Here is a 71,722-nt window from a genome sequence, read left to right on the forward strand (position 1 = left end):
CCAGACTCGGCCTGCAGGCCTTGTGTTTGCCACCAGTGATTCAGAATGGACCCTAATACAGGATAATCTCATCTCACTTTTCAATTAATTACACCTGCAAAGACTCTATTTCCAAATAACATAAAATTCTGAGTTTCCAGATGGACGTAAATTTTGGGAAGAGAGTACCACCAACCCCCGATAGCTGGTTAAGGGTTTAAATGGGAAGTGTCTCAAACAATAGTTACATGTTACGGTCTTTAATAAGTAAAGAGGAGGTTTTATATATATATAGTTGTTGTTATTGCTGGTGCAGAGGTTATTGTTGTTTTCCGAGGGAACGAAGGAAAAGGTCCGATTTGGGGACAGAAGTGCAGACCCGAGCGGCAGCAGGAGAAGCGGCAATGGCACAGGAATAGGGGCTCAGAAAGGAGGGGAGAAAGTGCTAGGAGACGGTCATCCACCGGGCTTGCGTGGTTCCTGTGCCTTCAGATGCCAACACCGCTTCCCAGGCTACGGGGGTTTGTTTTCCTACTGGCATCAAAGCCCAAGAAGACACGAAGAGGAGTGAGGGTTTATTAGCTGAGGAAGTGGCACAAAGCCTGGAGTCACAGGTGAGCTAATGCTCAAGGACCTGGCTCACGGATGGCTTCTGAGGGGTGGGTTGTTTAGGGGAAAAATCATTAATCATGGTGATGAAGGGAGTTAGGATCTTGCTGCCTCCTGACCCAGCGCGTCCGGTCCCGATGTCAGTCATAGCATTGCTTCAGCCAGCTCCGTGGATTTTTCTGGGCCTGGAGCTGAAAGACAACTGAAGCATAGGTGTTTCCTTTAGTTCAAGGGATATTCTGTCTCTGTGGGTCAGTGGTCCTAAGGCTTTGTTCCTAAGATTGTTTAATGCTGGCCAGAACCTCCCCATCCCGAGGGCTTTGTGATTAAGGGAGTGGATGTGTGAGGGAGGAAGCAGGTGAGTCCGGGCGCTGGATGAGGCCGGCTTGAATCACATGGAAAGAAAAGAGAAAATGTCATATTAAAGAAAGTCTGCACAGTTACGCACCCAGGACGAGCTGTCAGCGTTGGTCAGGGAGACTGGACACCTCAGCCTGGCCTGTGGGGTCATCTCCCCAGGGTGGCCTTATTTTCCTGAGAGAAAAGAAACAGAAGAATCAAAGGAAAGAAACCCTCTTAAGTGCCTACTTCTTCCTCCCCTGGTCTAGGCATTTCAGAATTTTTCTTATGAGAGTGAGAGGAGAATTGATTTTGGAAGCAGCACTCCCGGAATGCTGAGGCCTTCTCATGGAAACGTAAATGATTACAGTGCTGGGTGCGGAGAGAAATTCTTGTGATTTTAGAAGATTCCTGAGCCCTGGCAACGAACCAAGCATAACAAAAATGTGAAGTCAAAGGCAGCTGGCAAAGCTCGGCCCCTTCCTCCCCAAGGCGAGGATGACAGGCATTGTAGATGCTCTGAAATTTAGTCAACACAATTCTGAGCCCAGCAAAATTTCATTCCGATGTAATTGTACACTTCCAAGCATTGTAGCGCATAGTTTTGATATAAGTGTGATACATCTTTATGTCACCAAAAGAGATGGAAGGGCAAGAGGTGAATCATGACTAAAAGTGATTAAGTATAAAGATTTCCTCCAAGACTTAACTTCTTTTCTCTGGAGACTGGCCTAGTAGCTTCTCAGCCAGGTTTTCTTAACCCTTTTTTTGTGTGTCATAAACACTATTGGCAGTCTGGTGAAGCCCACGGGCCCCTTCTCAGAGTAATATTTTAAACTAAATAAAATGAAATAAAATACATAAGATTACAAAGCATACTAACGATCAGATGACAATTCTTCATATTAAAATACCATTAGTTAAAAGAACAAATATGTAATATGGTCCATATGTGCTTCTTTATTAATGTATTAAATCACAAGATCCAGCAGCAGGTCGTCTAGCTACCGTAATTTTGAAGTTATGAAAGATATAAATGATATTTCAAGATCTCTGCAGCAACCATAGTGGGATCTACAAATCCCTGTGATTCGTTGCCTCCACTCACAATGGAAGAAATTGCTGAATTTCCGCTGGAGGTTAGTGAGAATAAACAGTTTTTTCTTCACCCGAGTTCATAGAATTATATCCAGGGAGCTCAGGGCCCCCACATTTAGAACCCCTGTTCTAAGCAAACTTCTCCAAAGCATCCAGTTTTTAGCAGGGGCTCTGAGAGAGCTAGCTTCAGCACCAAGTCAGTTATGTTAGCAGAGGACGCCCCCTGCTGGCCAAAGGCTCACACTCTTCAACCAAAACTCACTCCACAGGCCAGGCTAGAAAACAATAGGTCAGCCAATTAATGCACTGACTCACATCAAGAAATGGAGTAGGGGTAGGGAGGCTACTTGCCAGCCAGGCCCAGGGATATCTAATCAGTACAGATTTAAAAGCCCCATTTGGCTTAATGGGAAAGTGCCGCAGGTTTGTGCGGTTGCGGTTGGTCATCAGCAGAGGACAAGGTTTCTAAACCGCCCGGCCGGCGGTTTCTAAAGGGGCTGCTGCCCCTCTCTCTCCATTCCTGGTCAGCAAACACAAGAGCCCTGCAGATCATGTAAAGGTTAGATTTTACCATGAACTTCTCTGACCAAGGTTTTTAGGAGCTGCTTTCAAACCTTGGAGCTTGGAGCCACAGAAGAAGGAAGGAGAGGAAAGACGAATTCAGGACTTATTCCTACTATGAGCCAGAAAGCAGGCTAAGTATTTTCACATATGCTATTGCAATTCATTCCTCAAGCAACCCTGCATGAAAAGTAATATCATTGCAACTGAGGCTCGGAGAGGAGAGTTGTTACTTACCCGTGGTCTCTCCAAGAGAATGACTGGGGTGGGGGTGGGGACCGCATCTGATGCCCAGTCTCTGGCTGCAGAGGTGGCACAGTGAGATTCGCGCAGTGGTTCTGGCGCCTGTTTGTCCAGTTTGAATCCTGGGCTTCACCACTTACTAATGGTGTGAATTTGGACACGTAGATCCATCAGTCTGTGTGCCTCAGTTTCCCTCTCTCTAAAATGAGGATAATTAATACCTATTGTAAGTAAGGTTGTTGTGAAGGTTAAATATAAAATCCAATACCCAGAGGCACTCAAGAAACGATAGCCACTCTTACTCGGATGATACTGCCTCCCGACCCCCAAAGCTGCACTGGCCGCTCCTCAGCCGCTCGCGATTTCCTTCCCTGGTGGCCTTGGGCAACGTCTGGAGACAGTTTTGACTGTCACCACTAGAGGCCATTCCATTGAATGAGTAGAAGCCAAAGATACTGTTAAACATCCTGCAGTGTACAGGACCCCCCCCTCCATCCCCACCACAAAGAACGATGTGGCCCTGCGTGTAATCGTGCGGACGTTGAGAGATTCTACCCTAAACTGAACTCCAGTGAGGTGGAGAATATCTCCCCAGATACGATGAGGCGCTAGGTTGAAACTGCAAGTCCCGGTCCTAACCGAGGGACACTAGATGATCAATCAAGCAATAAGAAACTATTAGGCGACAATAAATACTATGATAAAAATAAAACAAGGTGGCAGATAGAGAGTGATAGGGTCGAACTGCTTCAGATTGGAGGTGGCATTTAAACTGGAACCCAAATGACAAGAAAGGACCAGCCATTGGAGATCCGAGCAAAATGTATGGCTGACAAATTGATAGACTCTGCAAACGTGCCAACACAGGGACAATCTCCATGTGACTGAGGAGCAGAAAGAATGGGAGGCTAGAGAGCCATGGTGGGAGGGGAGGCTGGGAGTCAGGTGAAATTCCATGAGGCCCCACAGGATGGCTACCTTTGGACAATGCTACTTCTTGGTTTACTTCCTAGAAAAGAATATTGCCTCAAAGTACTTGATGATGATTGAAATGTGCGATTTGATATGTGTTATACATTTTAAGTTGGTTTTAAAAGTTTTTTTTTCTTTAGGAAACAATAATAGGAAGTCTTTTTTCTAGTAATGAATTGTTTACTCAAGTCAATGTTGGAATTGGTTACTTCTGGTTTCATAGCCATATTTGGTCTTCCTGTTCTCTATAGCATGGGAACTATTCAAGTGCTGTACCATAAGAAGAAAGTTAAAAGGAAGGGAGACCAAACCACAGTTCCACTTTGCTCTAGGGAAGCTTTTCAGCTGCCTGAGTGGGGGTGCATATTGCAGGGCACATTTTGGGAACCGATACAGCCAGGGTGGGAGACAGGGAGGAGGAGGGCAGGCAGTTTCGCTCCGCTAAACTCACGAAGCTCTGCTGGTAGCTGCTCTGAACTCACAACAGCAGAGGCCAAGGAAAGGCTCCAAGGAACTGGTTATCCAATTATTCCACTGCTCCTGGTGGATTTCTGCACATGAAGGCCAAACGTATCACAGGGTACTTTGCCTGCTTCTCACAAAACGGAGCCAGAGCTGTGATTTATTAAGTGAAGGAAGTAAATTTTGAGAGAATGACCATTAGACTGATTTATAAGGGTGGGGGGCAGGCAGGAGGAAGTTTCTCTTTTTGAAGAAGAGATAAACTGCAGCCAGGGCCCTCCAGGCAGAAATGTGTGTGGTGTAAACAAAAGCTAGTGAGCCCTCAGAGGTCGGGGCAAATTATTTGGAGCATGTTTAAACAGCTCTGAAATCAGAAGTGCTTTTCTAGGAGCTCTATCACATTTAGGACAATGTTTAGGACGATTACCAGACTTCAGGGTCTTTACAAACTAAGCTCTCAGTTAATGAAGCCAGCAAAGCAAGCCTGCCAGGTATTTGCTAGAGTCTGCACTGGCTCATGACTCAAGGAACCCAGTTAGCGCAGATTGCTACTTGCTTCCTGATCTCCTTAGGCTTAGGACTCTTAGCTATATTTGAGCCAATAAAATGTATCCAGCTAAGATGATATTTATATTTCCATGCCCCACCGGTATTATTTGTGTCCATTTGACTAATTCTTATACAATGACAAGTGGAAGAGTTTTGTATGACCTCTGGAAGAGCATCTTAAAAGAGAGATAGTGTATTACCCCTTGCCCATTTTTTTCCTTTCCTTCATTCTACTGCCTATTGTATGGAGACAATGGCTGGAGCTCTAGCAGCCATTTTGTACTATGAGGACATGTGTTATAGCCTAAGAAAGGAAGTGGTGCCCTGACTAATGTGGCTCACTGGATTAAGCACCAGCCTGTGAACCAAAGGGTCGCTGGTTTGATTCCCAGTCAGGGCACATGCCTGGGTTGCAGGCCAGGTCAGGCCCCCAGGAGGAGGAGGTATGTGAGAAGCAACCACACATTGATGTTTCTCTCCCTCTCTTTCTCCTTCCCTTCCCTTCTCTTCTCTTCTCCCTAAAAATAAGTAAATAGAATGAATTAATAAAAAGATAGTGGTGACTAGAATAAAGCCTGCATCCTCAAAGACATTGTGCAGTTGGCATACTAGCTGAAATATTCCTATCTCTGGACTTCTGTTAAGTGTAAGAGAAATCATATTAAGTAAGGATTTTAAATTTTTGTTTCATGCAGTCAGAACTAATCCTAAATGACACACTAACCATTTGCATAATCTGTCCATATTGTGAGACTGAATGACTAAGATTAACTACTCTCATAAAGTCTTATCTGAGTTCCCTAATATTATTATTTTGAAACAATAAGTAATTTATAATAAGATTAACAGTGTACAAGGTCTTAGCTGACCAATTTTTATTTCATATGGCATCCCCATTAAAAATTCAAGGGGGGTTTTAATGCACCTCGGCAGAGCTCATTAAATGAAGAGAATGGAATTCAGGTGTTCTATGGCCTTGTTCATTTAAAACTCGTTTAAGACAACTGAGGTCGTTAGCATCCAGGAAGAAAGACCCTCATCACCAGGCTCCCATGGCAGAGAAGTCAATAAATCTCCGGTAACGCTAATATAGCACTGAAAGCTCTAGAAAATCCCTCTTTCTCCTGAGCATCCTGATCTCTGATGCAATGGTGTGCTGGGAGCGGCCCTAAGACAGCTATTCCTAGGGTTGTGGTGAGAGAAACTGTTACTTGCCGCAGGTGGCAACCATTATTGCTGCTCACCAGACGCTTCTCACTCTCTGCCTTCCAGCTACATGATAGAGTTGTATTTCCTGGGTCTCTCCAGCTGAGTAGGGCGGTGTTCTGGCCAGTGAATTGTACAACTGACAAGTTCAGCACGTAATCACTCATGGGAGACCCTTCAGAGTTGTGCTTTTCATTTGACATAGTGTCAGTTAGTGGCTGCCCATCTGCTGTGTCCAGGAGGGAGGGTGATGATACCACCGACAGAGTCCCCAGGTATCTCTTATTGGACAGTCAGTGTGAACAAAATATATTTTATAGAGAGAGCCTCCATCCATTGAGATTTGGAGATATGTTTGGTGACTGCAGAATAATCTGCATTATCCTGACTAGTGCACCACACCACCCAGAAAAAGCCTTCTGAGCGCAGGGGTAACCACAGAGAAACTGAATGACACAATCTGCGGTTCCAGCGGAGAAGAGATGTGGGGGAAAATTCCCTCTGATCCCTCCCATACCTTAACCCTTTTAACATCAACAACTTTTGTTTATAAATTTGTGTGGTGGTTGAGCATTTTCCTACCTCTACAAAAATCTGTCAGGAACCAAAATAATCCTTCAATTGCTTAGTGACTTCAGACCTTACCAAACTTAACTGCCCGTTCTGGTATTTAGATTCTGGTATTTAGCTCCACCGTGTGGTGTTTAGGACAAGTGACATTTATTATAAGACCATAAAAGCAAGGTCCTGTATCCAAGAATACCACACACCTCTTGGGCGGGGGACTGTACCTGATAAGAGAAAGCACGTTTAGCTTGCTGGGCTATCTCTTCGAGAGCAGGGAGGGCACGGTCCCTGTCCATGTGAGTCAGGAAACTCAACAGTAGTGAGATTCCCTCATTCGTTTTCTCATTTGACCGATATTTACTGAGCTGTGCTGTGTGCCAGATATGGCTCCAGCACCAAGACAGAAAAAGTTCCTGCCTCAGCTGGAAACCAGGTAATGGAACAAATCCACGTAGTGATATATATTACAGAGCCAGACCTGTGCTATAAACCGAAATCAAACTGGGTTAGAGCATAAAGAGTGATGGGGAAAGGATGTTTTTAACCAGGTTGATGGGAATAAAGGCAAACAGTCCGCATTTAGCTCTCCCATTGTTCCCTTAGACAAATGATCCAAAATCTCAAATATTTATAAATATGAACATTCTTTTGCAGATGTTAAGTGTCAAAATGCCTCAAGATGGCCAGATCTTGGTATCTAAACATCACCCCTGTCTTAGTCCATACAGGCTGCGGTAACAAAAATACTGCAGACTGGGCAGATTAAAGAACAAACATTTATTTCTCATAGTTTTAGAGGCTGGGAAGTCCAACTCCAAGGTGTCAGCACATTCAGTGTCTGGTGAGGGCCCCCTTGCTTGTTACTCACGTTCTTACTGTGTCATCACCTGTCAGAAACCGCGAGAAAGCTCTCTGGTGTATGTTTATATGTACATATGTGTGTGTGTGTGTGTACGATCACTAGACCCACTCGTGAGGGCTCCACCCTCATGACTTAGCCCCCTCCAAAGGCCCCACCTCCCATCATATTAGGGGCTAAGATGTCAACATACAAATTTGGGGGGTGGGGCGGGGCACAGACATTCAGTGTAGAGCAGTTGCCCTGAAAAAAAAATCATGATGCCTTGGAGAAACACTGATTTTTCAGCTGAGGTGGGAAGTGGATAGAAGATCCTGGGACATGTTAGGCCGGAAAGTGCAGAAGCCTCAGACTGAGAAGAGGGTCACGTTGCTCTTCAACCTGTCGAAGCAGACAGATGGTGGGGCTCCCACTGGCCGAAGTGGGTGCTGTTCAAGCACCAAGAAGAATAACAGCTGTTCTCAATACTATGTTGGATGGTTAAAGTGGATGCATTTGCAGTGACACTTTTAATATCACTGTTTTATAGAAGAATGCAAATAGAAGGTATATAGAGAATCCTCATTTTGCCAACTATTATGCAAAGATTATATTGTAATTTCCTGTTACTTATATATCACATTACTACAAATAAAGTGGCTTAAAACAATAATGTATGTCTGAAACTTACTTTCAAATGGTTTAGGTAAAAACTGGGTGTATGACATTGTGATTTATAATATGCATGTGGCTTTTATACCCATTTCTGGCACAGAACTAAAACCCTTGGAAATTCCTAAGTGATAAGAGCGATAAATGTGTCATAACAACCCCTTCCTACCACACCCAAATTTGTACTCATGAGGTGACTTTTGGAAAGCACCTGAGAATGTGGGGTGCTGACGTGTGATTGGAGGGTTGGGACTTTCTGTCCCACCTCCCTGACTTCTGGGGAGCAGAGTGGGGCTGATGGTTAAATCAACAGCCTACAGCCAATAGAGAAATCAACCACCTATGTAACGACTCCTCCACGAAACCCCAAAAGGACGAGGTTCAGAGAGCTCCCAGCCCGGTGCACACTTGCCGTTGTGGGGTGCTGCACACTGAGGGCATGGAAGCTCCGCACCCCTCCCCGCATACTTTGCCCTGTGCATCCATTCCATCTGGCTGCTCCCGAGTTACATCCTTTTAAATAAATGGATACTCTGTAAGGAGAATGCTTCTCTGAGTCCTATGAGCAAATTCATGGAGTCAAAGGAGAGAGATCATTGCAGTCTCCAATCTAGAGTCAGTTGTTAGAAGTCCAGGTGATGGCCTGGACTTGTGGTTGGTGTCTGAAGGGAGGGGGGCATCTTGTGGGACTGAACCTTTAACGAGTGAATCTGGTGCCGTCTCCAGATAGTGTAGGAATTGAGTTGAATTGTAGATACCCAGATGGTGTCCCAGAATTGCTTGACATCATGGGGAAGCCCCTCCCCAACACGCACGCTAGAATCTAGTTCCAGATTAGGCTCTGTGTGTGTGTGTCTGTGTGTTCAGAGATTAAACAATATGGCAAAGTGTTAACTTTTTTTTAATCTAAGGGGAGTATATAGTTGTGTATCATACTTGTAGTAGTTAATGTTATCTGTCGACTTGACTAGATTATGGTACTCAGATATTTGGTCAAACATTATTTTAGATGTTTATCTGAAGACACTTTTTAGGTGAGATTAACCTTTGAGTCAGCAGACTTTGAGTACAGCATATTACCCACCTGTAATATGAGTGGACCTCATTCAATCAGTTGAAGGTCGTTTCTTTTTTTAAAATTTAATCTTCTCTAAAAGATTTTTATTTATTTTATTTTTAGTGAGAGAGGAAGGGAGGGAGAAGGAGAAGGAGAGAAACATATTGATGTGTGGTTGCCTCTCATGCACTCCCCACAGGGGACCTGGCCCACAACCCAGGCACACACCCTGACTAGGAATCGAACCAACGACCCTTGGCTCGTAGTACTCCAGGCACTGAGCCACACCAGTCAGGGCTAAAATTTAGTCTTTATTGTTTTTTCAGTCCCTTATACCCTCCTCCCCCAGCAATCACCACACTGTTATCCATGTCCATGAGCCCTTTGCCGTTTTTGCTCAGTCCTTCAAGCCCCTAACTTCCCCTCATCGAGCTATCCTGCTTTCTGTCTGAGTCAATCCCCATTTTCCTTGTTAGTTCAGTTTGTTCATTAGATTCCACATATAAGTGAAATCATATGGTGTTTGTCTTTCTCTGACTGGCTAATTTCACTTAGCGTAATGTTCTCCAGGTCCATCCATACTGTCGCAAAGGGTGAAATTTTCTTCTCTTTTTCCAGCCAAGTAGTATTCCATTGTGTAAATGTCCCATAGATGTTTTATCCATTCATCTACTAATGGACACTTGGGCTGCTTCCATGTCTTGTTGATTGTAAATAATGCTGCAATGAACATAGAGTGCTTATGTTCTTTCATTAGTGTGTTGGGTTCCTTTGGATGTATTCCCAGAAGTGGGATTGCTGGGTCAAAAGGCAGATCCATTTTTAATTTTTTGAAATATCTCTTATAATATTGCTTTCCACAGTGGCTGTACCAGTCTGCGTTAAAAAGTGCAAAAGAGTTCCCCTTTCTCTACATCCTCACCAGCACTTGTTTGTTGATTTATTGGTGATAACTATTCTGACAGGTGTGAGACGATATCTCATTGTGGTTTTAATTTGCATTTCTCTGATGATTAGTGACGTTGGGCATCTTTTCATGTGTCTATTGGCCATCTATGCATCTTCCTTGAAGAAGTGTCTATTCAGGTCATTTGCCCATTTTTTAATTGGGTTTTTGTGTTTTTTTGGTGTTGAGCTTTGAAATTCTTTATAAATTTTGGATATTAACCCCTCATCAGGTGTATCGGCAAATATGATCTTCCATTCTGTAGGTTGTCTTTTTATTATCATTATTATTTTAAAATATATTTTGATTATACCATTACAATTGTTCTATTCCCCCCTTCATTCCCCTCCACCCTGCACACCCCCTCCCCCAGCATTCCCCCCTTTTAGTTTATGACCACGTGTCTCAAGTTCTTTAGATTCTAAATTTCGCCTACTATTCTTGCCCTCCCCCTATTTTTTACCTACCATCTACACTACTAATTTTCTGTACCTTCTCCCCCCTTCTCCTCCTCCCACTCCCCTGTTGCTAACCCTCCATGTATTCTTCATTTCTATGGTTCCACTCCTGATCTAGCTGTCCTCTTGGTTTGCTTTTGTTTTAGGTGTGATGTTTATAACTGTGAGTTTGCTGTCCTTTCACTGTTCATATTTTTCATCTTCTTTTTCTTAGATAAGTCCCTTTAACATTTCATATAATAAGGGCTTGGTGATGATGAACTCCTTGAATTTGACCTTATATGAGAAGCACTTTATCTGTCCTTCCATTCTAAATGAAAGCTTTGCTGGATAGAGCAATCTTGGATGTAGGTCTTTGGATTTCATGATTTGGAATACTTCTTTCCAGCCCCTTCTTGCCTGTAAGGTCTCTTTTGAGAAATCCACTGACAGTCTGATGGGAACTCCTTTGTAGGTGACTGTCCCCTTATCTATTGCTGCTTCTAGGATTCTCTCCTTCATTTTAATCTTGGATAATGTAATTATGATGTGCCTTGGTATGTTCCTTCTTGGGTCCAACTTCTTTGGGAGTCTCTGAGCTTCCTAAACTTCCTGGAAGTCTATTTCCTTTGCCAGATTGGGAAAGTTCTCCTTTATTATTTGTTCAAATAAGTTTTCCACTTGTGGCTCTTCCTCTTCCCCTTCTGGTACATCTATAATTTGGATGTTGGAAAGTTTAAAGATGTCCTGGAGGTTCCTAAGCCTGTCCTCATTTTTTTGAATTCTTGTTTCTTCATTCTTTTTTGTTTGGATGTTTTGTTCTTCCTTCTGGTCCACTCCAGTGATTTGAGTCCCAGTTTCCTTTCCATCACTATTGGCTTCTGTGCATCTCCCTTCATTTTAATTAGTTTAGTCTTCATATGTTCCTCTAATTTGTGACTATAATCAACCAGTTCTGTGAGCATCCTGACCACCAGTATTTTGAACTGTGCATCTGAGAGGTTCACTATTTCTTTTTCACTTAGTTATCAGCACTGGGGCTTTGAGTTCTTCTTGAGCCGTATTTTGGACTGTTCATGCCTGTTATGTATGAGGAGCAGAGCCCTAGGTGTTCACCAGGGCGGGGCAACTCAGTCACTGGGTTGTGACCTGTATGTGGGGGCAGGGTCAAAGAAGGGCAATGACGGTCCCCTCTGCTGCCTCCCGCTGCCAGGGCCTGCATGGTCTGTCCCACTGCGTGTGAACGTGTGACTGCGGTCAGCCCACTGCCTTGCGCCCTCACTGGGTCTGCCGCTGGGGCCTGCGCAGTCTGTCTCACTGCTCACTCCTCTGCTGGTTTATCTGCACGTGAATGTGTGACCGTGGTCAGCCTGCCCCGTACCCTCACTGGGTCCGCGCTGCTACCCCGGCTGCCTGCTCGCCTGGGTTGGGGGGGATCTTTCCTGCCCGACCCTACTCCACTGCTGGCTCCGCCCCTCTTACCCATTCCGGTTGAACGGTTGGTTGTTGTTGGACTTCCATATAGTTCAATTTTCTGTTCTTTGGCTGTGTCTTTGTTTACTAAATCTTTGTTGTATTCAAACTTGGTTGTGGGAGGAGGCACAGTGTTTCCACCTATGCCTCCATCTTGGCGGAAGTCTGTGTCTTTTTATTTTGTTGATGGTTTCCTTTGCTGTCCAAAGCTTTTTATTTGATATAGTTCCATGTGTGTGTGTTTTCTTTTGTTTTCCTTGCTTGGGGTGATACATCCAATAAAATACTGCTACGAGCAACATCTGAGATTTTGCTGCCTATGTTTTCTTCTAAGATTTTTATGGTTTTAGGTTGAAGATTTAAGTTTTTAAACCATTTTTAATTTGTTGTTTGTGGTGTAAGATGGTCTAGTTTCATTTTTCTGCATGTATCTGTCCAATTTTCCCAGCATCATTTTATTGAATAAATTACCTTTAGCTCATTGTATGTTCATGCTTCCTTTGTCGAGTATTAATTGACTACAAAAGTGGGGGGTTATTTCTGGGGTCTGTATTCTGTCCCATTGATTTATGTCTGTTTTTGTGTCATATCATGCTGTCTTGAATAGTATGGCCTTGTACAGCCTGATATTAGGTAGTGTGATTCCTCCAACTTAGTTCTTCTTTCTCAGGATTGCTGTTGCTTTGCAGGGCCTTTTGTGGTTCCATATAAATTTTTGAAATATTTGTTCTAGTTCTGTGAAATATATCATTGGAATCTTGACAGGAATTACCTTGAATCTATAGATTGTTTTGGGTAGTATGTTCATTTTAATGATGTTAAATTTTCCTATCTATGAACATGGTATGTGCTTCCAATTACTTGTATCTTCATCAGTTTCTTTCTTCAATGTCTTATAATTTTCCCAGTACAGGTCCTATTACATTCTTGGTTAGGTATATTCCTAGGTATGTTATTCTTTGTGAAGTAATGGTGAATGGGATTATTTCTTAATTTCCCTTTATGTTAGTTTGTTCTTGGCATACAAAAATGCAACTGATTTCTGGATATTAATTTTGTATCCTGCTACTTTGCTGATTCATTTATCAGTCCTAGTAGTTTCTTGGTGGAAGCTTTGGGGTTCTCTATGTACAGTATAATGTCACCCGCAAATAAAGACAGTTTTACTTCTTTCCAATTTGGATGCCTTTTATTTCTTCTTGTCTGAGTCCTATGCCTTCCAGTACTATGCTGAATAAGTGAAAGTGGACAACCTTGTCTTGTTCCTGATCTTAAGGGGAACACTTGTAGTTTTTGTCCATTGAGTATGATGCTGACAGTGGGTTTGTCATATATGGCCTTTATGTTTAGGTATGCTCCCTCTATTCCCACTTTGCTGAGAGTTTTTCTCATAAATGATGCTGGATTTTATTAAAGCTTTTTCTGCATCTATGGATATGACCATGTGGTTATCTTTCATTTTGTTTATGTAGTGAATCACATTGATTTGTGAATGTTACACCAACCTTGCATCCCTGGAATAAACCCCACTTGACCACGGTGTATGGCCTTTTGATGCACTGCTATATTCAGTTTGCTAATATTTTGTGGAGGATTCTAGCATCTATGTTCATCAGGGATATTGACCTGTAATTTTCTTTCTGTCGTGTATCTGGTTTTGGAATTAGGATAATGTTGGCCTTGTAAAATGGGTTTGGGAGCCTTTCCTCCTGTTGTATTTTATTAAATAGTTTGAAGAGAGGTGTTAGTTCTCCTTGGAATGTTTGGTAAAATTCATCTGTGAAGCCATCCAGTCCAGGGCTTATTTGTTGGGAACTTTTTATCAGTTGAAGGTCTTAATGGAAAAAGACCAACCCCACCCCCCCACCCCCCCCACCCCGGAAGGCACGCTGCCAGACTCGCTTCAGCTCCAAGTGCAGCAGCTCTTCCCTGGGTCTCTGGCTGGCTGGCCTCTTCTGCAGATTTGGGACATACCAGCCTCCACAATCTAGTGAGCAATTTCTTAACTTCCTCATGTGAATGGGCCCATTGCTGAACCTCTTCTGCCCCATTGGTCCCAACAGTTGTTGTAAAACAGGTCTGTCAACAAATTCACAATCTTTGAAAAAGTCTTCTCTCACCTTTTCTGAAGGATAATTTTGCTGAATATAGAATTGTTCAACAGGTTATTTCCTTCCAGCATTTTAAAGGCATTGTGCCAAGGTTTCTGATTTGCAGTTCAAGGAAAATGAAAATGCTGTCATTCTCTATATAGAATGTTTTTTGTTTCTCTAGCTGCTTTTACAATTTTCTCTGGTTTTCAATGCTTTGTGATGTATTCAGTGAGGTTTTGTGTTAATCTGCTTGTTGAATTTCTTGGGTATGTGAGTTTATAGTTCTAATTAATTTTTAAAAGTTTGACATTTCTTATATTGTTTTTATCTCCCCTACCCCAACTTCTAGGACTTCAAATTCAAGTATAAGATACAGATTATCTAACAGGTGGCTGACTGTTTTATTTATTTTTCCTCTTTGTACTTTAGAAAGTTTCAATTCACTGTGCAGTGACCAATCTGCTATAATTCTATCCATTCTTCTTTCTCATCTAGCTAGTGACAAGAGGTAAACAAATAGCAACACTGATTTTTTTAATCCTTATCTTAGGTTGTTTTTTACTGCTTTTAGAGAAGAGGAAAGGAGAGAGAGAGGAAGAGAGAGAGAGAGTGCGCGCATGCAACACTAGTTGTCTCATGCATGTGCCCCAACTGAGGATAGAACATGCAACCTAGGTATTTATCCTGATGGGGAATCGAATCTGTACCTTTTGGTGTACACGATGACACTCCCCCCAACTGAGCAACCCAGCCAGGGTAGCACTGATATTTAAAAATAACCTTGCCCTGGCTGGACAGCTCAGTTGGTTAAAATATCATCCCCATACACCAAGGTTCTATCTCTAGTCAGGGCACATACAAGAAGCAACCAATGAATGCATCAATAGATGGAACAATAAATTGAGGCTCCTCTCTCTAGAAATCAATAAGTAAAATTTAAAAAACAAAAAATAAAAACCTTACACATATTGAATTATTGGTTTAAATGTATTGTTAAGTTAGAAATGTATAGTTTTTCACTACCTCCTTTATTACCTATAAAATTAGTTTGTATACATATACACATACATGCAACGACAGTGCATATGACACCAGCAATGGGCTGCTGCAGTTTACTTTGACCTCTTTCACAGAAGGTGACAACAACCTGTGAGAGCACTTCATTGTATTGTGCCGTTACACCACCAGGAGTGTAATGATACAGAAGTAATCTACAAACTTGGCCAACTGAAGATCGACTGACCCAAAATTTTCTCCCTTAGAAATTTTCTCACAGCAACTGCTAAAAGTCCAATAAGCTGATTTTTCCAAGAAAAGATTATTCTAATAACCTGGAGTGATCAATCCGTGAAATGGTCCAGTCAGGCTTTACTCCTTGTGTAAACTCCCTGTGAAACCTGGGGGGAAAAAAGTCAAATAATGTGCTTCTTACATCAGTCCAAACACTCTTTAGATAAGTAATTTGCAAGTGTATATCAGAGGACATTGTTGGCAACAAGCTAATGGCCAATGGCAAGTAAAAATCAAAATAAAAAGAAGTTTCACAAAAAATATTCCCACAAAATCTAAAGTATCATACATTCTCAACTAAAACAAGTATTTTTAATGGCCTGATCTCCTACATCTGCTGATTCTGTGAGAAGCTGGGGTATTAGTCCATCATTAAATACTAGCTATAACATATGTCCAATATGAAGAGAAATATATTGGATATGATGATGAAAACAGCATTTCAGTGTTAGCTGGTTCATACACATTAGATCAATCTTGAAAGTAACAGAGCTTACAAGCTGCCCATGGTCTTAGTAGGGAATATCAGATGAACTAAAGGTCAGTACTCATCACAGTGTTCTTTAATCATAAATGTTATCTCAAACTCATGTCTCTTTTTAATAATTTGCTAACCTCCTCCTAGATAGTACTCCTTAAGGGCAGGAACCCATTAATTTTGTATTTGAACCCCTTCTAGGGTACTTGGTAAATGGGAGATGGTCAATAAATGTCTAGTGAGTGCACAGTCCATGTGCCATTTATGGCAGATTTCATTTTCCAACAAGGGCCATAAACATATATCTCTCATCCACAGCGCTGGTCGGCAATGTGCCTTTGCTGTTGTCTCAAAGATGTGGAGTCTCTCCAGGCCCTTTTACCTGTGCAAGTCCGGTGACTGCTTTGACAAATGAACTATGGCAGAAATGATGTTGTTCCAACTCTGGGCATAGCCCTTCACTGGTCTAGTATCTTCTGCCTCTTGAAAGCCAACCACCAGAAAACATGTCACTGGCTGAGATTACCACAAGCCCTCGCCATGAAGAAAAGCCTTGCAAAATGAGACTATACGGAGAAGCCAAGGATCACAAAGGTGACGCCATGTGTGAGCACCACAGTGAAGAAGCTACTGTGGAAATGAATCCTCCAGCCTGTCACCCAGGTTGATGCCAGGTGAAGCAGAGAAAACCCTAGAGCAGAGCCTTCCCAAAATTCCCGAGCAGTAAAATAACAGGCAAAATAAATGGGCTGTTTAAAGCTACTGGGCTTTGCAGTGGCTGGTAATGCACTGACAGTCAGCTGACACACTGCTTAATAACACTTGGAAATATCACCTCCTACGTTCTGAACACCCCTGCTGCATGGCCAATGTGTCATTATGAATTTTTTTAAAGATTTTATTTATCTTTAGAGGGGAAGGGAAGGACAGAGGGAGAGAAATATCAATGTATGGTTGCCTTTCATGTGTCCCCTGCTGGGAACTGGGAACTGGCCTGCAACCCAGGCATGTGCCCTGCCTGGGAATCGAACCGCGATCATGTGGTTCGCAGGCCCGCGCTCAATCCACTGAGCTACACCAGCAAGGGCTCATTATGAATTTTTCTCTCCATAAATAACTTGTCAAATTTCAATGCTTTATTCCTAAAGCTTCCTTTTGTTTCCATACTTTCATGCTACCTTCCATTTTCTGGAGAAAGAAAACAATGAAATGGCATTAGACTTACTCATAGCTTGCACTAAGAAGCTGTTTGGTTTCCACGTTCTGATCCCCCAGCTTAACCTGGAACACGCTGGCTCCACTCAATGTTTCACTGGGGATGTTGGCACTGGTTAGATACCAAAAGCACATCAGGATGCTAACAAACTTCCTGCCTTAGAGAAAAAACACACAAATACAAATCATAATCATCTATCACCCATGTATCCAAAATGAAACAGAAATTGGTAGTAGCCACACAGTTGCTACAGATCAAATGTTTTGCTTATTCCAGTCTAACTTAAGGTACCAATATCGCTACCTTTTCATTTTCAGAAAATTCTCTTAGAAGAAATGACATATTTGCTCTTTTCTCTGAATCACAATAATAATAGCTACTATTATTCTTGCTCACTGGAATAATAGCTGCTCACTACATAATATGTACTATTTACTAAGTATACTATATACATTATTTTCAATTTGTGGCATTTTCTGAAATTATAACAGATATTTATTGTCAAACCAAAAACGAGGGGGAAAAGCATTTCTTGCTGCTAGGTAATTAATACCAACTGCCAGAAAGAAGGAAGACTTCCGTTCCATCCTAATTCACTTTGCCATGCCCAGTGATTACAACAACGTCTTATGTAAAAATCAGGTAGTGACTGGGGTACTAAGGGGCAATTTAAAATATTAGGGAAGAAAAATATTTATGAAACATGTACAAGTACGTTTACAAATGTTTCAAATCAGAATTCCCTATGTAAGCAAAAACTAATTTCCTATGTGCTTGGCACACAGTACACACGCAAATATCTGCAGCAGGAATAAATCAATCAGCGTGGTTTCAGGATGCTGCAGGGAAAATGTGTGCCCTGGACAAGAAGATGAACTGAATCACCACTGCAATTCCTTTCAGCTTTTTTCGTTGTCTCCAGGTAAATGCAGCTTGGGAGTTCTGCAGTTAATCTTTCTTTCAGAACAATCTTTAGTGGATACTATCTACTTTCCTTTACTCCTTCTATTTAACATACAGCTGGACATTTAAAATGCTCGTTTGTTTCCTTCGAGTTAGGAAATCTGAAACACAAGTATTTTTAGTTTGAGACGTTGGAGCAGCTCATCCTGGACAGACTCTTTTCCTCAACTTAAGTGACAATGCTCCCTCCTGTGAATTAAAGAGCAGTACGGAACAGCTCCGGACGGAAGGGCATGAGAAGCTGTACTGTACCTGAATTCTTTCGGGCTGGGCCTTTAAAGAACATATTATTTTCCCTGGAGTCCTACACATATCCTCGTACACCAACAAGCTCCCACTATTTAGTGATTTCCCAGCAGTTCAGCTTATCTGGACAACGGTGAGTCATTTAAGGCGGTCTGCGCCCCAGCATTACCTTTCCCGTCGTAGTAAATGGAGATGTCTCCCGTTGACGTGTACACAATTTCATCTATGTCGGCAGCGAGGGCATTTTTATGGTTGTCAGGCAGTGAAGTAACCTTTTCTTTCAATACTTGTAGCACCTAAGTTTGGAAAAAGCAAACTGTAACTTGCCTCTTGAGTTTCTGAAAGCTTTTCAAGAAGCTCAAGAAATTGTTCATGGACTGTATTTTTCTAATTCTATTTTTAAATTTACTACCATATTCACTCAGCTTCAATAGCAAGGCTGAACACCATCTAGTTATTAAATGAGGTAATTTATAACAGAAGAGTCTAATATCAGAACAACTGAGAGACATCATATTTACCTACTTATGCCTCAGCAGCAAGTCATTCCACGCTTTCCTGTAACCCAAAGTACCCCAGAAGGAATGACACAGGGACTCGACTCTGGCACACACAGTATTTTTAAGCATATATAAGGACAATGTACTATATAGCATTTGATTGCAAGGCAATAATACATTTATTTTCAAAGGAAAATTAAAAGTATATTTTACCTCTTTGGCTACAAGTTCTTCCAACAAATCAAATTTACATTCCGAAAGCAACTTGGACACATGTGCGAAAGCCTTAAAAAAAATTAGTGGAGGGAGGGTGGTGATTATTATTTCAAAACACCAGGCAAAATACCATACAATGTATAGTTCTCAAACTTACACAGCTAAGTGTTACAAAGACTATTTTAAGATAAAGGTGATAAACAATGTCAAGCACTAAGACAACATCAGGCCCAACCCTTGGTCGGCTGGCTTTCCTTTCCTCCTGTGGTCTCCTCACACACACAGTAGTAAGTAGGCACACTGCCGACTACCTATCCACTCTCAGGACCTGGGAAAGATAATGTGGAGTGTACACAGTAAGCCTGGAATAAAAATCCTCCTACATATTTCCTTTCACAATAATGGAGTGTGAACCATTGTGCTAGAGAAGGCAGATTTGGGGAAGTGGCAGAAAAGATCACGAGTTGATACAGCCTACTGCAGTGGTTTCGACTGTGATGTATGAGGTGCCACCCTGAAGCGAGGGGAACCCCCTGCAATCCTCCACATCACTAGCAGTGAGAAATGAAACTGTGCATGAGGCTTGACCTGTCTTCAAGTAAGGAGGAGAAGGCAAGTAAACAGACAAGTTCAAGAATTATGACAGGGGTGAGAACAAGATGATGTGGGAGCATGCAGAAGAGCTCTGCACGTACGCCAATCTGGGAGAACCAGAGAGGACTTCCTAAAGGAAGTAACATCAAAAGGGAAAACCGAAGAACTGGCAGGAGAAAGAGGATGCACAGGCACGTCAGAGACAACATCACATAGTCGTTATGGGCTGAACTGTGTTCTCCCCAAATTCATATGTTGAAGTACTTCAGAAGGTGATCATATTTGGAGATAGGGCCTTTAAAGAGATGACTATGCAAATGAGGGTGAGCCCTAATCGAATCTAACCAGTGTTCCTGTAGGGGGAAATTTGGACACTCAAAGAGACACCACAGAGCACCTGTGCCCAGAGGGAAAAAACCACTCGAGGCCACATAAAGAAGGCAGCTGTCTGTAACCAACAGAAAGAGGCCTCAGAAGAAACCAAGCCTGCCAAGCCCTGGATTTTGGACATGGAGCCTACAGAACTGTGAGAAAATAAACTTCTGTGGTTTGAGCAATGCAGAGTGCAGTATTTTGTTATGGCACTCCTAACAAACTAGTACAATGAAGCTGAATTTTGAGAAAATGCGCAAGTCCAAATGGATTCAAGGACCCCTTGCAAACACCTCAGGAGCACTCGGGGTTCTGAGACCCTTACACATTTTAGTAAGCCTTCATGAATGGAAGATGGGTAATGCTTTGGTAAAAAGAACCAAAGACCATTACCATCATATTGAAGCCCAACTGTGAGACTAGTTTGTGTGGTCAAGAAAGATTACACCTGACCAAATTGTCCTACATGATAATAATGAACCATTTGGAGGCTGCCCTGATAAAGGGAGGTTTTGATGATAAAGGAGTGTCCAACCTAAAGAGGCTTCTAGGAAATAGCCCCCTTTTGCACAGCAAAGCTAAAATGTGCAAGCAAAATACAGGAAAACAAAGAGTAAGTGATTAATGTGGCTAGAAGGCCATAAGAGGGGAGATTTCAGTATGCACATATCCATGGTGTGACACTGTGATATAAGAAATATATACTGGGTCTGCATTCTGGTTCCCAGTTCAGACAGAGCTCCTAGCCTGTTCAGCCATCCCTGAGTTCAGGCTAATGAGGTGACGCTTAGAAGATGGGGGCTGGCTGTGGTTAGAGGTCTGGAATTTTCAGCCCCACCTCTAGACTTTCAGGGAGAATATGGTACTGGGGTGAGTTCATCACCAAAGGCCAATGACTTAATTAATCATGCCTACATAATTGAACCTCTATGAAATCCCTAAAGGAAACGATTAGGAGGAGAGGGTCCAGGTTGGTGACCCTTGCTGAGGCGAGAAGACTGGCACACTTGGAGAGGGCATGGAGACTCCACACCCCTTCCCACATACCTTGCCATATGCATCTCTTCCATTAGGCAGTTCCTTTAAAATAAACTGGAAATAGCAAGTAAAGCGCTTTCCTGAGTTCTGTGAGCCATTCTAGCAAACTACTGGGGGATGTGAGAACCCCCAATTTATAGCTAGTTGATCAAAAGTATGGGAGGCTGGGACTAGGTTTGTGTCTGCATTAAATCTGAGGAGTCAGTATTGGAACTGTCGTAAGCCTCACTGATGAGTACCTAGCCTAGAGGCTTCTAGGAAACAGCCCTCTTTTTCATAGTAAAACTACAATGTGATGAATGTGGTTTGATGGCAGTAATAGGGAAGACAGCATGTCATATACACATACTAATGGAGAACGTGGTCTATGGAGCTAATAAAGCCACTTGCAGCACTGGGTCACCTATTCCCCTGGCTCAGGTGATAAATAAAATGCTTGCCCAGACTGTACTTAACCATCTCAATTTTAGTGACTCTGGGTAACCAAGACTGCTTGTGGAGTGGTCACAGGACAGTGCACCTCAGCAGTCACTAGTTATGCATCTTTGGACCAATCATTTCACTATTCTAGAACTTGATTTTATCTGTGAAAGAGGATTAGACTCGAATAATAAGCTCTAAGGTGCCTTTTCATTTTCATGTCCTATACTTAAAAAAATTAAATTGTAAAAAAATTGTTAATTGATAACATGTTAGTCACAATCCAAAATAACCTTATTGCAGGGAGGTCAGCCTAAGGAGAAAGGGCAAATGGGGCCCATGAGAGCAAATACACTAATGTTCTTGCACGAGATTATTCCCAAGCCCTTGAATAACATTCATACAAAGGAAGGTACAGTTGCATTTTGACATCTAGTAGGGAGAAGGTTTTTTAGCCCTGTCTTTTTAAATCTTAGGCATTGTAGAACTAATCTACAATGATTAGTTCTACAATGATCTGAAAGATATGTTAAGTAGCCAGTAATTTAAGGAAACTGCCAAACATATGCCATGGATAACTCAACATCCTTTTTGGATTATCAGAATAGTTAAATACACAGAAATTGATTTAGAAGAGACAAAACTGCATACAGACTGGCTGATGAAAGGGTGGAGATGCTACTTAATAACAAAGTAGGGGAGGCTAAAATAGCTGAGAGCTGGAGGACTTCTAAGATCAGAGTGACTAACAAGTATTCCTGCTTTCAAAGGAAATAGAGACTAAGGCCTGACTCCTGCCTACAGTAGGGAGACAATTTCCAATCCTTATTAACACATAAATAAGCTCGGCCATGTATGTGTCATGAGGTAGACAAGTTCCCATGTCTTCAGCGGGCATTGTGGGGAAAAGCAGGATCATGCAAATTTATCTCTGCATGGAAAAGGGGTTTTCAGACTGACATGAGCGGAGGTTTACCCCTCATGATGCTATTAATCAAGTCCTCTTTGCTTTTTAATTTTTAAATCAAGACATAAATCAGTCAACAGCTGTTGAATCAGGGAAGGAATTTATATTGACACTGATAATAACATTTAATTTTTAACTGATAGGTCACATAATGTATTTATAGAAATAATCTGAAAAAAATTAGGAGTAAATATATCAATACCAGTATACACTCAACTGTAAAATGATAACATTGATGACATAATTTTAAGGTCTTGGAGGTATGAATGGCAAAATAAACTATGACTGCTATTGTTTATCAATAGTCCAAAAATGTTTGGGGATGACAAACTCTCTAAAAGGTTCAAAAGGAAGTTATGGATGGACTTTCATCCTAGAAAAATGCATGTATACACAAAATGTGCAAATCTCAGATTTGCAAAGTGACCTACATGTGGCAAGAGTTAAGGTGGAATATTACCAGCCACTCAGAAAGAGGGACAGACCATGAGGGATAGTCATGGTGAAGGCAATGACTCAACCAAAGCCCTTTCTCAGTGTTCAGGGTGTTGTGCACTTAATCAGTGACCAGACTGTCTCAGCAAATCCTCGAAAGGAGAAAACTGTTACTCTCTAGGAGTATGATGGGGAGAGGTGGGAATGAGGGTAAGAAGAATAAAGGGCGGAGGAGTTCTGACAATAGCTGGCAGAAAGTTTTGACGTTCTACCCAAAATGACATTATGCACTTTAGAAATGTTTTCTCATTTACTCATCAAAACAGTCGTACCCGCTCAATCACTTATTCATCACACATTTATGGAGTACCTGCAATGTGCCAGACATTGTCTTTATCATTTTGGAAAAAGTCACGTAAAGAAAAGACAAAGCCACGTTACTTTTAAGAGGTAGAAACGGGCTTTGAGTCTATTTCTATCTGATTCAAAACCTATAGAGTGGAAAAGGTAATTGGGGGACTTCACCCTGGTGTCTCAATCAACAAGGAGGGCCTCGGCGACATGGACAAAGAAGCAGACTCTAAATTTAAAGTTAAGAGGCCAAAGGGTCACTACTAAGGTTTGATAATGTGGGAGCCAGTGGGGACACTGCTAAAACTTTTGCGTGTAATAGTTGGCTGCATGAGAGGCGTACTGGTCAACTCCAGGGAAATAAACAAACCTGCTTTGCTCCCTCTGAGAATTCTGTGATGTTGAACTCTTTGTCGAAATAGGCCCAGATAAGGAAGGCGTAAATTCGAGTCCGAATCCAGTTGATGGGGTTGGAAAAGCCCAGAATGAACATCTTGGTTTTCTGGCGTTGCTGGGGCTGCTCCTCAGTGCTGTAGCTGCGCCGAGCGCCGACCGGGAAAACGGGGAGGGCTGCGGCCAGTCCGGGAGGGCTGAGCAGGGGACGCTGGGGGCCCGGAGCAGGCAGTGGAGTGGCCGCCGAGACCCAAGTAACTGAAAGAAAAGGGGCCGTTCTTGAGCCAAGGTGGTGACGGCGGCAGAAGCAGCAAAATCCAGCCAACACTGGCCTCACTTCGGCTGCTCCGCAGGTCCGGAGTCTGGCCGCTCCGCCCGGCAGAGACCCACAAAAAAGCAAGCGGGGCAAAAGACGAGCTGCCAGCGCCATGTTTTGTGACCTTTCACCCCTGTGCTTGCTTGTGCACAATCAAAAGAAAGTCGGTGGGAAACCACTACCTGCGCAGGGTTCGGAGAAAGAGGCTGAGGAGTACAACCAGCCTGTTGCTGCCACCTCTGGTGAGTCCGCCCCATTCTCACTCTCCAGCGATACAATGCACGGAGCTCCCAAACCCAGCACTCCAAACCCTCCGCTCTCGCGAGTTCAGCTGCCTTCCGGCCCTTTTCTCTCCAAGTCGTGTTTCCGGGCGGATCGGACTTAGGAGAACGTGCTACAGAGTTTAGGTTTCCGAGACTTGGGAGTAGGCGAGCGTGCGCCACCATGGCCGGGCAACACTTTGAGGTACCCCGGCTCGAGGGTGTTTCGCAAGAGCATTTTATGCAGCATCTCTACCCGCAGGTGAGGCACTGGGGCTGCGCCGAACCACGGGAAGCCGGGGGATACCAGGCCCTACCCCTTGGGTAGCTCCGAACTTGTTCCTTGCCACCCAGAGTGTGGGGAGAGGGCGGCTGAAGATGGCTGGTTAGCTCTGCAGCCAAGAGAGAGGGTGTATGGGGATGTCAACGGGTTCGTCCTTTAAATTTTCCGGAGAGAAAACTCCACGTTTCTGGGGAGACGGATGACGGCGAAGAGCTGAGTGCAAGGAACGTTTTGCTTAATAAGCACTGCTCACTGCGAAGAGCAACCTTGCAGGAGTTTTATTACGAAGCCTTCTGCCGTTTACTTGGCAGTGAAGGGAGATTTCTCTACTTCCATGCCCCCGCCTCCTGCTTTCCTATTTCGTTTTGAGGCTCCCCTGTTGGAGCGAATAGCACCTGTCATTCCACTCAAGTTACTGGATTTTTAAAGGAGTAATTTTTCATTGTACTAAGCCAAAGGGAAGCAATGGAAATCACCCCGGGGAAATTAACACTGGTCTTGGGCTTGGATTCGAACTAATCTGGGTTTTAGTTCAAACGTTGGAGTCTATCATATGTGTAATTCAAATCTCAGAAAACATATTAAGGGAAAAATGTATTTTTATTTGCAGTGCTTTGTGAGGGAGTCCAGGCTTCTGAGAAACCGAGAGTAGAGTCCAGCAGATATTTAAAGAAAAGAAATCCCTAAATTTGTAGTTACTGGGCTTATGGTAGGAAATACACCCAGTAATTTTACTTGATATTTACCTCTATGAAAGTAAATCATAGAGGTACAGTTCTGAGTGTTATAAAAGTCAGGATAAAGTTTTTCTTTTCTTTTAGGAGTTTTCTTTTAGTTGAATCCTACTGAGGATTCCAACTCTTATTTGGGGGACTGGTGCTAGATGGGTGGTTGTCCACCCCGCCCCCCCACCTCAGGGTGTGTTAGTGTAAGATGCTTTCAGTGCAGTAATGTTAAGGCCAAGTACATGGGGAAGTGCTATGTAAGATACATAGCAAAAGGTATTTTTTAACTTAATCTTCCCAGACAGGACATATAATGTCACAAAGAAAGCACCACTAGGCTTCATAAAATGAGAAATTACTAATAACACTCTGGTCACAGTGTGATAACACTGAAAGTGAACAAAGTTGCAAAGCAAGACCTTTCTGCTTGGAAACACTAAAGCTGTGAGGGGGCATAGTCTTCTCAGATTTCTAAACATTTTTAATAAGAGCATGGTGCAGGTGCATGAATACACAGACCAGAGGAATAGAATAGAAAGTCTGGTGGTATATATATCTTCTGGATATATATACACAAATATATATCCAGAAATAAATGTTTATTCATATGGAAATTTAGTATGTGATAAACTGGCCACTTCAAAAATTGCTGGGGCAAAGGTGAACTTTTTTTGTTTCATTTTTTAAAATTGTATTTTGTTGAATATGCTTTTACTGTTGTCCCAATTCCCCCCCCCCCCCAATCTGGCACTCCCCACTCCCTCAGGTAATCCTTCCAACATTGTTCATGTCCATGGTCCTGTGTATAAGTTCTTTGGCTACTCCATTTCCTATACTGTACTTTACAGTCTCCGGGCTCTTCTGTAACTTAACCTATTTGTACTAATCACCCATCACCTCTTCACCTATTCTCCTATACCTACCTCATCTGTCAACCACCTAAACGTGGTCTGTATCCATGCTTCTGTCTCTGTTCTTGTTTGCTTAGTTTGTTTTTGAGATTCAGTTGTTGGTAGATATGTATTTATTGCCATTTTATTGTTCATAGTTTTGATCTTCTTTTTCTTAAATAAGTTCCTGTAACATTTTATATAATAGCTTGGTGATGATGAAGTCTTTTAGTTATTTCTTGCCTGGAAAGTTATTTATCTGCCCTTCTATTTTAAATGATAGCTTTGCTAGATAGAGCAGTCTTGGCTGTAGGTCTTGGCTGTAGGTCATGCTTTTCATGACATTAAACATTTCTTAAGAATCCCATCTAGTCTGCAAAGCTTCTTTTGAGAAACAAGCTGACAGTCTTAGGGGAATTCCCTTAGAGGTAACTGCTTTTCTCTTGCAGTTTTTAAAATTCTCTCTTTATCTTTAAGCTTTAGCACTTTAATTATGATGTTTCTTGGAGTGGACCTCTTGGCATCCATCTTTTTTTGGGATTGTCTGTGCTTCCTGTACTTGCATATCTTTTGCTAAATTAGGGAAGTTTTCTTTCATTATTTTTTCAAATAGATTTCCAATTTCTTGCTCTTGCTTTTCTCCTTTTGGCATCCCTATGATGCAAAGGTTGGAACACTTTAAGTTGTTCCAGGGGCTGCTTACACTATATGTTTTTTAGATTCTTTTTTCTTCTTGTTCTGATTGGTTGTTTTTTGCGTCTTTAGGTTCCAAATCATTGATTTGATTCTTGGCTTCATCCACTCTAATGTTGTTTCCCTGTAAGTTGTTTTTTATATTAATTAGTGTATCCTTAATTTCTGAATGAATCTTTTTTATGCTATTAAGCATCCTCATAATCAGTGTTTTTTGAACTCTGCATCTGATAGATTGCTTATCTCTGTTTTGTTTAGTTCTTTTTCTGGAGTTTTGATCTGTTCTTTCATAATGGGTCATGTTTCTTTGTCTCTTTGTTTTGACAGCCTCCCTGTGTTTGTTTCTATGTATTAGGTGGAGCTGCTGTGACTGACCCTGTTTCTTGATAGTGTGGTCTAATGTAGTAGGTGTCCTGTAGGGTCCAGTGGCACAGCCTTCCCTATCACCCAAGCTGGGTATTCAAGGTGTGCCCTTTGTGTGGGCTCAGTACACTCTCCTCTTGTAGTTGAGCCTTGATGGCTGTTGGCAGGTCAGTGGGAGGGATTTACCCAGGCCAGTTAATTGCAAGAACTGGCTGTGAGCACTTAACAACCAGTCTCCACCCTCTGTGGGGAATCAGCTATGCAGGGTTATTGATGCTCCAGCATGGTCTGCAGCTGTCTTCTGGGTGCACAGGCTCTGGGGTTTCCTGGGTGGTACAAGCAAAGGTCACCTGCAACCTGTGTTCTGCCCGGGGCCACCCTGCCTGAGCTATAAAGCAATCTGAGATGGCTGCTACTTGTGCTGGAGATTTCTAGGTGAAGCCAAGCTGTGAATCTAGGCTGGTTGCTGCTAGTACTGGGCCTGGGCCACTTAGCTAGAAGTATGGGAGCTAGGGGCTCAGTGAAGCCTGCTGTTGCTTGTTTGAGAGGATTTAGGAAGTTGTGAAGCATGAGCCAAGACCAGCCATTTATATGAAAAAGTAACTGTTAATAGTTTGGGTGGGCTTATAAGTTGAGTGGGATGAAATCTCAGGGTATCTTAAGGCAGGGCAAACAGTGTTTGCCAGGTTGATGGAGACTCAGATATGGCACCTGCCTGCTAGGTCTGTGGCTCTTTAGATGGAGGGCTGAGAAAAGGGAGGATGGCCTCTGACTGCCTTTCTGCCTGGGAGAAAGCTGACCCCCAGCTTCTGCCTTGATGCCAGATGATTCAGTTCCTTCCTCTATGCCACTGGTGCCTTTCAAGCTGCTACCCTGGTGCTGGAGCTCGAAGGGAGTGAGTCAATAAGTCTGTGTATAGGTTCTTTAAGGGGAACTGCTTGAATCTCTAGAAGTTTCTTGCACTGACTCAATCCCCACTGGTTTTTGCAGCCAGAAGTTTGGGAGACCTATCTTCCTGGCACTGGAACCCAGGGCTCGGTGGCCTGGTGTGGGGCTGAGACTCTTCGCTTCCAAGATATCCCTACCAAATTTTTATCCATCACACATGGATGTGGGGCCAGCCCATTCTGCATCTCTGCCCCTCCTACCAGTCTGGATAGATGTGGTTCCTTTAATTCCATAGTGGTCAGACTTCCATTCAGCTTGATTTCTGATGGTTCTGAGTGATGGTAGTTCTCTATTTTAGTTGTAATTTTGATGTGGTTGTGAGAGGAGGCAAGCTGTGTTTACCTATGCCACCATCTTAAAGATGCACTTTTAAATCAGTGGTGCTGGGATAGCTGGATAGTCATTTAGAAAAATGATAAATTAGATATATATTTGATATCATATACAAGAGTAATCTCCAAATGGATCAGAGCTCTAAAAAAGGAAAAAACAAGCAAACAAACAAAACTAAACAAGTCCTAGAAGGAAACATGGATGAATTCCTCTATAACACTATAATATAGGTCTAAAGAAGGGCTTTCTAACTATAACTCAGAATTCGGGTGTAATAATAGAAAAGACCAAAATTTAAGTACATAAAATACAAATTTGGGGGTGGGATTCACAGCATGTATTTTATAAAAGGGCAGTGAAAGTCCATATATGTTAGAAACTTTCAAAAATTAAGTGGGAAAAGGCCAAAATCTGATTACAAGTGAGCAGTTAACAAAAAATAAAAGCTGAAAATGCCATCCAAATGTGTGAAAAGATGTTCAACTCTTCCTCTTAAATGAAAGCTACACTAAGATACCATTTCCTACCTGTCATATTGGCAAAAATTAAAGGGCCTTAATAGTGTACTCTTGGTGAGGCTCTGAAAAAAACTGTCACACTGTGTGACATGATACAACCCGGTGGGGAAGAATTTGACATGTCTAACAAAACTGTGAGTGTTTACTTTCTGATTTGCACTTACTCTGAAATTTACTCTGGGTATACATCTTCTACAATATGAAAATATCTAAATAGTGTTAATTTATAAATTATACTTGGAAATTATTGCAAATTACCTAAAAACCTATGCATAGGAAAGTGATTGATGACACTGTGCATTTGTATTATAGTGTACTAAAGTGTAAAAAAGAATGAGGGAGATAATCCGAACTAAGCAGTGATTTCTAGGATACAGTTTTAAATTAAAAAAAAAAGCACAGGCTACAAAAGAAAATACATGATATGACACTTTTTGTGTAAAAAATGAAGGGGAAATAAGGAAGTATATATGTTTTTGATTACTTTGCAGAAATGAAATACAAGAACCATAAGCAAGAAATTAATGAGACTGGTTATAGGGGATGAGTGAGTAGAAGGTGAAAGAATTTGGATGGGGTGATCTTTTTGTATAGTTTTGATTTGGGGGATCACATTAATGTTTTACATTCTAAAATAATAATAAAATTAACAAGAATGGGGAATGTTTAAAAGACAAAACTCTAGCCCTGGCTGGTGTAGCTCAGTGGATTGAGCACTGGCCTGTGAACCAAGAGGTCACTGGTTTGATTCCCAGTCAGGTCATGTGCCTGTGTTGTGTGCCAGGTCCCCAGTAGGGGGTGTACAGGAAGCATTGATATTTCTCTCCTTCCTTCCTTTCCCCTCTATCTAAAAATAATTAAATAAAATCTTTAAAAGACAAAACTCTAATGTGGAACATTAAAAAATAACAAGTGAATCTGTAATAGGGAAGATGAGGAGTAACCCAATTTAATTTTGAATATAATACTTTGATTATGTGTTCTCAGTCTAAAGACAAAAGAACTATAAACAAATACTGAACTGTAGTGAGACTTATTTTTTATAGTGGTATGACAGCAATTGTGAAAATACTTATTGCAAATTCTGGGATCGTGCAGTTGATTAAACATAGAGTATGATGCTTTCCCACTATTAGAAGGGAGTTACAAATATATAAACAAATATTAGAATGAATCTTGTGATGTAAGATAGTATTTAAATTTCATGGTTCATAGATACACATCCATTAAGTGTGTGTGTTTATATAGTATATATGAGAGAGATAAATGGATACAGGCATATGCATTTATGTTGTATTGTGTATATGTATATATATTTCCTAGTTCTGTCCACTGAGAAGTAATATCACCCCACTAGCAATGAACACACCTAGCATCCACATGTGGTTTCTAAATAACATTCTCCACTAAAAGAAACAGTAGCTTGAAGAAATGACTGTAGGGCTGAGACAGAGAAAGTATAAAAGGGTGCTGGATTGTGCTATTTTGCCTTAAAATAAAGAAGCACTCTGAGGAAAAGTCACAAGAGCCAGCTTGAAGGGGCTCCTACTGGCCAAATCTGGGATAGTTTCAGCATCAAAATTCTATCAGTAGCTTATAACCGAGTGAATAAAATAAATGGAGAGGTTAGAGCTTATTTTGACATTAGATTGCCACCTAATACATAGAGATGATGATGGAATATTTAAAAATCACAGCTTTGCCCCTAAAAGTACTTGACTCAGGCAGGAAGTATACCAGTGGATGAAAGTAGTAGGTTTTCATCACAAATAATAGATCAGAATATCATGTGTCATGTGGTGTGTTGCACCGAGGAGAACACAACATTGCTTCAGTGGTACATTCCTTCCAGAAATGCATAACCTGAATCTAATTATGAAGAAGCATCAGATGAGCCCAAACCGAAGGGCCTTCTACAAAATAACTGGTCTGTACTCTTCAAAAATATCAAGGTCATAGAAGAAAAGGCTGAGGAACTGTTCCACATTAAAAGAGACTTGGCAACTAAATGCAGTGTGGCATCTCAGAAATGGAAAAAATAACTACAAGGATATCATTAGGACAGTGAGCAAAATTTGGATATGGACTGTGGATTAGATAATAGTATATTGGTGTTAACTATAATTTTGATATAAGATATATAAGATAATGTCTTTGTTCTCAGAAAATATACTCAAGTTTTTAGAGATAAAGGAGTATGGTATCAGCAACTTACCTGAAATAGTTCAGAAAAAATTAAATTATTTTTAATAATATGTTTTCTATATACACATAGTGCGAATAAGAGCCAATGAATGGCAAAGGAAATGGGGCAGAATGTTAGGTAAATAGTTGGTGAAGAAGAGTAGAGGGTGATGGGAGTTATTTGTAATTCTCTTGCAGCTTTTCTGTAAGTTTGAAATCGTATCAAAATAAAAAGTTACAATATTTGATTAAGAAGTACAGATTTTAATCATTCAGTCATAAGTAACGTGCATGAGAATGCTTTAAATAAGATTCATCTTTTCTTATTTCTTAGCTATTGACGGTGCCAGGGTTTTGTTCTGAGCATTTTGCACGCGTCCTCTTCCTACTTTAGTTACAGCTGAGTTGTCAGAAGGTTTGAGTGTGTCTTGGAATCAAGATCATTTTTTATTTTTGTCCCTCTATTGCCAGATACAACTCATGATATATTGTTGATTTTCCCTAAATTTTTTTGTGCTTCCCCCCCTTGTGCAGAGAAAACCTCTGGTGTTGGAAGGAATTGATTTGGGGACGTGCACGAGCAAATGGACAGTGGATTACCTAACTCAGGCTGGAGGGAGGAAGGAAGTGAAGATTCATGTTGCTGCCGTTGCCCAGATGGACTTCATTAGTAAGAACTTTGTATATAGGTATTTTCTTCTGAGGTTTACTTTGTGGATATATATAACTTGTTTTAAACCTCTATAAAATATTTTTGCATTATTATACAAAGGCCATACCATCTTTTGGCTGATTTGATATAATCATGGAATAGCTTACTAATTTTTGAACAATGACTTTTAAAAGACAAGAATTCTGAATTTACATAATTATACAAAGACATTTCCAAACACCATTTTTTACGTTGGGTGTATACCTGATACCCTCTGGAACCATTGAAGAAACAGAATTGTCCTAACTAGAGTTAGACTACATCTGAAGTTGGCTGTGCTGTATTCATTCAGTGCTTCATTAATTGATCCTACTGTATTAAAAATTACCTAGAGTAGGAAATTCTAAAGCTTTCCTTCATAACCTATTTTCTCCAAGTCCAGATTGTTTTTAGATAAATATAAGCCCATGTTTTCTTCTGTCCTCTCCAGAAATGTAGGGCAAGTAGTTGCTTTATTTGGTATAATCTTTTATCAATTCAGATAACTTTAAAGATATCATACTTAATTTTGTCTTTTGACAAAATAACCTTAAATACTTTTAATTTTCCTCATGGTTGTCATTTTTTGTTTTTTTGTTTTTTTGTTTTAGGATCTCTTAAAAGTAAATAAGATGTAGTTAAAAGCTGCTGGATGTTTAAATTTGAAATGCTGTAGTCTTGCAGTTTTAATATACTACTTATTCCCATGAGTTTCGGTAAAAATGTTAAATTAAAAAACAAACCACTTTCACATTCTGAGCATGTGTTGTTCCCAGCAAATTCAATCTATTAAAAACTGTGTAGTTCACAATAGCCTAATGTTTAAAGGGAGTTAGCTCTCACTGTTACTTCCAGAGTTTAGAGATGAGTTAAACAGAGCTTCTAATGTCCAGGGCCATTCCTTTCTCATTAGTTTTCCAAGCTCATAAAGTAGCTTGCCAAAGCATTTCTCAGTTTTTGATCCTTTGAATATTCATCATTACAGTTTTGGTTTTTAATAGGCCAGTGAATTGAATTTAATTGCCATAAAATTTTCCAGTTGTAAGAAGTTTTCATTTTTCATTAATTAAAGTGGAAGAAAGTGCTGGAATGATAAGCATTTTTCAGCCTGTGGTTAACGATGTTTATTTTCCACAGAGTCCAGGGCCATAGCAAATGGTTATTGAAACTTCCTCTTGAATTGTCTTCATGTGTACAAACTTTATAAAGCTTGTTTTTGAAGCACATACATTATGCAATAGTTCTTATGCTAGCTTCCTCCAAACCTTTCACTAGAGGTACTAAAGAGCTGCAAGATTATTTATTTAGTGTAAGAAAAAAAATAGATTTAGTTATTTTTAGCAGTTAATGGGGAGTAAGAAAGAAGGGAGGCATCTAGGCCACAGACTAGAAAGTAGGAAATCCTACACACATGTATCAGTATTAGCACTTCAGTTTAATACTAATTTTACAGATGAGCAAACAGAGGCTTAAAAACACTGAGTAACTTATCTAAGTTCATATAGCTGAAAATGATGGGACCAGGACTTGCCCCCAGATTTGCCGACTCCACAGAAGCCCATGATCCTAACCCCTCTTTCATACTACCTCCCGTCCCAGACCGGGTGCTGGTCCAGACAAGTGGAACTTCAATAGCAGGTGCTCTTTTTTGAAACATGCATAGGGTGGAAAAGATCTCAAAGCCAAGGAACTTCCCAATGCATATACCTCAGTTTCCCTTCTGTCAGCTTTGCTAATGCAGAGCCTCTGACAGGCACCACTACCTAAGGGAGAAAGGTGGTGGGGCACCCCTGTTTTTTATGGACTGACCACTCTATCTGCCCTGTTCTTATAAAGGTCTTGAAACACTTCTGGGTTCTCCTTAGTAAAAAAGCTAGGCCCAGGCAACTGTACCAATTACAGAGATAGGCTTCCATGTTACTCCCCAACTCTTCAAAAAGGCTTTGGTGCGAATGAGGGTATATGGTGGAGTCAGAGATGGAAAACATTGAATAGGAAGATGCTAAGTAAATTTGTTGATATAATTAGCCAGAAACTATAGGAGATTGGTCTGTGTAGATGGCAGACTCGTTCCGTCTCTCTTGCAGTGCTCCCTCAAGATTACCAGCAGTGTCCTTGAGTTGAGATTGACAGTCCTGCTCACAGGACCCACTAGTCCATACTCTGGCATCAGATGCACTTGGCTTTGCAGAAAACAGCATTCTAGTGGCTAGCGTCAGAAGGAGCCCTTATACCAATCCAGGAGCCATTTCTTGCCTCCCAGCCATAACAGCTTAGTTGTCAGGAAACGTGACTGAGAGGTAAGTGCAAAAACACCCTAGCCTAGATACCAGTAGCACAAAACAAGCCATGAACTTATTTTCTAGGCTCCTCCAAGGGGTATACTCAGTTGCAAGAGTTACACTGCACACAGGGAGGCCAAATGCCCTGCTTCCTAACAAGTACTTATATTCTACCGCCAGCTTTCTAGTCAGACATAGTTTACCAGTCAGGGACCATTTTTATAATAAACAATATTACATGATATCACAGTTGACATTCCACATTTATCTTAACCAAATATGTTTCTCGGAAAACATTGCTAGGAGAAAGTAAGCCTAAGATCGTCTTACAGAGAAGGAGAACAGGTTTTGCCCCAGTACAGATTTCAAATGGAAAATAAGAGTAAAAAATTCTAACTTTTTATCAGGTTTGGAGGCTGGGGTGCAGTGCTGGAGGAAGGGAGAGGCTTTTGACCCGGTGCTTTTGAGGACTTTGTTGTCTTGATGTAACCGATAAGGGATCGTCGTTATGTAGGGGCAGTACTTTTGATTCGAGAAGATTGAAGGGATAGGATGGGACCTGGGGAGAAAGTAACCCTTGAGGCTCAAGAACCTGAGGTAAAGGAAACGAACTTTGCTTCTGTGATGTTCAGCCCTGTTCACCTGGGTGGAAGGAGCCAGGCATGTGTACAGAAATACTGAAGAAGAAAACTCTGTGTCACTTCACCGAAATTTGCCTTGAGATATTCCTCAGGAGCCTTATCATGACACAGGTGGGGCCGGCAGACGAGAGCAGTGCCACAGGCCTGTGTGCTGTGTGATGCCGAAAGGCAGGACGCTCAGTGGGAGGGGGGGCCCGTGCCGCCACGCACCCCACGCCACTGTCTCTTCCCGAGGAACAGAGCACTTGCCCCCTCGTCGCCGGGCAGGTTTTGCCAGGACACCTGAAAAGAGCAGCAAGAGGTTGGAAGTGTGTATTTCCAAAGGTAACCAGGCACCATAGGAACATTTTTCTAACAGTAACTTGGAAAAGGGGGATATTGACATATGAGAGGGATTCATTCATCTGAACATAGATTTAAAAAGCTTTAATTTTTTAAAGTGAAATTTCAGACAACCTCTGTCAAATAGGCACACTGTTAAATGAATTTTGAAAATTTAGAATTCCACATACAGGTTATAGTAAAAATTATGGATACTGTAAAACAGAAGGCCATATCTAACCTCAACAAACTCCTATATGTTAATATATAGTGATTAGAGTATTAATTGATTTATTATTGTTAAGTACAAGAATTCTTTTGTGATTATTTCAGAACTTTACCTTTTGACAAGTTGGTTCAAAGGGCAGCTGAAGAAAAGCATAAAGAATTCTTCATTTCTGAGGTAATTGGTTTTAACAGGTTTTTTAGAAAGCATTACTTTCTTATAAGAGAATATTGTATATTTGAGAGCTGTGTCCTCTGAAAGGCGCTCTTTGGGTTTGGCTGTGTATGCTGGTCCTGCTGCTCATTAGATCTCACACCTTGGCCAAATTATTTTTCTGTGCCTCAGTATACTCACCTATAAAATATGAATAACAGGGTTTTTTTTACAATTAACTACATAAAATCCATAGAGAAATCATTAGCACAGTGTCTGACTAGTACCTACACAATAAATGTTAGCTAATAGTGTTACTTCCTTTGAAAGTGCTTTGGTTTGATATACCAAGTTCAAATGCTAATGGAGAACTACTATTATGTTTTACTATTGTTAGTTACTATTAATGTGATTTTTTGTATTTGCTACAACATTTATTTAAAAAATGTTTACTTATTTACATTATAATCCTCCTTTAAATAATTCAACTTAAATATCATGGAACTCCTAAGCAAAGATTGCCTGTTAGAGGAGTCATGGGCAAGTGGGGCTTTTGCTCAGTCTTTAGTTGGGGCTACCCCAAGGTGGTCATGACCTTGGTTCAAAGGCTAGGGTGGACCTGAGGAGTAAACAGGCAGCAACTGTAAGTTAATCACACTCCTTTAGGCTTAGCTGGGGGTTCTTTCTTAAAGAGGGGTCTGAGAAGTGCATCTCTATCTGCCACATGAGCTTAATTCTTAAATCCTGAAATATTATTAAATCCTGGTAGAAAACTCTTAGAAATTTGAAGATCATAATTTGAAACCTTTTTAGCAAGCAAGAGATGTATAGAATTTACCTGATGGCACATTTATGATCATAGATTTATGACATGCTGTTAAGGGAAGTAAGCTGTAGTCTGAAGTTCGTGCTGTAGTGGCCAGTGTGGGTGTACGAGCAGCAGAACCCCTGCCTCGGCTCGCCCTGTGCCCGACCCAGTATCTCAGTTCTCTTCTCACAGGAGAGGCTGCAGCGGTAATGTTTTACCATTCCGACAGTTCCCTATTATAGCTACTCGGTGCAGTATAATTGATAATTTTTTGAAGTATCAAATTTAATACTCTAAAACGACATTTCTAATTCATATAGGAGCTTCCACTTGAGGATTTGGCTTGAGACTTTATATAATCAGGAATAGGCATAGCTTGATAAAATACAGTGTTCTAGATTTAAAAAATTTATTGAAGTATATTTTATTTATCCCCTATTGTCCATTTGTATTATATACAGAAGTTTGTTGTTGTCACTCAACAATACCTTGAGATCATGTGTATTATACACATAGGAATTCTTTTAAGAGTCTAAATTGAGCATTGTGATTTCAGATGTGGTATGTATAAATTGCTTTTAGAATTAATTTTACTTATGTTTTGTGGATCCAGTCATTATTTCAAACAGTATATAAAGACATTCCTTCATGTGGCCACCAGAGAGCATTACTAGAAAGAGTAAGAAAACAACTTTTTCGAAACAAATGGGTTAGGTTTTAAAACTCATTTACTTTCATTTTTACTTTCTAGTATTTTTAAGTGAATATTGATGTTATTTTTTCTTTGGGATGTTTAAGGACGAGAAGTACTACTTACGATCACTTGGGGAAGACCCTAGAAAGGTAAGAATTCTGAATGTGAAAATATAAGCCTAAATGGATGTATATGCTTTAACTGGCACTACAGTTTTTGTACCTATTGCCTGTTACGTCACCTGTTTTATTTTGGTTTATTGTTTTCTCAATTATTCATGTCCTTGAATAAGTACAATTATTAAAAGTTGACAACTTACTTTTTAAGTAGGACCATAGAATCTTAGTGTTTAAAGTCATCTACTGCAATCTCTCTACACAATTAAATTCTTCCTACTGTATATTTTATGGATTGCAATTTAGCTAGTAGAATCTTAAATAATTTTTAAAAATCTGAATAATTCATTATATAAGCTTTGCTATCCATTTGGAATTTAATTAATATGGCTGCAATGTTAAGGAGTGGTCCCCAAAATGATTAAGATAATATTTTTTCCATTTATGTCACCATTTAGTTGTTTACCTTTTTTAATTTTCCTCCCTCAATAGAATCACATAGCTGGTAACATTCAAGTTGTTGACTCCTAAACTTAAAATACTGAATATTAGATGACAACTGTCTGAATCTTGCTTAAAGTAGGAAAAACTATAAGTGAAGCAGTCTAAACTTAACAGTGATGTTGTTGAGTCTACATTCTTGTAACTGTGTGTTCCTTCACTCGTTGGCTCTGGTCATACCCTAGTACTTTAAAGCAGTGAACAGAATTTTATTCCATTCCTCCTTTACATCATAGGTTCTCATGGAAGCTTTAGATAAAATAAGCATTACGCCAGTGTTGTGTTTATTAAAATTCTTACTGTTTCTCTCAATGCAGGATGTTGCAGATATCAGAAAGCAGTTTCCTTTTTTGGAAGGAGATATTAAGTTTCCAAAATTCTTCAAAGAGGAGCAGTTCTTTTCCAGTGTTTTTCGAATTAGCTCCCCAGGATTACAACTTTGGACCCACTATGATGTATGCTACATAAATGAGAAATCTGAAGTTGCTGTAGATCTTAGCATTTATAGAGTTAACAGTCACTGTTTTAGCTCTCTGTAGGCTACCCTGAAGGTGTTCAACATGCAATTTGTTGAAACAGGACATTTGAAAACAGGTGCTCTTCAAGGTAGTCATCTGGGAGTTACTAGCTAATGCCAAAGCCTAGTTTATCACATTTGCATTTCTCTGTGGTTTTGTCCTTGATTCATCATTACACACACACACGCACACGCACACACACACAGAGTTTTATGAAGTGGTTTTTTTTTTGTACATGTGAAAATGGCCATCAGATGAGGGGCCAGGTGGTGAAAGTGGAAGAGGTGATAAGGCCGTGGTGTGACGGTGTTGAAATGATACACATGGTTAAAGGGAACTGTCATTCAGGAGAAGGGCGGCAGAAGCTTGTGGAGAGCCATTTCAAGTTATAAGAATTTGGGGAATCCGGAGGTCTTAGGATGTCAGATGTCTACTGTATTTGTTGACTAGCAAGATAGGTAGATTATTCATCTTGATCATTTATTCTACAGTGTTAATTTTATTTGCTTAAATATATGCATATATTTTAAAAACTTGGAAAAAGCTAGCATTGTGTATGGTGTGGTGTTGGGTAGAGAAATTTAAGAAGTTAAAGCAATACCTAATGGGTTTTAAAGGTATTTTTTTAAAGTTCTAAATCCAACTATATTTTTATAAGAGTGTTCTTAATTCCAGCTGAGGACCTTTTGGGAGGATTTTAACATAGCAACTCTATAGTTAAATGAAATAGACATAAAATCAAAGCTTATTTTTAAAGTTTTACATAAATGTTATATATATAGTGATAAAATCATGTGATAACTTGAATACATTTTAACTGAATTCTATGACTATATTTTTAAGTAGTATATCTTTTATGTTGACTTATAATGGAATATTATAAAGCTTTTCATAAATTAAAAATAAAGGAATGCTAGTATATAGTTATTCTATAGTTAAGGTTTGTGTAAGTAAAGGGTTAGTGGTAAAATAAGAAATCCTTAGGTAGGGGTGATACGTAAATAATCGCGAATATATTTTCCTTAGCATTTAATTCCTTAGTTGAGAATTGATGTAGCTCTGCCTTCCAACACTTTCCACATTCTCCACCTATGACGTGCACCCACGCATGCACAGGAAAGTCAGGATTGCTCCGTCAATAACGATGCCGAGGAAATGTGCAAGTCCTGTAGAAATAATTTAGAAATCAGGATGCCTGTAATCAAATTATGTTGGCTACGTATCAGAAGTTATGAAAAGAGCAGTGGTTGCCACTGCATCGTACTGCATCGTATTTTCCCAACACCTAATTTTCTAAGTGCTTTTAACCTGTTGCTGAACGTTGGCCCTGTAGCATTCTTGGACAGTAAGTAATACATGAGTGTACTAGCAAGGGGAGCCTCAAATAGGTGAACAACCTCAGTCATGGTGGGGCAAGGCAAACAGTTCTGACTCCACGTTTCCTAATGGCTTGCCAGCCCTTTGCATTTTAAGGCAGTGCTACAGAAATACCTTTAATAAAGGAACATTCATGTTTGAGATACAAATGTTTTCATTACTATAAGAGTTTTAGATAATCTGAGACATCTTATTAAAGGATAGGATTTACAGTTAACTGTTTGGAATACCATTGGTTCTATTTATGTAAATTTTAGGTACTGTTCATTCTTAAGTTCTTTTTGGTCTTTAGGTAATGGATAACTTCTTAATACAAGTGACAGGAAAAAAGCGTGTTGTACTGTTCAGTCCTCGAGATGCCCAGTATTTGTATTTATCAGGTACTTCTTTTTTTAAAGTTTTTGAAGTGTGGCTTACTTGGTACTTGTTTTTGAGAAATCTCTGTATTCTCATAGAAAAACATTTTGTGGCTTCTTCCTAATCAAAATGTATTGTGTTCTCCATTGTGTACATGTATACATGTAATGATAGGCTGTAGGAAGAATGAAATTTATTAACTTTCTTAATTGCATTACATGGATGTCAGTGGTCATAGATAAAGGGTGGGTCATTGAAAAATGTCTTGGGTTTCAGGAGAATAGTAGTTGTCCTCACAGTGTGGGTGCAGCAAGTAATTGTACAGAAAAAACAAGTTTTCAAATTTATATTTGTAATTAACATTTTTAAAAATGCTAACTTTGCTCAATATATATTATCCTCTTTTGGAAATTTTCAGGTACTAAATCAGAAGTACTGAATATAGATAACCCAGACTTAGCGAAATATCCACTGTTTTCAAAGGCTAGAAGGTATGAATGTTCCCTTAAAGCTGGAGATGTATTATTCATTCCTGGTAAGAATTCTGGACCTCTGTGACTTGATATTTGTAAATATAGTAAAGCATATTTGTTATATGTATTCTGTCCTATACAAGGTGATGTTTATATGCAGCTGTGTGTTTAAAGTATGCTTAGACAAATTCTTATAAAATGGAGTCTTGTTTTTCAAAGGCAACCTATAAATACATTACTATACTCTTATTTTGTTAAGTGACATAAAGCAAAATGCTTTATATCAGGGAAAAGACTATACCAGGTTGTTCTTTTTAATCATTTTATTTTAAAATATTTATGTATTTTCAGAACTATGTCATTTTTTCCAAGAAGTGGTAAATATATTTCAAAGCCAAAACAGATTTTATAAAATACCAAACTGTTATAATCTCCAACACCTGTCTTTCGTGTTATTTTTCTACAGTCTGAAGTAGTGTACATTTCTTACACAATAAATAGGCATCCTCTTACTAAACATCTGTAATTATTCTAAAGGAGATGTCTGCAAATTATAAAAATCATAATTAAGATTAAATGGTTACATTAATAAATTCTATATATGGTTATTTTCCCATACCTAAGTTAATATATTCATAAACATTAATACCTCTCTTTGGTGATAGAATTAAGTAAAAAGTATTAATGAAATATGTTGATCTCACTTGAGGACAGATTATAAATTTTTGAGGACAAGGAACCATGTTTGGTTAATCTTTGTGTGCTCCAAGGGACCTGATACAATATCCTTCACGTAATTGGTTCCTATAAAAATTTGATACATTGTCTTCTTACATTCATTAAAAACAACCAGCACACTAATCTTTAAATCTATGCCATTATTTACATTATTTTCATGTTTAGAGCATGGTCAAGGGCTGTAGTTTTCCATTATTCTGTCTACATTTTTAAAAAAAGGAAAGGGCCAGAAATGCTCTATTTGCATATATTTTGAAATAAAATTAAAAGCTCCATCTTTGGATTTAAATTGAACAAAATGGTTAGCATTTTTTACATTGAATTAAAAAAAGATTCTGAAAGAGTGTTCTTTTGCTAAGATTTTTTGCTAAGTGGTTAAGATTAAAACTGTTTGAAAACTAGTTTTACAAATCAAAATATTTTAAGCTTTTGTTTTTCCTATGGTAGTTTTTTTTTTTTTAAATATTTTATTTATTTATCTTTAGAGGGGAAGGAGAGAGGGAGAGAAACATCATCAATGTATGGTTGCCTCTTGTGCATCCCCTGCTGGTAGTTAGCCTGCAAGGAACCGGCCTGCAACCCAGGCATGTGCCCTGACTGGGAATCGAACCACGATTGTCTGGTTTGCAGGCCCGCGCTCAATCCACTGAGCTACGCCAGCCAGGGCCCTATGGTAGTTTTTGAGTTTGTTTCCAAAATTAAAACATTTTTTGATGTGATGGTACTTCACTTTTGTTTTATTATGGTATTGCCTTAGTATTGTAGCACCTATATTTTGAAAATGTTTCCACTCAATTGAAAGCAAAGAAGTAAACTTTCCAGTGGAAGTAAAAATTTCATTAGCTATATGTGTAATAGGATAAAGATTACTCATCCTCTCCTTCACCAAAATATAGGGCTGGGCCTGTATTTTGTAGGTTTATAATTATAATACAAATAAATAATACAATAATTAATAAATAAAAATACGGGAGTTGTTTTGCATACTCAAAACTACCAGCCCACTTTTTCCCAACCCTGTATTTGCTTTTGTTTAACATACTTATTTTAAAAGAGCTGAAATACAATTATAATTGCATTAGAAATATCAAACTGAGGAAGCTCCAGTGAATGCAAATTTAAGCAAGTTAGAAAAGCAGATGCAGCTTGAACAGGAAGTCTTTGAGAATGAAAGTATTCTGCTGAGTCAGAAAAGGTCAGAAATACTCCTCAAATAATTAAAATGTTCTGTGTACAAAAAATAAATACTTTTCAAAAAAGGTTTTATTTATTTTTAGAGAGAGGGGAAGGGAGGGAGAAAAACATCAACGTGTGAGAGATGTATCAATAGATCAGTTACCTCTCACATCCCCCCAGTTGGGGACCTGGCTCACAATCCCAGCATGTGCTGACTGGGAATCGAACTGACGACCCTTTGGTTTGCAGGCTGGCACTCAATCCAATGAGCCACACCAGCCAGGGGCAAAAAGTAAATACTGTTGACATGGTTGGATGACTCAGAAGTATAAACAAAATAGCCCCAAATCACAGAACCACAAAACAAATACAACTTTATTATGTCTTTCAAGTTAAAAAGGAAAGATTGCTATTTAAAAAAATTTGAAATGTAGGGTTGTACTATTGACACTTGAAATTGCTTGGCAATTCATAAAAGTTAAAATGATTCTGTTAAAAGCTGCTGAGTGTGCTAACGAAGGGATCTAGTTATAAGAATTATTTCTTAACATTGGGTATATGCAATTCGTGATATTTCAGTGACATTTTGAGTTTTTTTTAACTGGAAGTATTATTTTTAACTTACTACATTTTCCCCCTCAGCTTTATGGTTCCATAATGTAATTTCTGAAGAGTTTGGAGTGGGAGTGAATGTCTTCTGGAAGCACCTTCCATCTGAATGCTATGATAAAACAGATACCTATGGAAACAAAGACCCTACTGCAGCATCAAGAGCTGCACAAATTTTGGACAGAGCCTTGAAAACACTGGCTGAATTACCAGAGGAATACAGGGACTTCTATGCACGGCGAATGGTCTTACACATTCAAGACAAAGCCTATAGCAAAAACTTTGAGTAAATAATGAAGTGAATATAATACACATAAACTGAAATACAGTTAAGCTCAAATATTAGAAAAATATAATTCTTTGTTAAAAGAGGAAATCAATTTCAGATTTTACAGTTTACATATAAAAGGGGTGTTCCTGTGGTATCTACTTAATACAGATCATTATGGCTCAAAGAATGTACTGGGCCCACTATTTGGCTTTCAGATACCAAAAAAACCTAAAAATTTAATTTAAAATGACAAGATAATGAATTATAATACATGAAATCTACTGACATATCGGGCTTCAGTGTTTCTCATCCAGTGATCAGCTGTGTTCAGAACCTCTGGGTTTTTTCCTCTTCAGCTGCAGCATTGGCAGCATCCTAAGGCAGGCTGGCTTTGTGGAATGATTGCCAGCAGCAGTTCAGGCCATGTGCACCTTCATTTACATGCTGTGGAGGAGTCAGGCTGGATTCCGTGGCCCCCTCTTAATATGGGAAAGATTTCCCAAATCTTGCTACTATGATTTGCTACCCAAATCCTTGGGTCTCATTGATGTGTACGGTTAGACCGTACCACTTGCTGAGCCAGTCGGTAGCAAGTGGTATGAACTAACCCTTAACCCAGTCTATTCTGCTGGAGCCGGAAGTAGAATTTTCTTCCTTTAAGGCACATATGGGCAGAATGGGTGATTGTTCACATCAGAATTTTGGTAAGAAAGGAAGAAAGGTGGGCAGCCAACAATGTCTACTACATTAATCTTTTGAGTTCCTAAAAATAGATGCCTAGGTCCAAACTTTATAGACTTGGGTAGGTATCTGTATTTGATAGACCTTATAGGTTGTTTAAATCCATAATTAGGGTTGAGAACAGTTGGATTACTGGATGCTAATTTGGATTACTAGTTCTGTGATTCACACAAAACAAATGTTTAATCTGATCTTTTTTTTTGGCATCAGGGTAAGTCAGGCCTGCCCCCTCTTGCAGTTTTTAAACGTCAGAAAAATATTTAAATCAGTTTTAATTATACCTAAGGTTAAGCTTTCACTGAATTAAAGTTTTCCTCACTAAACACTTTTCCACATTTCTCATATTTTAAAAAGAATATTTAATACATGAGATATCCCAACAATCTTATCATTGAAGACAATGAGCCATTGTATGTAGATCTGTGCCGCTCTTTGTTTGGACCTAGTAATTATTTGCACTGTCATTAAAGACAAAATAGATTTACTGAACAATGTGCCCATCTAAAGCAATCTGAATATATGTATTTGGTGCATTTTAGACAAAATAATTTCCTCTATTGAAAATAATTCATGTAGCCATATCCTGTATTTATTTTTTGTGTTATTAACTAAAGGTCAGTAGTTTACATTATACTTCACTCTTTGTACAGAGAACAGATTGGTGATTGCCAGAAGTGGAGGTGGGAGGAATGGGCTTCTACTACTGGTTTAGTGGTAGCAGACTCCCTTAGCTTTTTCTCATATGAGTAGCTCTTTATTTCTCCTTCAATTTTAAATGATAGCCTCGCTGAGTAGTCTTGTAGGTCCTCGCTTTTCATCCCTCTGAATATTTCATGCCAGTCCCTTCTGGCTCACATCCTGTGTTTATGGTTGGATTAATTTCAGGTATGAAAAGAAAATTACAATAGTAAAGGAAAAATATATAAAAATTGCTCTGAACTTCCTAGAAGTCTTTGAGAAGAGGTATTTAAGTTACTCGGGTCAACACAAGTGAAGAGTCTGTCAGAAAAGGAATTGTTCTATTAGCTAGATCTAACTACCAGGTTTTTGATATGTGGTTACGTAAGCAAAGAACTTTTAAAAAGACTTTCCTTGTGAAGGAATAGAAAATAAAACCCCTGTTAATCTGAACAGTATTTATAGTCAGCTTTTTAATAAACCCTCCTTCGTTTTGCCTTTTTTTTTGTACCAGGAAGACAATCAGTGCAAAGTATACAGCCACAAAGTGTGGAAGTAAAACATCGTAATTTGCTCAATGAGTATTCCAATTCAGTTTTATTTAGGAAGCAGAATGAATGACCTTAAGCAAGTTAATGTATGAAACTTATTTTCCTCATCTTTAAAATGGCACACTTTATAGGGTTGCTACAAAAATACAAGGAGATAGTTTAAGGCTAGACATATAGTTGGTGCAAGCTTGCATTATATTCCTCTGCTGAGAAATTTGAGGTGAATTTTATCTAGAAAGCTTGAGATGAACATTTTGGGAAGTTTTAGATTTATCTCCCTGGTTATAATTTTTAATGTTGATGTTTATTTTAATCTTTTTGCCTGCCTAGTTGAGACCAAATGATATATATTTTAATGTACAGAATATCACATGGTATTTGTATGCTCTAACTGCTCAGGAATTCCAAATCTTAGAATTTTATTGCTGAAAGGGATTTTAGAAATCACCTAATCAATCCAGATTGCTTAAATGACTGTCTAGACTTACACAGTTGGGTGAAAGAAACTGGAATTACAGTTGTGGTGACCAGATTAGTTAATTCTCCAGTCTTTCTCCCTTAAGTGCAGCTCCTCTCAGATACTTATGAATATATTACATAGTTATTCTTTGGCTACAGTTTGGGGGCTTGACCTGATCTGCAAAGGAATAGGTTTCCTCTGCCAGAAACTTTTCATTGTATTGCTTGCTACATAGACAAGGGCTATAAACTAAGATGAATGATGATGGACAGGTAGGCAAGAGAGTGTAATAGAAAAGTGGAATACTATGCAGCTAAAGAGTGAGGCAGATATGTGTATGTGTGTATACACACATACATGTACTGGCAAGGAATTTTTCCAAGGTAATTAAGAAACAGGACCAAAACTGGGTGTGGTATGCTGCCATTTATGCTGTAAGTAAACATACAGGGATGAGCAAAAGTAGGTTTACAGTTATAATACAGTAATAAACTTGCATGCATTTATAACTACAAACCTTTTGCTCACTCCATATTTGTATATACATAGAATTATCTCTGCAAAGATACCAAGAAACCAGTAATAGTGCCTGCCTCTGAGGTCAGACAAGTAGCTGGGAAGGCAAATCTGCAATTGTGTAAATGAATTTGGTTTTGCCCTTTATTATAAATAAACAGATTTTAAAATGTGTAGGTTGTAATTCTACCTTTTCATGAACATTAACAGTATTTGTCTTGGTACATAATTACACTGGAATTCTATGTATTTATTTATTCAGAAATTAATTTGTTATTTCCATGGATCAAAACAGGGAAACAGAGTCAACGAGGCCTATTTTGTATCTTTCTGTTCTTTGGAATTGCAGCTAGCTATGTGAACATTTGGAAAGAACTTTAATAACAAGGCTTTTCTCTCACCTATCTAAAGTTGCCAACACATATCTAAGCTGAAATTAGGAAGTTGACGGAGAAAAAAAAAGGTGGGAAGCTGGAACACTGGTCTGGGTGGAGTTGGAACTGTACTGCTGTGACTCCTTCTCCCAGTGCTGAAAGACAGACGTAGTCAGGAGGAACTAGCGTGGATTGGCAGCCAGCCACTTTCCTCTGGTGTTACCTTCAAGGCTCATTTCAAGCATACTGGCTATGAAGCGTCTGAATGCCTTCAATACACTTAAGTTGTATTCTATTTTTAAAAGTTCTATTAAATGAGATCCTAAAATGACCATCTTAAAGCTACTAGCTTCTCTGCCTCTGTACAAAGAAATCTTAATTTACAGATGAGGTCTATCTACATGTGTATCTTCTAAAGCTTGTTTTTCTTAAAGGCCCTTCAAGTAGAACACAATAGCTCTTTTAAGACAAATATTTTCTCTCTTAAGCCTTACACATTCCTATACTCACATGCTGGAACTGTTTTGTTGGTACTGTGTCCTTAGTGCTTACACTTTCCTGTCTTTGGTGGGTGCGTAGATACTCACAAATGAAGTGGGAAACAAAAAAGTCACACTATATTCTGACTAAGTCTCTTGAGGAGAGCTAAAGGAATACTGATACCTGACATAATTAGCACAGAGAAGGAAGAACTTACTTTTGAGAGATTTTGTTCGCTAGGAAATCCAACCAAAAAATTGAAAATAATCCAAATTTTTGTGGAGCAATATGACAGAGATGTACTGTTATAAGAAAGGTCTAAAGTCACTCATTTGAAAAAAACATGGGGTTAACAAAAGCACATCCAAACCCAAACTAGCAAGTGAAAATAGCTTCCTTCCAAAGGATGATCTAAAGTTTTAACAAGTAACATAAAGCACATCCAAACAGACTTCTGTGGATTAAATTTAATACAATTGTACATTCATGCTGTGGCAGTAACTTCCATATTATTTGTATGATGACTTTTCAGTTGACTCATGACACAAAGACACAATTCAAAAGAATACACTAACATTTACAATAGTTTTAAATGTGAAGAAATAACAAATTTGAAGTATTAAAATATTTGAATATGGATAAATGAATATTTTTAATTCAAGAAATATTCTCTAATACTGTTTCATTTAGATGCTATGGTAGTTCCAGGTGTCCAGTGACTTATTTTCAATATCTATTCAACATATAACAAGCAAGCATTCACATGACTGGATGGCTAAAGAACCCAAGTTTTTAAATATCTCAAGTATTTTTTTAATGAATCCTGCTGAAAGTCCTACTTTTTCCATTTTAGTTAATCACATAAACATAAAGGCCTTTCCTTCCCCCCTTGAGAGGGCATTCAGTAGTAACTTAGCTATTTTACATCAGATCCATATGAATTTAACCAAGGATTATAACATTGAAAAGCCAATTACGGTGCTTTAAGGTAATAAAATGCTGGAATCAGGCGACTTGTTGCAATTTTTTGGTGTCAACCATATTTAAGTAAGGTGAAGAAACAAAACTACTTTGTCCAAAAAAAAGTTAAGAGAGACTACTGATTTACAGAATTAAAAGATGTTATTTTTAAGCATTTGCTAAGAAGCCTTTATCTTAAGACTGAATATTTGGAATACATTTATAGACATTAAAATATAATTCTGGGGAAAAACAAATTAACATTTTCTTTCTATATTGTTTTATAAATTTAGATCCTCTGGGTTATTAAGATACTAAGTTTCAGTTGTTTTTCAGTCTGAAAGCAGCATGTTACTTCTTCTGTGCTTTATTTCATGTCCTGCAAAAGCTAATTATAAATAATTAAAAAGGGACCACTCACCTTTCACTTTAATCGCACAGCTATGTTTCAATGTTGGTTGACATTAGCTAGATCTCGGTTTCTCAAAAAGTATTTATCTAGGTCAAGAAAAACAGGCAGAAGGAAACCTCACCCAAATTATGCAGCAGTGTTAAGCAAATTCAGTTTTTGAGCCAAAATTAAATCATGTCTTTAAACTTTTCCCTTATAACTTTTCTTATAGCAATATAATTTTTGCATTCTGGCCAAAGGGAGCTGCTTTCTTTGGCAGACAAAGTCCTGCTTCTGGAGAAACACTGACTTAGATCTATAGAATCTGTCCCCTTGTCAACAGAGCACTAACAAATAGAGTATTATATATTTATTTTACCTAAACTGATCTCAAGAGACTGATATGAAAGAATTTTCAATCTGTAATATATTTTTACCCAATTTACATAATTATGTTCATTTTAAAACAATTTTCCCCAAAGAACTGGTTTTTGGCCAAGATTTAAGAAACTCCAAAATGTCTTAGCCAAAAGTTGTCAATTAAAAATTTAGCCACAGTGCTTAAGTGCAATGTTTTTAAAAACCAACTTTACACTACTGCATGTTCTTGGATATTTGGAAACAAATATATTTTGACTCCTGAGAAAAAACACTTGGTGGCACACTAAAGAATGATTCCATGAGTTTACAAAACATCAAGGCAGGGTACAGTTATTCCAAAACGATGGAAATTATCTGTGTGCCTTTGCTTTGTTTAAAGAGAAATGGTGTGTTTCTACTCAAAAGTTTTCAGTGCCAAAACTGGCAATTACTGTTTAATTGGTAATACTGTGCCACCAAAATTAGTTTTAAATGTTACTCAGAAAATAAACTATTTCCAACAATAACAACTTTAATTACCTTTTATAAGGACTCTACTGTAACTTCATTATTAAGGGTCTTGTAGCTCCTCATAGGATTACCACAAACCACCTTTTAGATGCCAAATGAGCTAGCTGTAACCCAGTCCAAATTAAAAACGGTTCACATTCAGAAGCAAGAAGTACTATTGCACATCACATTTGTATTTCAGGAATGTGTGTTCCCTCCCACCCAAAATGGATGCATTATCTGTGAGTTACATGTCATCTGAATTTATAAAACTCAAAGTGCTGCTTCTCTTCCACTGAACAAGTACATTAGTACTTCTGTAGTCTCAAAATACTTCATGAACCCTGAAGTGATTCTCTATGGAAGGAGCTTCCTTTGCAAAATGTATGTGGCTAGACACCTGCATACCGAAGTCTCCAAGTATCTGAACAAACTTCTTGTGCTCCTTTCCAATCCAAGATCTCATTGGATCACGTACTTGGTAAGGTGTTACATGGGTGTGAACAATAATCCCTGTTTGCGCAAATTCTTTCAAGACTTCTGGATAAGTAATCCAAGTATTGCTTCCTCCAGAATGACCGCCATCCAGCCAGTACATCGTTCTTATACTGTTGATAAAAGCATGTATGTTCTTGTCTTTCTTAGCTTCTTTCAATTCAAAAAGCAACTGATTCAAAACAACACAACCTTTACTGAATCCAATCAAAGTAAAAGAAGCGCCATTTAGTGATGGTGGGTAAAAAGTCATGGCAGACTCATCAAAGTTTTCACAGGGGCTCTCTTTTTCTCCCTGGCAACCATTAGTAGTATGAGAAGAACTAGATCTACAATTAGATGCTTTGGAGTCCTCATTCAAATCTTTCACATTCTTTGGTAGCAAACTGTTCTGACTTAAGTTAAAAGCATTAACTAATAACATATAAAGGTGCTTAAAAGCTCCAAAGTCAGCATTGTGTTCTGGAGCACCAAACATATTACTTTTCACAAAATTGTCATAGCAGCTGAATTTGTGCAAATGCATTCGGGAACACTTTATCACCCAAATATAACTATTGGGGAACCGATGAGCTAAGATGGTGGCAACATTCTCTAGACTCCAGTTTTCCCACTGATAATTCTCAGGATGATGGGTCATAATTTCATGATAATTCTGAAAAGTAAGAAAGATGAAACAAGAATTAAATACACATTTATATAAAATTATTTCCACAAACTAGTTTCCCATTTTTATTGTGGAGGAAGTTGAGATGTTATGATCTATGGTTAATATGCCATAAACGAAAACTATAAATCTGTCATTACTTTCTGGTTATAAAAGTTTGAACAAATCATCTTTTCAGATTAAGCCTCAAGTCCATCAAGACAAGATTCCAAGACATAATAGCTAGGTGGAAGAGGGTATAAGGGGGATAAATGGTAATGTTAAAAATATTCAATAAAATAAAAAGACATTATAGCTAAATAACAGGAATTTAAATAATAAAACACTTCAGAAGGATTATAGCTACTTTTAATAAATTTTATTTAGCATACAATCTATGATTTGCAACACATTAACTGCAAATAAAAATTTGGTTTATTAGACAGAGTTTCTGATCAACACAGTATTTTAAAATATTTCTCAATTAAACCTGTAATCCTGAATGCCTTCCTATTTGGATTACTCTAGCAACCTGAATGCTATATGTTCGATTTCAGTTTTTCTTTTACAAATAAAGCTGCAATAAACATAGAAAAATCTTTTTATACATCTGTGAGTATATCCTTAAATTTCTAGATATAGAAAATTTAGGTCAAAGAATATTTATAACATAAGGTTGTTCATATAGACTATAATAGGGTCTTCCAGAGAGGTACATTTAACTTTCCTTTTATCTTTGTTAAATTTCATAGGCACAGAATGATATTCTAGTTTGGATTAATTCAAAATCTGAATGAAGATGAAATTCTGTTCTTTTTTATTAGCCATCTGAATGTCTACTTGTGTAGGTTCATATCTTCTGCCCTTTTTAAATTGGATCTTATTTGTTTGTAAGTATTCTATATGTATTAATAACTTTAGATTCTAACACATGTATGTAAATTGTTTTCCTCTTAATTTTCGTATGTATTTTTTAAAAGGGAAATTCATTCAAATTTATTCATTTATTCTACAAAATTTATTGGATACCTACTGATTGGGTGTGGATGAGAACAGACTAAACTGTCCACATGCAGCTCCCATTCTAGGGACACAGACACACAATAAACAACTCCATTAGCAAACAGCAACACTGTCCAACAGAAGTACAACATGAGCTACATATAAAATTTTCTAGTAACTACAATTAAAAAGTTAACAGGTGAAAATAGACCTAAATATATTCCAAAATATTACTGTTTCAACATATGACCTATATAAAAAAGTACTACTGAGAGATTATTACATTTCTTTTTCTTACTAAGTCTTTGCAATGCAGTGTCTATATTACACTTATAGCATATCTCAATTTGGGTGCTAAATTTTCATTGGAAATACTTAATCTGAACTTAGATTTCATAAAACTTACTGGTGAAAAACTAGATTCACATACCAAGTTGTTCAAATATACTTAACAACTTTCCAGGACCTGACTTACTAGTTTTTAGATTTAAAGTTAAATATAATTATAAATTTATTTCCTTGATCAGACTAACATTTCAAGTGGTCAACAGGCACCAGTGGCTAGTGACTGGACAGTACAAAATATCAGATGGTGGTTAAGTGCAACGGAGTATTACAAACAAAGCAGGGAAAAGGGAGTACAAAGTTTTGGAGAGAGTGGGAGATTATTATTTGAAAAACAGGGTGATTTCCAACAAGGTGGTAACTGAGAAAGACCTGAAGGCACTGAGGGAGTGAATCCTGGTATTTCAGGCACAGGAAACTGCAACTGCAAAAGTGGGAGCATGCTTGGCACAACCAAGAAGCCAGAGGGGCACCAGAGGAGTGAACAAAAGCAAGAGTGATTGCCAAAAACCAGAAAGCTGCTCAAGAGGAGGGGCTTGCTGATCACATCTTGTAAGACAATATGATCACTTTCGCTTTTGCTCTTATTGGAGTAAGAGGGATGCTATCTATATTTTGAAAGGATTAGCATGAGTGAAGGGGAAACGGCTGCCGAGGCTACTGAAGTATAATCCTGCTGAGAGAAGGTGGCCTGAACCACCTTTATGCAGTAAGAACTGAACTATATGTAGTAGAACTGAAGGTAGTAAGTAGTAGTTAGATTCTGAATATATTTTAAAGACAGAATCAGCAGCACTTGCTCATGGATTGGATACAGAATTTTTCTTTATTTTTAAGTCAGGTACTATAAGTATCAGTTAAATGTACCTCCCTTTTGATTTAGTGATTGTGCTTCTAGGAATTATCTCAATCATATACTTGTGTATATGCATAAAAATATGTATGATATACATTTCTGCTTCAAAGGAACAGGGCAGCTCTGTTAATACTCATGGGTTGTAAAATATTTCACTAAAAAACCCGTGTATGCTATGCCACCATTTGTGTTTTTTAAAACAAGTTTGCACCAGCACAGAATACCCCTGGAGGGACACATAAATTGGCAACAGTGACAGCCTTGGTGGAGGAAATGGGAGACTAGAGGGAATGGGATGAGAGGAGACTTAACTTTACAATGTACAGCCTTAAACAGACAACATTTGTAGCAAAATGAACATTTTTTCCATTAAAAATTAAAACTAATAAAAGTCATACTTAAAAAATTCAGTCTAAATACAAAAGCATAGGATAGAAAACTCTTCTGTAAAATCACCAATTAAAAATAATCATTAAAATGGTGTCTAGCACTCATTTTCTTTAGTATACATACATATATACAAACATGTGTATACAACAGAGTATTCTTTAATTCCCTCTCAACAAGCTGATACAGTTTTCACTTAAAATAGGTATATTATAGGTATGATGCCATATCAATAAATATAGATTTGCATCATAATTTTTAGACTTCTCATCAGAAAGATTCATATCAGTTTATATTCCCATTGGAAGTATAAAAGAGTGCTTATTTTCCCCACATCCTGGCCCACACTGGCTATTGACATTGATTTGTAAAATATCTTTCCTACTATGATGAAATGTCTTACTTTTGATTTAATTTGCATGCCCCAATTCCTAATCAGGTTGAGTATTTTTCTATGTTTATTGGCAATTTTCATTCTTTTCCTTTGTTAATTCTCTTTTCATGTCCTTTGATCATTTTCTTAATGGATACTCAAAGTCCTTCATTAATGGTTTGCATCTCATTAATAGTTTGTCATATATGTTAAAAGGCTATCATTTAATTTCTTATGGATTATGCCACTGCCTTCTGCACAGAGATTTGTGATACAAGTACGATAAAAGTATCATAGGAGCTTATATCCGAAAGGGCTCCTCTAAATTCTTTCTACAGCTAAGGAAACTGAGCTCCTGGAAACTATAGCTATTTTTATAGTTACTGATGATTTTATGATTCTCTGTTGAGACTCTACCATACAGGAGGTGGTGAATCTAAACACTTGTTTTTTTTATTTCCCCCCATGATCAGAGGGGGGGAAAGCTTATACAAAGGAACTGTGAGTATAAAATGTAAAAATGGGTTTCTTACTGTTACATTAAAGCCCAGATTGAAAAACAATGGCTCAGTACTCCCCATTAGAAAAAAGACACCAAGCATTCTCACAGGGCTTGGTAATAATAAGTAGCCAGAACTGGTTCTGCAACCCAGATAATGACTGTGTCAATCTACAGAAAAGGCTAAAGACTGTGGAAAGAGGCCATGTTCTTTGAGAGTTTTCATCCCAGTTGGGAATGTAATGCGCTCATTCTCCCCATAGGAGTAAAAAACCTCTGTGCTTCTCCTCATCCCAATGAGGCAGGTGGCAAGAGAATCTCTTGGAGGGATTACACTTACTCCATGGGCAGATGCTTGCTAAGCTGCAAAAACTTATAGGGCCACTTCATACTACTACTGAAGTGAAGTTAAAAAGAATTTTTAGGAACACATGACACGTGTCTCCAAGAATTTGTAGACATTCATGATAAAGATTTAAGCTAGGTGGATTCATCTTACAGCAGAGTGAAGGGAACTAGATTGGATACAATCTGTACTTTCATCAAAAATGGGGCAAGGGTGCATAAAACAGATATACTGAGTAAGCAAAACAGAAGGACCATAACAGGATCCAGTCTAAGAAGAAGGCTGCCTGTCACAGCCCTAGGCATACATGACCAGGTGTGAAATAACAGAAAATATATACATGGTGGGACAAAAGCAGGTTTACAATTGTGAGTATGTGAAATACAGAGTTTATTCTTATATTATTATTTATTAATCACTGTATTATTTTTCCATATGAATAAGTATGAGCCTATTTTTGCCACCCCCCCCCCTCCCCGGCCCCAGGTCTCTGCCTCTGGTTCCTGGCACAGAGTTCTTAAAACCTGTGGGATTGCCTGGGTGATAGAAATATCTTTTGTTCTAATAAGGTAACTCTTGTTGGGCTCCTGGATTATGAGTTGGTGATCAGAAGTTTGGAACTTTCAGCCCCACTACCCATTTTCCAGGGAGGGACTAGAAATGGAGTTAATGACAGAACATGACTATGAGATTAAGCCACCATAAAAATCCCCAAAATAAAGATTTGGGTAGCTCCTGGGTGGGTCAACGTGTGGAAGTGTTGGAATGTGATGCTCTCAGAGAGACCAAGGAAGCTCTGCATCCCTTCCCATATACCTTACCCTATGCAGCTCTTCCAGCTGACAGAAAGCATATCAGTGACTGCCTGGGCTGAGGGAAAAAGAGACTGACAGATATGAGACACAAGATACTTTTTTAGGTTGTTGAAGACATTGTATAACATGATTGTGGCAATGATTACCTAACTGTAATATTTGTCAAAATTCATCAAATTGTAAGCTTACTCTTAAAAAAAAAAAAGATGTGTAAGTCTATATCCTGAGGCTTTAAAAAAGCAAGAAAATTAGAAAGTGCCTACTTAAAAGAATCCTGATCTGCCTCCAAAATCATTACTGAGGGACAAGAAAAACATCAGGAGATACCTAAAGAAATATGAATTACTATGGCCTCAGCCTTCCTATAATTCAGCACAAGAACAAGTGTAAAATAAAGAGGATACACTGTACAATAAAAGATGATTTAAAAAGGAACATCAAGAAAGTAATGTACTTAGGATTTTAAAATACATGAACAAAAAAAAAACAAAAAAAAATCATATGGACAACCAGATCCAATTAACACCAAACAATGAATCTATGTTAAGATGAGGCAAAGCTTCCAATGATACCCTGCAAAGTTTCCCTTGACCCTATTCTGTTCAATACTTATCCAAGTTATAAATAAAGATATAAAAAAAATACTTACTTAATGTTTATGTGCTACAATCCAAAATAATAGTTCTAAAAGGATCAATACACAAGAAAGATGGCCTGTATGTAACAGGATAAATTTCATATGGATAAACATTAGGCTCAAAAGAATCACGTACAGAGATATGGATAAAGAAATTTGGGCCTAAAAACATTTCATATAATAGCCAAGACTTACCAAACATTTCATGCATTGTTCAAAGCAACATACATTCATTCATTCATTCATTCATTCAACAAGTTATTTACTGAACTACTACTACATATTAAGTATCACAGACAAACTTCACTGTGATGTTTTCATCAGTGAAAAAAACAGAAGCTTACACGGTAGTAGAAGACAGACAAAAAACTAAATAACTACTATGTCTGATTATTAAACAGGATGATCAGAAAATGCTTTAGTGTGAAGGCAACTTTTGAGCAAAGACTTGAAACAGGTGAGGTAACGAATCCTGCATGTATTTGTATGAAAACTGTTCCTCCAGGAAGTATCTTCAAAGCTTTTGGGGTGAAGTGTGCCTATCCTGAACAATTTGGAGAAGACTGGTGTGGCTGGAGCAGAGTAAAAGAAAAAAAGGAGATAATCAGAAAATTGGCACGGTGGAAAAGGCGAAGACAGGGAAGGGCCTTGTAGGACATCAGGAGGTCTCTGGCTTTCAATCTGAATGATATGGGGAGCTCTTAGAGCTTTGAGCAAAGAGGTGTAGCAGGATTTGACTTACATTTTCAAATGATTATTGTCATCACTTTTAGATACATTAAGAAGGTAAAGCCACTTTGATGGTGGATTAAGAGATTCCGTGACAGACTAAAGGATAACTTCAAGATATCTAACCTGAGCAACTAAAAAGAAAGTTTCCATTTCCGAGATGAGGAAGACTGCAGGAAAAACAGGTTTAGAGGCAAAGATCCAGAGACTGTAGGTTTGAGATATCTATTAAATATCCAAAATAAAATACTGCACATACAAATGGTAAGTCTAAAGTTTGCAGTATATGTGCATGCTAGACACACAAGTGTTGAAGGCTGGAAGAGTACAGGGAATATGTAAGGCCACAGGACTGAAGGAGATCACTGAGGGAGGAACAGTAGACAGAGAAAAAGCCCAAGAATAATAATTCTTAGGTAATAATTCTGAGGTAGCTGCAATTGATCAGAGATGTAATAGCTAAAAAGTGCTGACACAAGGTTCAAACCTGGGCAATTTGGCCTAAAAGCCTTTTGATGCCTTATCCTTTATTTTTCTAAAAGACCTGGATTTTTAGAGTACTTCATAGTATGCATAAATCAACGGTATATCATTGTCCAAAAAGCTAATGGAATTTCAGGGTACATAAAGAAACGGATGATGTCAAAACAAATGGAGGTATTACTTTAAATGTAATTAGCACTTTTTAGATCTCACCTGAAGATCTGTTACTGTACTTTTTGGCTGGCACGCTTAAAAAAAAAAACACTTTGAAGGTGCTCAATAAAGGTCAGTTATCATACTATCATGATCATTATTAAAGATGTACACAACAGCTGGTCCACAAACTGGAAGTCTGTCAGCAGTGTTATGCTATTTTCCCAAATGGAGCAATAGGGCATTGATTACATCAAGCTTCTCTTAAATCTTACTCTTTTTTTCATAGTGTTTATTCAGTCAACTAGATCAGTCAATTATTTTGAAGATAAAAGAAAAAACTACTGATATCTTAATCCTCATTTGACTTGAGGCACAAACTTTGTAAGTGTATCATTTTAAATAAAGCATCAATTTCAAAAAACAATAAATTAATACTGTTTAATGGCCGTATTCTAGCTTTACCTGTCTACAGCAACACTATCCAATAGAACTTTCTGTGATGATGGAAGCATCCTTCTGTATTTGCCTTATTCATTACAATACTCGCAAACCTTAGCTGCTACTGAGCACCAGAAATGCAGCCAATGAAACTGAGAAACTAGATTTCTAATTATATTTAATTAACTTAAATTTCTACATATAACTAATGGTTGCAGTATTAGACAAAAAGGTTCTAGATTAATATCTAGACTGACACCCAACTTTCCAGGACAACATAGCCACGGTTATTTGCCTGCGGCTATAAAATTAATAATGAAGATAAAATCACAAAAAAACATAAGTACAAAGTTTAGGTGAGCATCAAAATATTGATAAGCTTAGCAAGTAATGTCCCTTTTCCCCACCCACCCTCCCTCTTAGGATTATTGAGTTTCATTCCCTCATCGCGTTTTGTTTGTCCGTTTGCTTTTTAATTACTGACAGTGGAACACTACGCGCTAAGTTAATTTAAAAGCCAGCTGTGTCCTGCCCAACACACACACACACACACACACACACACACCCTCTCTCTCTGAGAAACCAAGTCATAGAATGAGCATTATTTGGTATTGTCTTATTCCTTCTAAACAGAAGGAATTCGACTCCCTTGAAGCCTAGACTCTTCGAGATCTTAACTCTCCAAGGACATCTTCACTCTGGGGTTACAAAAAAGGGGGATCAGGGGTGTGTGAAAGGGGCGGTTTTGGATTTCGTGGAGTAACGGAGGAGCCACCACGTGTGGTAGTGTTCAGGAGACGCAAGGTACTGGGCGCCGGCTACGAGGGCAGAATCTGGGAAATTCGCACACATGCACAAGAGGAAGGAACAGGTGCCCAGGCAGGCCCCAGGTTACCTGCACATCCCCGGGGAAATAGAGAACGTGATGCTGGGGCGGCGGTTGCAGCTCCTCCTCTGCCGGGTCTCCAGAGAGATCCCGCCGTTCAGGTGCCTCCACCGCCGCCACCAGCAGGAGCAGCTCGTTGCTGCGCTGTGGATCGGCTCCCGGCACCGTGGACAGCTGCAGGCACCGGTGCCGACGCCCCTCGGCGGAGGGGGAGCATCTCGCTGAACTGCTGCCTTCCAAGTTCATGGTTCCGGCCTGAGAGCGTGAGGCGGCGATTCCGAGATGCGGCAGCAAAAGCAGCAGCTGCGGCGACCGAAGGAGCCCGAACCCCCACATGAGTCGCCGCCCCAAGAACGGTTGGCGGAGGGGGTAGGGTCCTTTGAGACGGATTTCACAGGCCGCTCAACGGTCAGTGGGAGTGCCCCCGGCGGGAGTCAGCACGGGGGCGACGACGGCGTCACTGGCAGACGTCTGTGCGCAGCGTGCGTAAGGAAGGAGGGGTGTGTGCGAAGTCGGACTCGGGTTTCCGGAGGGGGGCGATGGGGGCGTGCCCTGAGGAAGGTCGTTTGTGATTGGTGAGTTCTGGCATAGCGGGAAGTTCCAACCAAAATCTAGGAAAGAGGCGGAGGACAGCAAAGAAAGAATGAACCAGACACCCTGTTTGAAGGCGGGCATTTGTGGCGCTTGCGCAGCAGCAGGCGCGGCCGGAAGGTCCCTTTTCAGTAATACCGAATAGGGATTTGAGTATAACATGTGCCAGTTTTGGTAGGCTTACCTTTCAATGAGGGTTTTCTAGTCTTTTGAGCCTTAAAAGGGACGTAGACATAAAGTTATAAGTGGCATAATTCTGCCCTGTACAGAAATCTATGGGAAGTCTTCTACATGTTCTGGGTAAAGGGAATCTCCCTCTTACACCCTGGAGTTTTCTTTGTAGGTATGGAAGATGCCTGGGTTTACAAGAATTTACCCTTAGATATGAATTCTAATGCATCTCCGATTTGTTAGGGCGGTCGGTGACGCGGGCTGTGAAAGAATTCACAAAGAAGGAAGTGCAGAGTAAACGTTTTTATTTTTACTTTTACTTTCCCAAGGGCAAGAAAGGGCTAGGTTCACAGAAATGCACCAGCCTGAGAGGTAGGAACTTTGAGCTTTTATTAGGTAACTGGGTGGTGGTAGAACAGGATGTTTCAGTTTCTCTTGTATAGGCTGCAGCTTGTCTCTTAGTGTAGCTGTGATCTGGTATGGCCTGTTTTGTAAGTTCCTGGAGCCTCTGCACCTTCAGGGTGTTTCTAGTAATCTTTGAATCCTGAGGATAAAGGCTCATAAAACAATTAAGGTCAGTCGTGCTTTTTGGGGTCCAGCTAGCTCTGGGAAAAAGGGCCTGAAAAATGGATTTTGTCCTATTATGATTGGTAGTGGGGAGCAGAGCATATAGATTGATTGGAACAGGAAGAATGGGGACAAGACATTACTTATATACATTTGCCATTGTTTGGTATTTTAGGGTTTTCAAAAACCAGTTTGAACAGTGAGGACATCATAGATGGCCACCAACTCTCTGTGGCCACTTGGGTAGGAATAAGATTTGGCCAAGTGTATGCTAAAGAAGCGAGGGGAGTGGGGGGAGACCCAATACTCTAGACTCAACGGCTCATCAGTCAAGGAACTATAAAGAACCTTTGGGGGGAATATTAGTGAGAGTTATAAAAATTAAAGTCAATATTTACTGAGGCCTTACTCTAGGCCAGGAATCAAACTAAGCAGTTCATATACTAACTGTCCTGAGTCTATATATGTGTGTGTTTAAGCACACATACTGTGTTCTTGGCTCCACATATCAAGTATTGATAGCTTTACGAACACAAATGAGCAAGTGATACTTAGTGGCATAGAGGTATATAACAGGCCTTCTAATCTGGTCTAAATTTTTTAATTCTAGCTGGCATCATAATAGTGTAATCAATCAAAAATTATTTCATTGATCTTACTAAGTAAATCTTTCTAAACTGGTTACAAAGAAGCAGAAGCTAGTTATATAATAAGTAATATATAACCATATTCAGGCAACAAGCCTTCACTCTATTTTGCAAATAACATACATATCGTTACTTTCTTTCATTAGGTAGATGATTACTGAAAATGTAATTCAAAAGTCCAAATTTGTACATGTACTTCAAATGCAGTTTCTGATTTTTATGGGGGTTTTTTGGGTTGACCTTTTAAGTGAATCTATCACTATTGAAGCAAATGGAGAGTTCTTATGTTTTAGAAAGAAAATTAATTGTAGTAAAGATAAATACTACGAAGGTCTCAGTGTCTCTAATAATATTGAGGTCCTTGAGAAATACAAATGGGCAGAGTAAAAGGGCAGAGTAAAGAGGCAGACTAAAGTAAGCACAAGTTTTTTTTTCCCATAGGCAAGGATTTACACAACCCTGTGAGAGCCACTTCCAGAAAAATTCACAGTTCCAATTCATCAGTTGATTTATGCTCAGTCCTAGAAATTGTCATTTCCTCTTATATGCCCTGTTGGTACTACTGTAATATCAGGTTTTCTCTTTCCAGTTCCTCTTCCTTTTTCCAGGAAGACCAATTTTGTAAATCGCTACTTTTCTAATATCTATAGGCATTGCACAGAGGGCCCAGCATTTTCCCTCTTTATGCCCTCTTGCAGCTGGACTTTCCCCACAAAAAGTCTCACATATACAAAGTTACTGCAACCAGTTGTTTGAGTTCACTCTTCCTTTCTAAGAGACAAAGATCTCCAAGGGGATTTTATTAAGCTTATAGGCCTCAAAGGCTACCACTCAACTCTGGACTCTACAATTCTCAAGGGATCCTGTGGGGCTCTCAGAACTCTTGTTATACTACTCAGTATAATAAATAGAAAAAGTTGCAAAATTAGAAAGATTCTAAGAAAGGCTAATTTACATTGGAAAGGCAACATAAAGATAGATCACAAATTCTGATGTCTGTAGAGACTAAGCCTGTATAATAAAAAATAAAATGGGCCATATGTAATCAATAAGGAGTGATAAAACCTGTAGCAAACCTGAGGAGCATGTCATATTTGAAGGAGGCAGTCACATTTACTATAAGCCAGATATAAAATGAATGCAACATTGTGTCAAACTTTCAACTTTTTCAAGGGAAATAAGATACATACATATTCATGTGTCATTCCTCAAATGTTGATGACTAATTAATAATGCTTTTAAAATATTTTATCAAATTAAATGCATGCATAGGCCAAATTTGGCATATGGACCACAAATGGGCAATTCCTCTACGAAAAAGTAAAATGAATAGATACAGGAGAAAAAAATGGGGAGAAAAGACAGAAAACCTTAAATGTGGGTTTCTATTGAGGACTGAACAGGAAAGGAATGGGTGGATAAAGATTTTAAGAAGTTTTTTCATGGGATTTGGTTTGGTTACAATTTTATATCCTTGAGACATTCTAATAAATATTTTAATTTTTTCAATGGATCTTGAGATTGGACAGGTGTTTTTTTCTTCTGATTTATTAAGCTTTTGAGAAGAGCAGGCTTCATATGAAGTTTGAAACTGTAGCATATAATTTCGCTCCCAACATACCTGATAAAATGAGAGTAAAGGCATTTGGAGATTTGAAAGCTTATTTTATAACTAATTTCACTAGCTAAGTGACACCTTTTAATTTCTCTTGTAGCATATGATTTAAACATATGCTTCAGCAAAATCCATTGACTCAGCAAGATACAAATCACTATAATCCAAGACCTTATGGATTATCTTTAATACTTAATCAATCTTCAAATGCAATGATATTGGTGAATGTAGTTCTATACATTGTACTTTACTCACTATTAAAAGGGTAGGAAAAATTAATTAAAATCTTAGTAAATGTTCAATCAAATACTGGGAAGCCAAATCCAGCAACACACACAAAAAAATTACATACCATGACAAGTGGAATTTATCCCAGGAATGCCAGGTTGGTTTCACATCTGAAGATCAATTAACATTATATACCCTACCAATAGAATAAAAAGCAAAAATCATGTGGTAATCTTAGTAGTCGTAGAAATGACATTTGACAAAAATCTAACACCCTTTCATGATAAAGAAAGATAAAATCATTGAACTGGGCACAGAAGGGACTTCCTCAACTTAATAAAAGTCATCTATAAAAAAGCACAGCTAATATTGTACTTAATGGTGAAAGGCTGAATGTCTGCCCCCTAAGAACAGAAAGAAGATGAAGATTTCTGCTCTTGCTGTTTCTAATCATCATTGTACTGAAGGGTCTAACCAGGGTGATTAGGCAAGAAAAAGAAATAAAAGACATCCAGATTGGAAAGGAAGAAAATTAATCATGCAGATGACATGATATTGTATACAGAAAAATCATAAGGAGTCTACAAAATACTATTAGAATTAATAAATGAGTTCAGCAAGGTTGTAGATCAATACACAACAATTGTAATTGTACACACTAGCAATGAACAATCTAAAAGTGAAATTAAAACCATTTTGTTTACAATAGCTTTAAAATGAATCAAATACATATGGAATTTAATGAGAGAAGTGTAAAACTTCTCTACTGAAAGCTACAAAACATTTTTGAATGAAATTGAATATATTTCTAAATAAATGGAAAGACATCCAATGTTTGTGGATCAGAAGACTTAATACTGTTAAGATGGCAATTCTTTCCAAAATGATTTATAAATTTTATGCAATCACAATCACTGTGGGAGTCCGCCAGGCCGCAGGGGACCAAGGACAGAGCCCCCACTGTGAAAACGGTGGCGGGACTTGGTTTCTGGTCCCTGGAGCCGGCGGGTATCTTGACATCTTCCGGACCTTCTCCTTCTCAGCCTTGAAGGAAAGAACAAGGTCTTGGCATGTGCGTCATGTTCCAGGAAAGTGATAGTCATGAGGACACTGTTATCTGTGGGCTAATGTTCTCAGGATGTGAGAACATCTTGCCCTCTTGATAGCCTTCGGGAATGTACAAACTTTTGTAAAACAGCATTGTTCTCAGGCCACTGCAGTTCTGCATATAAGCCAGCAGTTCCTTGAATAAAGTTGCCATTTGCCAGCAAGAGCACTTGGACCTCTCCATTCTTTTAATTAAGTTAAGTCCATCGCCTCACCTTGCGACCGCCCTTGCTGCCGCGGGCGGCGGCAAATCACAATTCCAGCTGCATTTTTTTTGCATAAAAGTATAAATGTACAAGCTGATCCTAAAATGTGTGTGGAAATGCAAGGGACTGAGAGTAGCCAAAACAATCTTGAAAAAACATGATCAAAATTGGAGGACTCACAGTTCCCCCATTTGTAAACTGACTACAAAGGCACAGTAATCAAGACAGTGTTGTACTGGCATAAGAGTGGATGTACGGACCAATGAAAAACAATGGAAGTCCATGAATAAATCTTAAATTTGTGATCATTTCATTTTCAACCAAGATGCCAAGATAATTTAACGGGAAAAGAAGTCTTTCAACCAGTAGCTCTGGGGCAATTGGATGCCACATACAAAGGGATAAAACTGGACCCCTTCCTTATACCATACAGAAAAACTAACTTAAAGTGGATCATAGACCTAAAGGTATGAGCTAAAACTATAACACTTTTAGAACAAAAAAAATAAGAGTAAATTTTTGTGACCTGCATTAGCCAAAGCTTTCTTATATATGCATCAAAAACATGAGTCAAAAGAAAAGAATAGACAAATTGGGCTTTATTTAAATAAAACCATATAGTGGGTTAAAGAACACGAATGGAAAGTAAAAAGCAACCCACAGAATGGGAGAAAATACTTGGAAATCATGTATCTGACGTGGGACTTGCATCCAAAATATATGCATATTGCCATTCAACAGTAGAAGGACAAATAACCCAATTTTTTTAAGTGGGCAAAGGATCCAAATAGATATTTCACAAAAGATATACAAGTGAACCACAGGGACATGAAAGATACTCAACATCATTAGCCACTAGGGAAATGCAGTTCAAAACCACAGGCAATACCCCTTCACACCCACTTGGATGGCTGTAATACGAAAATACAGATAATGACTAGCATTGGTGATGACGTGGACAAGTTGGAACCCTCATGCATTGCCGGTAGAAATGATGCAACTGCCTTAGAAAACAGTTTTAACAATTTTTCCAAATGTTAGATATAGATTTTTCATATGTCCTGCATATTCCACTCCTAGGTATATATCCACACAATGACTTGTTTACAATGTTCATATCAGCACTATTCACAGTAGTCCAAAAGTGGAAACACCGAAATGTCCATTAACTGATGGACGAATAAATAAAATGTGGTATGTTTATACCATGAAATATTAGTCAGTAATAAAAGAGAACGAAGTACTAATATATACTACAATGTGGGTTAATGAAAATATAAGGGTAAGCGGAACATGCTAATCACAAAAGGCCTAATACTGTAGGAGTCCATTCATATAAATGGTATCTGAAATAAACAAAAAGTATATTAATGGGCTCAGGAGGAGGGGGACTAATTAAAAACTAGTCACTAAATTCAGCCCACTCTCAAGGTGAGAACGAGGCTCTACTTCTTGAAGGGAGGAGTGTCGAAACCTGCAGACAGCTGTGTGCAGCTGACGGCTGAGGCCCAGTGGGTTGGGCATTCATCGTCCTGACAACTGAAAGGCCACGGTATGATTCTCAGTTAGGGCACGTGGCCCTGTGGCAGGCCAGGTCCCTAGTTGGGTGCCTTCGAGAGACAACCAATTGATGTTTCTCTCCTCCTCTATTTCCTTCCCTTCCCCTCTCTCTAAAAATAGATAAATAAAATCTTTAAAAAATAATTCTTGTGGACATATTTTAAAACAACCACACCCAAGTTCCCTTCCAGGCACATCAGAATTCAGAGATCTTTGAGATGAAGAACAAAGGGACTAAGAGATGAAGTAGAGTTTACTAAGACATTATTTATAAAACACATGTAAGATGATTCTGAAAGGTGGGAAAAAAGAAAGCAGAGAGGCCAAGGACCTTGGGACACAAGGAGCAACAGGTGGTGAATACCCTGTTGTTATTTTTGCCGGCTACCATGCAGAATTGAAGCTAAAGAATTCAGCAACTTAGAAAGTCCAACAGGCGCAGATAACACAAGTCTCAAGAAAAGCCTGAGATCTAGACAAAGCACCAGGAAAGGGGGAAGCCTCTCAAGAGAAAACTTTTAGGAGATAATGGCTCTACTCCAGTCAAATACCACAGAAAAAACTGTGGCCCCACCCAACAAGCAAAGGCTAAGTGGGGAGCCTAGACACCCACCCTTAGGCTATAAAGAGGCGTCCTAATACCCTTGCCAGGTGGTGTCGGAGATGGCCAAGCCGAGGTCCTGGACTTTCATCTCCATCACCAGTAACAAGCCTTCGCTTCCTCCCGCAGTGTCAGCGGATACCATATGGAGAGTCAGGACTTTCACCATTGTCCAGCAATAATAAAAGTCACTCTTACCACAGTGTCGTTACAGGCCAGGTAGAGAGCCAGAACGCCTTTCTCCACCTAACAGTAATGAGGAGCCTTCATTAGGTATTTTGACAGTGAATAGGTATTCAGTGTCGAAACAGGCTTCTGGACGTCTTTCTGCTTCACCTGCTGCAGTGGTATCAGAGAGAGCGAGTTAAACCAAAGGTTAATATAGGATAGAGAGTCGTATAACATAACATTTTCCAGGTTTCATTTGAAAACCACTTATACCAGAAATAGGGTAAATCTCAAAATGAATGAAAAAAAAAAAGACAACCCATAGATACCAACAGTGAGATGTTAGAATTATCTGACAAAGATTTTAAAGCACATATGATGAAAATGTATCACCAAGCAATTATAAACTCACTTGAAACAAATTTTAAAAATGTATAGCCTTGACGAAGAAATAGAAAACCTCAACAATGAAACAGAAGATATAAAGAAGAAAGTAATAATAAAAAAAGTGGATTGGCTGAACAGCAGAATTTTAGGGAATAGAGGAAAGAATTGGCAAAGCTGAAGATAAATAGAAATTACCCTATCTGAATATCAGAGAGAAAGTTGACTGAAAAAAGATAAACAGAGCCTTAGGGGCTTGTGAGACTATCACAAAAGATCTAATGTGGGTTGTTAGATTTTGGGAGAAGAGTAGAAAGAGAGTAGGGCTGAAAAAGTACATATATAAACAATGGCTGAAAAGTTTTCAAATTTAGCAAGAAACATAACCAACAGATTTAAGAATCTGAGCAAACCCCCAAAAGATAAATCCAAAACAACCTGCCAATACACATCATAGTTAAATGTGTGGAAACTAAAGACAAAGAAAAAATATTAAAAACGTTCAGAGAAAACTTGACACCTTGCCCACAAGGGAAAAACAATATGAATGACACCACCAGAGATGCTTAGGGCAGTGAAATTATTCAGTAACAGTGGATACAAGGCGTTATACTTTTGACAAAATCCAAGTGTAAAACACAAAAAGTGAACCCTAAGATAAACTATGGTTATCTTAGAACTTTGGTTAATAATAATGTAACAATATTACCTTGTCAATCATAACAAATATACCAAACTAACGGAAGATGTTAGTAATAAGGAAGCTAGGGTAGAAAGATAGGGGAAATATAGGAACTCTCTGTACTTCCCACTCAATTTTTCTGTTAACCTAAAACTGCTCTAAAAATAAAGCTGTTAACTTAAAGATGTACTCAGCAGTCTATATACAAATAGGTAGCTCAGAGATCAAGGTGCTAAAATGGGGATTTGATTTCTTTCTTGTTTTGTTTTCATTGCCTCATAGGTAGGCAGGTTTTCTTTATGTTCAGGAAGAACGACATTGCCCTCTCCCTCTCCCTCCAAGTGCCTAGATTGATATCTGAGGCTTGGGAAGCGTGAGGAATCTGGGATTCTACATCCACAAGAAAATTATATTGAAACTTTGAAACATGGTGACCTACGTTATAGTATAGCAAAACAACCGGTCAAACTATTGTCTGCAGTAAGAAGATAAAAATTACTCAACTGTGGATACATGTGCAGTTGTAGAAATAACAGAGATCCTTTGTACCTCCCTCTCTCTTCCCCACTCCTAAACCCCTGGCAACCTGTGATCTTTTTACTGTTTCCATAATTTTGCCCCTCTGGTTGTCATACGTTGGTTTTTCAGAATGACTTCTCTCACTTAGCAATATGCTTTTAAGTCTATGCTTTTATGCTCTATGATTTTTTAATGACACAATAGCTCATTTTGTTTATTGCTGAATATTATTCTATTGTATTGATGTACCACAATATTCTTTTTACCTATTCACCCATTGAAGGATATCTTGATTGCTTCTGAGTTTTAGCAATTATGAATAAAGCTGCCATAAACACTCACGTACAGGTTTTTGTGTGGACATAAGTTTTCGAGTCACTTAGGTAAATGCCAAGGAGTGAAATTGCTAGACTGTGTGGGAAGAGAACAGATAGTTTTGTAAGACACTGCCAAGCTCTCTTTGAAAGTAGATAAACCACTTTGCATTCTCACCATCCAGGAGTGAGAGTTCTGTTTCCTCCACATCCTCACCAGCATCTTATCTGTGTTTGGGACTTAGCCATTCTAACAGATGTGGAGTGGTATCTCATTGTTGTTTTATTTTGTAATTCTCTGAAGACATGATGCTGAATGTCTTCTCATATGCATAATTATCAACTGTGTATCTTTTTCAGTGAGGCATCTGCTCATACCTTTGGCCTATTTTTAAATTGGGTTGTTTTCTTATTGCTGAGTTTTAAGTGTTCTGTGTAGATTTGGGATACCAGTCCTTTACCGGGTATGTGTTTTGCAAAATTTTCTCTCTTTTTGTTCTCTTGACAGTGTCTTTCACAAAGCAGAAGCTTGTAATTGTAATGAAGTCCAACTTACTGATTTTTTCTTTTGTGGGTTATGCATTGGGTATGGTATTTATTTGTCATCACCAAACTCAAGGTCACCAGATTTTCTCCTATGCTGTCCTCTAGGAGTGTCAAAGTTTTATATATTTATGCCTATGATAGATGTTGAGTTACTTTTTATACAGGGTATAAGATACATGTCTAGATTTATTTTTTGCACAGTTGTTCCAGCACCGTTTGTTGAAATGACAAGATCATTGACTATATTAGTACAGTTCTATTTTTGAGTTCTCTGCAGTTCCATTGACTTTTGTCAGTAGCCTTTTAATAATTTTCCTTATCTGCTTATGCTGATTTGAGTTGAATTTTTATTGGCTACAGTTGAAATATCATTGATTAATTCAAGCACTTGGTACATGCCAAGCCCTTTACATAAATTCAATCACAACAATCTTTTGAAATAAATGAAGAAGCTTGGGTTTTTGAATTGAAGTAACATGTCCAAGATTGTACCACTGATAAGCGACCCAGGTCAGTCTGCCTATCTATACTATACTTCTTTTCAAATATGACCCGTTCCTCCTTACTCAAATTAGTATAGTTGCTCTAATAGTCTGTCTTCTGCTGATTGCTGCCTCTGATTACACTACAGTTGTCTTCAAAATTAAATACTGACTCCTTAGCCAGCATTCAGAGCCTAACTTCTCCAGCTTTCTTCAGTACTCTCTTACAGGCTCAATGTGATTACTCCATGATCTGCTGTTACTTCCGCTGTTTTACCTCACCAGTCTGTGACTTGATCCATTACTCCTTGTATGTGCTGCATCTCCAGTATTGAATTTTTTTTTTTGCCAAAGTCCACTCAGATGCCATCTTCTCCCTTGACTGTTCTCAATTTTGTACCCCCATGTCACTCTAAAACTGGAATTGAGCTCTTGCTCCTTAAAATAACCAAGCGTTTCATTTAAACCTCACTTGTGCCGCATCTTATGCCTTGGTTTTCAGTTCCATGAATCTGACTTGTTGTTCTACTAGACTGTCACCTCCTTGACATCTTGTATACTGTGTGGAACCTGGCATTCATTTAAAAATTTATATTGAGTATGTAATATCTGTATCAAAAACAGCACTAAATGCTGGGGTGGCAAAGATAAAAGACATAGCCACTGCCTTAAAAATAGTTTGTAGTCTAGTAGGAGAAGCCAGACCAGAATGCAATTACTTTTATATAATTTAAGTCCTGATGTGAAAATAAGCCTTCCAGTATTATGGGACAGAGCACGATGCACGGAGTTCTTAATGCACTTTGAACATGGGAAAGAGAGGAGACTTGTCAGAGGACAACACACAGGAGTAGTGCCTGCTGAGGTAACAATGTGTGCGAAAGCAGGAAGGCCTGGAAGAGCATCACCAGTTTCGAGTGAGAGTAGTTTGGGTTGGCTATAGTATAGTATTCGAGTTAAAGAATGGCAAAGGATGAAAAGGTAGGGAAGGGGCATATCTCAAAGAAGTTTTTGAATCTTGAGGAGTTTTCATTGTTATTCTGTGAACATGAAAGTCAATGCAAGTATTTAAACAAGGAAATTTCATGATTTCACTCATGCTTAGATGGGTGTCTCCAACCAGTTTCATGGATGACAGATTGGAATTGGCTAAGACTAATGACAGGCAGGAAGACCAGCTGGCAGGATGTTGAAGTAATCTAGGTTAAATAGTATTAGGATATGAATAGCCAAGGAGAAAAGAGGACGTATTTGAGAGGTATTTAGGAGATAGAATTTGTAAGACTTGGTAGTGGGGTAAAGTGATTCTTCAAGATCTCATATTCTGTACACCTGGGGATTCATCTGAAGAGTATCTTCCTCATGCCAATTTAAAGAGATACTCTTTCCTCTTCTGCTGTATAAATTACTGGGGTCTGCCTCCTTCCTTCTCATTACTGACAGCCACCTTGCCAAGACAGCCTTTACTACCAAAGGAACTCTCCAAGGAGGTCCTGCCTTACTACCAGAGACTCTGCTACTACAGAAGATAGAACAGCCCTGCTCACACTGCCAATCTTGGAAGAGGTATACTTCTAAAATGAAAATGAGAAATCATTTTTTTCTTAGACATAATGCTAAAAGGCAGGGACTTAAGTGCCCCATGTGTTAAGTGGACCCCTTGTATGATGAATCCTAGGCCATAAAACTGTTTATGGCACTTCGATTACAAGTTCTAAACAAGCTTTGGTTAAAAAGACTTGAAAATAAAGTTGATGGCTTCATATATATACTTGTGTGATGAGGAGTGGGGACACTAAAGGAATATTTTATTGCTGACGTTCTTTAGAATTGCTATCACATGATGGTGATAATAATAGAAACAATAAGGTAGACCTATGTTTAGTCTGTTTTATGATTGTCTTTGAATTTTCTCCTAGCTAATATACCCCTTGTTGCCTGCCGCCAGAGTGGTGCTTCTACTGTCTCCCCCAACCCACTGCTCGGTACACCACTGCTCGTATACAAATCAGGACTCAGAAAATGGAAGTTCAGGTTTACTTTGCGAGACAAGGAAGAATCCTGAAGGGAAAAATCCTGGGTGTGAAACCATGTTCTCCATCTTACCAACCAAATAATCTGGGGCTACTAACAACTTCTGTGAACCTCGGTTTCCCTATCATTAAAATATGGTTCAAATACCTAGTTTGTTGCATAATAAGTAATGTAATACAATACTAATTCTGTCTGTTGTAAATGTTTTCATATTTTCTCTCTACCCAGGATGTTTCGAACGTGTGTGCTATGTTCAGGAGTTTCCAGTCTTACTGCAAGTGCTGCTTCCCAAGGTAAACCCTGCAACGTAAATCTCTAGACTCTCGAAGCTAGGATGCAGACATGTGGCCTAGGCTTCAACATTCAGCACCCCTGTGTAAAGTTTCGATTTGGAAGTCAGTAGCCTGAGGAAGGAAAGATCCTGCTTTAAAACCAGTTGGTCCATAAAGGTATCTGATGTCTTGGGGTGGCCGTGCTCAAAAGGTTACACTCCTAGTGTAGACCTGGCCTTGCTGAGCAGGGGCAGTGGCAGTGGCTGCAGTAGCTTGTAGTGTTGTTGGGACTGCAGGTGTTGTTGGTCAGCCATGGCCCTGGCTTTCTCATCAGGCCAGTTCCGTGGGGTAGCTGCTGTTCCCGGAAGCTTAGTTCCACACCTGTTCCTCCAGCCTCTGAGTTCTCTCTTCTCTTGTTCAGTTTTCCTGCTCACTCAGCCAGAATCAGGTTGCACGACTTGCAACTTTGAGCCCTGAATGATATATGTTTCTTCACTGGCCTGTAAGTAACAGACCAAGAAGAATGTTAAGGAAGAGGCAGTAATAATGTAATAATTCTGGAAAGCGAATCCTAGAAAACTTTATTGAGCTATAATTGAGTAGAATTTGAGGATTGTAGCTTTTCTGAGGAAATTATACATAGTATTGGCATACTTTTGCGAAGTCTCTCTTTCTCTATTACTATTGGGAATACTTGAGTGAACTCAGACTTTCATGTTCCCCAAAGGGAATTATTTCAGAACGAGTTTATAAAAAAATTAATCCCTAGATATTGATTCTACTGAGTGGTCTCAAGCGAATTTATCAGTTCAAATCAAAGCCAGAATCAAAAATAAATCAGGCATTCTATGGCATATTAAATTTCTGGG

At 39.0% G+C, this 71,722-nt stretch overlaps 3 protein-coding genes and 1 long non-coding RNA gene across 5 annotated transcripts; 2 read left to right on the forward strand and 2 right to left on the reverse strand.

Annotated features, from left to right (window-relative positions):
* Window positions 1-15,069: 15,069 nt before the first annotated feature.
* Window positions 15,070-24,153, reverse strand: MAIP1 (matrix AAA peptidase interacting protein 1). 2 transcript variants are annotated; one of them, XM_037043684.1, is made up of 5 exons: window positions 23,558-24,153; window positions 19,008-19,079; window positions 18,464-18,590; window positions 17,095-17,242; window positions 15,070-15,498 (listed from the first exon to the last, which is right to left on the reverse strand). In XM_037043684.1, exons 1-5 carry the CDS (start codon window positions 24,008-24,010, stop codon window positions 15,420-15,422), a joined length of 879 nt encoding a protein of 292 aa, XP_036899579.1. In that variant the 5' UTR covers window positions 24,011-24,153; the 3' UTR covers window positions 15,070-15,419. The 2 variants fall into 2 exon arrangements, with proteins under 2 accessions (XP_036899579.1, XP_036899580.1); XM_037043685.1 differs by lacking the exon at window positions 19,008-19,079.
* Window positions 24,154-24,230: 77 nt separating this feature from the next.
* Window positions 24,231-46,943, forward strand: TYW5 (tRNA-yW synthesizing protein 5). Its single transcript, XM_037043683.1, has 8 exons — window positions 24,231-24,418; window positions 31,628-31,782; window positions 35,362-35,431; window positions 37,014-37,058; window positions 37,844-37,981; window positions 39,714-39,801; window positions 40,197-40,313; window positions 42,808-46,943. Exons 1-8 carry the CDS (start codon window positions 24,341-24,343, stop codon window positions 43,062-43,064), a joined length of 948 nt encoding a protein of 315 aa, XP_036899578.1. The 5' UTR covers window positions 24,231-24,340; the 3' UTR covers window positions 43,065-46,943.
* Window positions 45,699-58,637, reverse strand: CUNH2orf69 (chromosome unknown C2orf69 homolog). The gene is made up of 2 exons (XM_037043681.1): window positions 58,169-58,637; window positions 45,699-50,216 (listed from the first exon to the last, which is right to left on the reverse strand). The coding sequence occupies exons 1-2, from the start codon at window positions 58,493-58,495 to the stop codon at window positions 49,392-49,394; spliced, it is 1,152 nt and encodes a 383-aa protein (XP_036899576.1). The 5' UTR covers window positions 58,496-58,637; the 3' UTR covers window positions 45,699-49,391.
* On the forward strand, window positions 53,385-56,055 carry LOC118985267 (uncharacterized). Its single transcript, XR_005066084.1, has 3 exons — window positions 53,385-53,600; window positions 54,502-54,584; window positions 55,869-56,055. It is a non-coding gene; the product is annotated as an uncharacterized LOC118985267 (long non-coding RNA).
* Window positions 58,638-71,722: the final 13,085 nt, after the last annotated feature.

The sequence above is a fragment of the Sturnira hondurensis genome, unplaced genomic scaffold (assembly GCF_014824575.4).
Source record: "Sturnira hondurensis isolate 20B ecotype Veracruz unplaced genomic scaffold, ASM1482457v3 Scaffold0004136, whole genome shotgun sequence".
Classification (NCBI taxonomy): Eukaryota; Metazoa; Chordata; class Mammalia; order Chiroptera; family Phyllostomidae; genus Sturnira; species Sturnira hondurensis.

What these genes read in the sequence shown, in the direction of transcription:
- TYW5 (XM_037043683.1), top strand. Translation starts at nt 24,341, where the DNA reads ATGGCCGGGCAACACTTTGAGGTACCCCGGCTCGAGGGTGTTTCGCAA. An exon ending in TTGGGGAAGACCCTAGAAAG is followed by an intron (nt 37,059 to 37,843) that starts GTAAGAATTCTG and finishes CTCTCAATGCAG; the next exon opens with GATGTTGCAGATATCAGAAA. An exon ending in AGATGTATTATTCATTCCTG is followed by an intron (nt 40,314 to 42,807) that starts GTAAGAATTCTG and finishes TTTCCCCCTCAG; the next exon opens with CTTTATGGTTCCATAATGTA.
- CUNH2orf69 (XM_037043681.1), bottom strand. Translation starts at nt 58,495, where the DNA reads ATGTGGGGGTTCGGGCTCCTTCGGTCGCCGCAGCTGCTGCTTTTGCTG. An exon ending in ATTTCCCCGGGGATGTGCAG is followed by an intron (nt 50,217 to 58,168) that starts GTAACCTGGGGC and finishes CTTACTTTTCAG; the next exon opens with AATTATCATGAAATTATGAC.
- MAIP1 (XM_037043684.1), bottom strand. Translation starts at nt 24,010, where the DNA reads ATGGCGCTGGCAGCTCGTCTTTTGCCCCGCTTGCTTTTTTGTGGGTCT. An exon ending in TCTCAGAGGGAGCAAAGCAG is followed by an intron (nt 19,080 to 23,557) that starts GTTTGTTTATTT and finishes ATTTTTTTTAAG; the next exon opens with GCTTTCGCACATGTGTCCAA. An exon ending in CTTCTTAGTGCAAGCTATGA is followed by an intron (nt 15,499 to 17,094) that starts GTAAGTCTAATG and finishes TTTTCCCCCCAG; the next exon opens with GTTTCACAGGGAGTTTACAC.